The sequence below is a fragment of the Lichenostomus cassidix genome, chromosome 9, assembly GCF_008360975.1.
Source record: "Lichenostomus cassidix isolate B80296 chromosome 9, HeHo_3.0, whole genome shotgun sequence".
Classification (NCBI taxonomy): domain Eukaryota; kingdom Metazoa; phylum Chordata; class Aves; order Passeriformes; family Meliphagidae; genus Lichenostomus; species Lichenostomus cassidix.
In genome coordinates this window covers 23,186,810-23,247,757 of record NC_139490.1, presented here as the reverse complement: position 1 = coordinate 23,247,757, position 60,948 = coordinate 23,186,810, and the positions used below count along the sequence as shown (strand labels likewise).

Sequence of the window (60,948 nt, the reverse complement as noted above, 5' to 3'; positions counted from 1 at the left end):
TGGTGCTGCAGAGGCTCATTGAGGAGCAGCCCTGGCTAACCCAGCTCCCTCTGCTCGGGAGGTGGGGAGAGAACTGGAAGGGCAAAAGTGAGAAAATTCGGGGGTTGAGATAATGACAGAGGGAAAGATAATTTAATAGGGAAAGTAAAAGCTGTGCACAAGCAAACAAATCCAAGGAATTCATTCCCCACTTCCCATGGGCAGTTATTTAGCCATTCCCAGGAAAGCCAGGGAATCACATGGACAGGTGACTTGGGAAGGGAAATGCCACCATTCTGAGCATCCCTCTCTTCCTCCTCCTTCCCCCAGCTCTGTGTGCAAACACAGCTCCATCCCAGCTCCTCTGGGGCAAATCAGCTCTACCCCAGCCCGAACCAGCACAGAAATATTGCTTTACAATTGGCTGTAATTTGGCACAGGTTAGCTCCTTGCATTCCTTCCTCCTATATTTTTCCCTCTGTGCATTCCTGGCCCTGCCTCCCCGTGAATTGACTGCCAAGCTCTCCTCTGGGAGGTGTAACTCTGGGTCTGTTTAGATGAGCTTCCCTCCTTTTGTGTTCATCTGCATGTAAGCTCTAAGTGCTTTATTGTTTTCCAAGCATAGCTATTGATTTTTGGGAAAATAACTAAGAAAACATTAATTTCTAACTTCCCTGTTGCTCAAAAGGAGCAAATGACTTTTCTACCGTACCAACATAATTCTAAAAAAAGACACAGGCTTTCAATAAATACCAAACGATATAAATGCCAGGAGTTAAGAGCCATGAGGAGGATGGAAAACCAGAGAGGGTGTGTGGCAGGTGGTCCTCTACAACCAGGATGGTCACAGAATTCCAGGTTGATTTGAGTGGGATGGGACCTTAAAGCCCATCCAGCCCCACCCCCTTCCACAGGAAGGGACACCTCCCACTATCCCAGGCTGCTCCAAGCCCTGTCCAACCTGGCCTTGGACACTTCCAGGGATCCAGGAGCAGCCACAGCTTCTCTGGGCACCCTGTGCCAGGGCCTGCCCACCCTCACAGGGAGCAATTCCTTCCCAATATCCCATCTAACCCTGCTCTCAGTCAGTTTGAAGCCATTCCCGCTTATCCTGGCACTCCAGACCCTAGTAAATTGTCTCTCTCCATGTTTCCTGTTGGCTCCTTCAGGCACTGGAAGGTCACAATTAGGTCACCCCGGAGCCTTCTCTTCTCCAGGCTGAACAATCCCCATTCTCCCAGCCTTTCCCAATAGCAGAGGTTCTCCTGGAGGGGCACTGGGGTGATTACAGAGGGTGTGCAAGGAGAAGTTGAGGGAGATGTTCAGAAAAGAGGAGGTGAGGGGGGTGTGGTCACTGTCTCCCACTATTTAGGTATTTGTAGGGTAAGCTGAACCAGGCTGGTTTGGGAGGTGCAGAGAGTGTGGACAGAAATATAACATTATATAAGGTTCTTATAATATACACTAGAATATGAGTATGTTTCATGGGGAATGACAGTGCCTGCATGGGATTCTTGCCTTCAGGCCCAGACTCCACTTCTGAATCACCCTTTTGAATGTTACTGGGGCCCAATCCAGCCTGCTGGCCAGCTGGGCTCATAGAGAGCAGTCCCTAAGCAGCCACATCAGTGCTCCCCTATTTTGGGAGGAGACATTGTGGCTGCCCCTGGATCCCTGGAAGTGTCCAAGGCCAGGCTGGACAGGGCTTGGAGCAACCTGGGATGGTGGAAGGTGTCCCTGCCATGGTAGGAGTGGAATGGGATGGGTTCATGGTTCTTCCCACACAGAGCATCCCAAGACCCTGTGATGTGTCCCAGTGAACCCAGCCTGAGCAGGGCCAAAGCTGGTGGGACACTTTCCCCCTGCCTGTGGGGATTCTCCCTAGGTGTTTGAGTCCCAGAGGTTGCTCTGAGTGTGTTGGATGTGGAGAAGGGAAGGGATAGCCTGGCTTTGCCCCAGTCACATCCCTGGGAGCTCATGTCACACCACGGGGTGATTTTGGCCTCCCCTGGCCATGCCACCCAGCCCCTGGAGAAGCAGCAGCTCCAGGCACAAGCTCTGCTTCCAGACTCCCATTTTCCTGTGGAAAACAGGCTCCCATGGAGGGCAATGCAGAGCAGCAGCAGCATTTTCTCTGCTCCCTGAGTTTAGTTTGAGTGTGAAGCACCAGCAATCTCAGTCCAAGCCCCAGCTCCATGGAGATCAGGCTCACTGGTGCCATCACTCTCCCCTCAGCAGACCTTTGGGGACCCAAACTCCCTTGCTGGGCTGGCAGGGCACCTGGAGCAGGGAATGGGCAGAGTCCTGGTGGGATGCTCAGCTCACAGCATGCCAGGGGTACCAAGGGATTGGCCTGTGTTCATCTGGCGCTAAGGGATGGGATGAGGCTGCTCCAGGCTAGAACTTCCTGCTGGGAGTCAGCTTTATGGGAAATTCTCCTCCTAAATTCACACCAAGAGTGTCAGTAGCCCATTGTAGGGCACTGGGGAGAGCTGGGGCAGGAGCTGGGTATTTCCATGTTATGGATAAGATAAAAACTGGGCTGGAACTTTGAATAGCAGCTGCTATCTCTGTCCTGGTGCTGCTGCATCCTCCAGGCTCAGCAGACTCTTCCCAGCGCCCTGGGAAGGGAGGGAGGAATGGATCATCATGGAATCCCAGAATGGTTTGGGTTGGAAGGGACTCTAAAGATCCTCCATTTCCAAGGGGCAGGGATGGCACCCACTGGATCTGCTGGATGGGTGGGTGGGTGGGTGGGTGGATGGATGGATGGATGGATGGATGGATGGATGGATGGATGGATGTGTTCACCCCCAGAAGAGCTCCCAGCACTGCAGCTTCTCTCTGTCCACCCTGATTCCCTGCAGGTCACCTGCCGACGATGGACGAGCGCTGTTTGCCCAAGGGGAGGGTTCCTCACCAGGGGTGTGCCGCGACACGTGGGCTCCTCACCCACGTCATTGCCCCGGGGATTTTGTTCCCAACTGGAGCCCTCCTGGCATTCTCACCCCGGCTCTTATCGGCTGATTAAGCCCTGGGTATCTCGCTGCCTTTCCGTGGGCGCTGTTTGCTCTGCCCGCAGCTGCATTAGAAGCTCTCGCATCCCCCCCAGCCCTCCCGGCAGGAATCAGGGCAGCAAACAAAGCGGGGGACAGCATCTCTGCACCCCACCGAGGGGTGAGAGAGTGTCCCCGAGCTGGCCCAGGGCGAATGGGAATGCCATGGGATATTCCTGGCTGATTCTGAAGAGCTGGCTGGATTTTTGGTGCCATAACAAGCTGCGGAGGGGATGAGCTGAGCGGGTTTTTTTGTGGCTTCTAAACACTGGTGGTGGAGAGAAGTGGGGGTTAGGGTGGAAAATGGGGGGTTTTGCCGTGTTTGCCTGTGTGCAACACGTGGGGCTGCCAGCACTCGTTGGATGGATGAAGCTTCCGGCTCTCCTGGCATTTCTGGATACACAGCTTGGCCAAAAAATAGGAAGGGGGAAGGAAAAAGAGGAGGAGAGCTGTAAAGAACCTGATTTCTGTGGGCGGCTGGAGCCAGGGGTCACATCCCAGCTGGATGCTGTGGTGTCCCCACATGGGCCGAGCAGCACTGGAGAGGGGGGATGCACCCAGGAGCGCTGGATGCTCCAGCTCCACCTCTCCCTTACAAATTCTGTCCCAGCACAGGATGGTCACCGGAGCTCATATCCAGGGCCAGGAAATCCTGGGGGAGACCCTTCCGGTCTGAGCTGGGTTATCCCAGTCCTGGAGTGCACCACTGGTGCTCCTGCAGCCCTCAAAGATCCCACTGGGGACAGGCTGTGGGGACAGGCTGTGGGGACAGGCTGTGGGGACAGGCTGAGGCTCTGAGGGATCAGCAAACCTCCCCACCTGCCTGGCCAAGCACGGAGCCTCTCAGGAGGCCGGTTTGGGATGTGCAGTGTTATTTGGGACGTGCAGTGTTATTTGGGATGTGGTGTTGCTGCTGCCTCCCTTGGAAGTATCCAGAGCACCCATCGCGGCACCCATCGCACCCACTCAGCAAAATTCTCTTTGCCTCTCAAAGTGCGGATCTGAACACAAAGGCAAAGGGCTGAACGTGCCGCAAACCACCCCCAAAAGGTGCCTTTTCCCAGTCCCACCCATCCTTTGTGACGCTGGCAGGGCAGCGGGACTCACCTTTGGCCACTGGAGCACCTCGCTCTGCCCACTGCCGGTGAGCACGGCCCGGCTCGGCCTTATCTGGGCTCCCAGCATGCAAACAGCAGAGCCGCTGCCCAGCGAGCCATGAGGCTGTTCCGAGCCCTGCCAGGGCAGCACACAGCGGGCAGGCAGCTCAGCTCCTCGGGCTTTCCTCTGCCACTGCATCCTTCCCAGCGGGGCTATCCCACCGCCTGCGCGCCTCGCCCGCTTTTGGCAGCCCGCAGGTGAGTTTGGCTCTGTCTCTGGACCTGTTGAGCTGGAGAACGGGAGGGCAGGTGTGGCACGGCACAGGGAGAAGCCCTTCATTGGCACCAGATGGGCTGCATTAACTGATCTGCAGTGAATCCCATATATCCTCGCGCAGCTTTTCCACCGGAAAGCTCTTTCCGAGCGCACCTGGTGCTCAGGCCGTGAGGAAGTTGGGGCTGAAGCGTGCTTTGCCTCGATTGCAGCTGTAATTTGCCCCGTAAAGGCACCAAAATAAACGGGTGTGGGTTCAGGCGCTGCTGGTTGTGTGGAAATCTGAGACTGCCCCGGAGTTATTCCCACAAACAGGGTGGGTGCATCCCAAAGGCAAACCCGGCCGGACCTCAGAGCAAAGCCGCACACCTGGGACAGCCAGGAGGATGGAGGTGTCTGGTTTGGATCCCGAGGGATTCCAGGAGCTGTGGGAATGCGGATTCAGTGGCAGTGGGGTTTGCTGGAGGACTGTGAGATGTGCAATATTTGCCCATGGTGCAGGAAGTGCAGTTTGTGGTGCAGCTGACTCGCTTTGGAGGATCTAAAACTGAAATCAGGTCTGGGCAAACTGCGAGCTGCAGGTGCTGGCATTTTTTATTCATTTATTTCTTTTTAAAAATCCTTTTGGCAAACGAGGAGCGGTTTTAGCCCTTGTTCAAGCTGAGCCCGAGCCCCTGGGCCGTCCTGGAGAGATCCCTTCGGTCACAGCAGGGACTCCAGGGGTGTCATGTGCAGGGGCTGTAGGGCTGCCAGCACCCCAGCAGGATCATTGTCCCTCTTTGGTGGCAATTACCGCCAAATCCCGCTGCATCCCCAGCGCCTGTGTCTCGCGGCCACCTCGAGGAGTTATCACAGGCATCCGGAGTAATCTCCCTTGTAGTCTCCCAGCCGTTCTCATCCTGCACTTGAAACACGGAAATTGCCCCGAGAAAAGAAATCTCTTTACAAGATGGGCCATCAAGGCAGCAGCCGCATCCCGGAATCATCCCACTCAGCAGGGTAATCTATTCAATGGCCGGGATTTATTTTTAACATTCGACTCCGCAGTCCTTTTAACTCGAGCAGGGAAGGGAACATTGTGATAACAGCAGCCTCCAGGTCAAATGTGATGAGAATTCATAACTCGCCACGCAGGGGTTTTGGAAAACCAGCCAAGCAAAACAATTTCCCGGAATGAGCCGATGAAGATTCGCGTTTCTCTTCACAATGTCGTGCACAGAGCAGGGAGGTGTTGGAGTGGCTCCTCATGCTTTGCCCACAATTTGCAAATAAAATGCCTCCCGGACTGTTTTTAAGTTTGAAGGACTTTGCTGGGCTGCTCGTAAAGACCTGAGACATCAGATCTGTCGGCCATCAAAGGAGAAATATGAATCCAGTAATGGGAATGTCCTGATGGTCCCAACTCTAATCAAAGCCAAGCCGGGGGTTTCTGCTTCAGGGGAGTGACATCAAGATTTAAAAAGGAACAGAGTGGCTGCAGTCCCTGGCTGGCACTGGAGCAGCAGCAGGAATGGTGTATAGGGGCATGGAGTGACAGGACAGGGGGAATGGCTTGAACTGCCAGAGGTTAGATGGGATATGGGGAAGAAATTCCTCCCTGTGAGGGTGGGCAGGCCCTGGCACAGGGTGCCCAGAGAAGCTGTGGCTGCCCCTGGGTCCCTGGAAGTGTCCAAGGCCAGGTTGGACAGGGCTTGGAGCAGCCTGGGATAGTGGAAGGTGTCCCTGCCTGAAGGGTACAGGAATACCATGGCATCACCCACCTCGGGCTGGAAGGATACCCCCAAGCTTCCCTGGCCTGGAGGCTGAGAGCTGTGAGTTCCAGTGGAAGGAGGTTAGAATGAGATGGGCTCTATAGTCCCTTCCAACCCCAAAAAAACCAAAACCAACCTGAAAATCTGGGCAAGATGTGATTGGTGATGGAGCTGCCATGGAGCAAATTTTTCTTTCTGTTTTCTTTTGAAATGACTGGGGTAAATCAGCTGCACCTGTCTGAGAATGAGGCAGGTGGGGAAGGTGGGAGGAAATTTTGGAGATTGAGGACTGTAGTTTATTTTAATGTCAGTGCTGGTGTCTCCTGAGCCCTGTGGGGCTGGGCTGGGCAGTAGGTGTGTGTTTCTCCTGAGCAGCACAGGGCAGCACAGGCTGCCTTATCTGCAAGCTCGGGAACATGGCCTTTCCAAACTATGGTTATTTGCTCTCCATTCCCTGTCTTCCATTCAAATTCCATATCTGCAGGGAGGCCCTGGGTGCTGCCACCCACAGCAGAGTGCAGAGTGCTGGAACAGCAAGAGAAGCTGGGAATGTGATTGGAAAAATGAACATAGAATTATATGGAATCCCAGAATGGTTTGGGTTGGAGGGGAACTTGAAGTCCATTCAGTGCCACCCCTGCCATGGGCAGAAACACCTTCCACTATCCCAGGCTGCTCCAGCCTGGCCTTGGACACTGCCAGGGATGGAGAAGCCACAGCATCTCTGGGCACCCTGTGCCAGGGCCTCCCCACCCTCACAGGGAACAATTTCTTCCCAATATTCTATGCTGTCCTGGGAACCCAGGATATGATGAGAAACCCTGTGCAGCTGGAATGGAAAACAACAAAATCTGTTATGCAGCACGGGAAGCAGCACTGATGGGAACAGTGAGTGCTTTAATATTTAATTTGATGAGATCCAGCTCTGAGAAATGGATCGGGAGCTGCCACAGCTCCAAGCGCAAGCTCAGCGTTGGCAGGGAATTTCCATGGGGTTTGCTTCACTCAGGACTTATCTGTATTCTGGAAGGGTGACATGCAATGCAGCTCATTAATTATCCCAGCACACAGAGCTGTTTCCTCTCATTCCCTTCAATCAATCAAGCTCTGGACACTTTCAGGGCCTCTCAGACATTGGGTTGTCATTCCAGGTGTGTCCCCTGTGCTGGACTCTGGCTCAGGCCCCTGCAGAGCACTCAGGTGCAAACAGCTGGCATTTCAGGAGGGAATTTCCTTCTGTCAAACAGCCCAGTGAGGATAATTCCATCCTGCCTCTTGCCAGCAGGAACTCCCCAGGGCTGTATGGCCCCAAGTCCTGGTGGGACTGGGAGGGGGAAGCTGGGCCAAGCACAATGTGGTTTCACCAAACCTGTCCCTTCTTTGTCCTTTTAGGTGGCTCCCACACCTTTCCTGGGACTGAGATTGAGCTGACAGCTGAGCTGGTTTTCCCCTTCCTCCATTCTCCTGCCTCCAGAAATCCCTTTGCATGCTCCAGACAGTTTGGGTGTCCTCACCAGGGAGCTGGGCTTTGCAGGACAAGGCACCTTGTCACCGCCAGGGCAAGAAAAGGAGCTGGAAATGTAGATTTGTCAGGACTATAGTCCAGGTAGGTCCTAATTCCTTCCTCGTATGAAACCATCCACTTTCTATCCTTACCTCTGGTGTATCCCAAGGCTCCATCCCTGCAGCACCCAAGTGCCTCAGATCCCTCAGGGCTGAGGTGTGAGCACAAGGGATGGATTGGGGAAAAGCCTTTGACATGCTGATGTTCCATGACACACCCCAACCTCCCCCTGGGACACTCACAGCCCCCTTGGATACTTCATTCCTTGGGCACATTTGGCTCCACAGATTCCCTGGGATAAGCACGTGCTGGAATGGCACTGCAGTGCTTGGGAACAGCTTCCTGCCCTAGGCATGGGCTTGGGAGTCCTTGCCTTGGCTTGGTGACCTTCTCACCTTGGTGTCCCTGGGTTCTTCCCTCTCTGCCAAGCCCATGCCTGCACCACAGGACACAGCTGCCCATTCTTCCTCCAAGACCTCTCCTGGTTCCCCCTGCCTGGCTGGGGATGAGGCAGTGGGACTCCAGATCTTCATCCAGCAGGGAAGAGTCCTCTGTACCCTTAGAGGGATTGTCACCAGGCTTGTCACCAAACTGCCTTCACCTTACCCTGTCCAAAGCCACATCCCTCCATTTCCCAGTCCTGCTGAGCAATAACTGCCATCTCCTTTTGCTGCTCCTTGTCTCTCCCCAGCATCCATGTCGGAGGCATGCCCCCAAACGCTCCAGGAAAGCAAGAATGTTGAGGAAAATCCAGATATGCCTCTGTTTCTGCTTTGTCTCGGGCATTTTGTACGAGATCTCCCTCTTGTCCGGCTGCGTCTCCTCCTACCTGCCCGTGGCCCAGCAGTACCTGACACCCGAGCAGGTGCTGAACCTTGGCAAGAGCATCATTTTCCTGGAGACCACGGAGCGCCTGGAGCCTCCCCCGCTGGTGTCATGCTCTGTGGAATCTGCTGCCAGGATCTACCAGGACAGGCCCATCATCCTCTTCATGAGGGGACTCACCAATGAGACGGCCTTGGACTTGAACACCAGCTATGCTGCCTTCTCCCTCTTGTCTTCCATGAAGAATGTCTTCATTTTCCCTCTCCAGATGGAAACGGTCTTCCAGGAGACCCCTCTGCTCCAGTGGTACAACCAAGTGAGTGTTATAACAACAAAAAAACAGGAAATAGTGACAAGTAGGGGTGGGAAAAGGATTTAAAAGGAGTGAGGAATGCAGGACTGTGTGAAATTAGTGACTTTCGTTGTTTTGGTTGGGAATAGATTTATTTTTGTCGTGTTTTGCCATGTATTCATCTCTCTGTTTATGGAATACATGATCGGCATTTTCCCCCTTTTCTGGAGAAATGGATTTTTTGGCAAAGGGAACACTGGTAAAAAATAGATTGCAGACGTGTTTTGAGAAAACAGCCTTAATAATCTTCCCCAACAGAAGCTGGTTGAACAAAATGTGCTGCCTGAGCACTTGTTAGAGCTGCCTCACTCTGATGGAGCCCACGGGAGATAAGAGATAGGGGAGAGATTTCAGGTTCCAGAATAGCAATGTGCAAAGCCAAGGTGGGATCTGGCAAGCTCCACCCTGGAAAAGGTTCTTGGCAAACGGCCCTCAAGTAGCTTTGGTCAAATTGCTTGGGCAGGGCAGGCAGATTTCCTCTGAACTCTTTCTTCTCTCGAGAAAACATGACTCCAAATGCCAACAAATGCCATGAAAAGCCTCCAGCCTGGTTCAAAGAGCTGGGAGGGATCCGGGAGTGTGTTAAGTGGGTTGTGTCCCACTGAAACAGCAGGGCATGACTCATGGTGGCATTGGGTTAACACTGTAGGTGCCATCAAACCACCTGGGAAATGTTCCTGCTTTCCTTTGTGCTAACAAAGCCTCGCTCTGCCCCAGGTCCTTATCTTATCCCAATACAATCCGATGGCTGGAGGCAGCAAGGGCTGACAGTGCCATTTGCAGGTGGATGGTGCCATTGGCATCCCTGTGGATGGATTGGATCTGTTCCTGCATCACTGTCTGACCTTTCCCTCCCCGCAGGTTGTCCCAGAGCAGGAGAAGAACTGGGTGCACGTCAGCTCAGACGCCAGCAGACTGGCGCTCATCTGGAAGTATGGTGGCATCTACATGGACACGGATGTCATCTCCATCCGGCCCATCCCCCAGCAGAGCTTCCTGGCCGCGCAGAAGTCGCGCTTCTCCAGCAACGGCATCTTCGGCTTCCCCGCCCGCCACAAGTTCGTCTGGGACTGCATGGAGAACTTCGTCCTCAAGTACAACGGCAACATCTGGGGCAACCAGGGCCCCTTCTTGATGACGAGGATGCTCAAAACCCTCTGCAACCTCACTGATTTCAAAGGCACTGAGGATCACAGCTGCCAGAACATCTCCTTCCTCAACCCACAGCGTTTCTACCCCATCCCGTACCCAGCCTGGAGCCGGTACTACCAGGTGTGGGATAAAAGCCCCAGTTTCAACCATTCCTATGCACTGCACCTGTGGAACTTCATGAACCGCAACCGCAAGGTGGTGGTGGCTGGCAGCAACACCTTGGCTGAGAAACTCTACAAAACCTACTGTCCCACCACCTATGAGGACCTGATCCAGAATGCCAAGCACAGGGATCTCCCAGGCTCTGAGGAGGTTGAGTGACATGGAGGAAGGAGGAGAGGGATGATCCTTCCAGCCAAACACAGTCCCCACTCTGTTGGTATCTGGCTTTGGAGGAGAAAGAAAGAACTTTCCATAACCACCATCTCTATTCCCTCGGGATGCTGACAATGGTGGTGGATATCCATTGGATGGAGCCTCCAAGGACACCTTTGCCTCAGCTCTGTTTCCTGATAGGCTCTCATGAACCAAACCTTCCTGAATCCATCAGACTTTGAGCCTTCTCGTGAGCCTCTCCAAGGGAAAAGTTCCTAAAGGGAGGCATGGCCTCCCAGGAGGAATGTTGTCTCTTCTCTCTGGGTGCTACCAGTTGCTTCCTATGTCAGAAAAGTTGGAAGCACAACAGGCTTTGGACTGGAGCCTCTGAGACAAAAGAGAAGCCCAAACCAGCGTCTTTTCCTGGTCTTTTCCTTACATGGACTTTGTACCCTACGTTTTTGAGAGGGACTTTGTGTGAGTGAAAATAAAAGAGTTCATAAACCACCACTCCCCTGAGCTCACTTCTCCCTGAAAAATGAGTCACGTTTTCCAAAGGTTTTTGCTCCCACAACTTTACTTTGGGTTTTGCCAAGAAGGGGCTGTGCTGCCCCATCCTCCCAGGCCAATCCAGGCTGTAGAAAGTGTGCCTGGAAAGGAGATGCTGAGACACCAAGGAAGGCTCTCCAGGTTTCCAAATCCCTTTTAAATAAATGGATTTCAACAGACACAAGGTGGTCAGCCATGTTCAGTTGTGCAAAAATCCCATTTAATCCCGACAGGGCACCCAGTGAACAATCCTTTGCAGTTACTCCCTTTTCCCAGAGTAATGCCAATGCAGCCAATTCCCTACGGAGCAGCCCAGCTTGCAGATCTCTCCCGAGTCTCTCTGAAGAGCTGGTTTTACCCGGGAGCAGGAAGGTGGGGATCACTCTCCGTCACCCACTGTTTGCTGAGTGCACAATGCTATCTCCTGCAAACACAGCAGCTGCTGAGCTGGCTGAGCTTGGAGTTTGGGATCAGCAGGAGAAGGGAGCCCTCTGCACTCAGGGCTTGTGTGCTCCTGTGCTCAGACAAGAGGCTCTGCTCCCCTTCCTGCCCTGTGTTCCCCCAGAAACACTCCAGGGTAAGACCAGGTGGTGCCAAGCCGAGCACTGGGGATTGCTGGAGCAGGAATGTGGGGTAATATTTTTCCTCTCCCTTCCCCAGGGTGAAGCTCTCCTGGCTCAGCCCAAGCCATGAGTTTCACACTCTGGCGCCATCCAGTTTGGTTTAGCTTTGCTCCACTGTCGGTTACAGCAGGCTTTTCCTGCCCATGGATTTTCCTCCATGACTTTGCCTTCCCAGTGCTGAGGGGATACAGGGGAGGAGTGTTACAGCCCAGGAAATCCTCCTTGTTCTCCACATGGCTCCAGACAGCCCTGATTGCTCCCCACTCCCTTTGCCCACTCTCCTCATTCCCATCCTCATCCTTCTCTCCACTTTTTCTCTGTCTCTGGCAACAAATGAGGATTTGCCTTTTCTTCTCCAGGAGTGTCCATGAGGGGAAGGACAAGGCTGGGGCACTTCACCACTCAAGCTCCCTTCTCAGGTGAGCTCAGGGAACAAGCATTTCCAAGGTTTTCCTGTGTTATGTGGTGGATCCTCTGCAGATGAGTTCAACCCTGTCCCATTTCTCTCTCCTGCCTGACAGGAGGGGAGGAATCCTTCCAGGACAGGAGAAATCCTGCCAGGACTCAGAGCAATGCACAGCCAAGGTCTCACACTGGGCATGTCTCTTGGGTCCACCCCTTGTGAATCCCAGGAGAAGCTGGAAAAGACAGGGATGTGCTGGCTGCATTTGGGAAGGGTCTGGAGGAGGTGGGGAAGCTGCTGGAACAGGTCCTGAGCAGAGTCTGGCTCTCCAGTACCTGCTGCTCCCAGCCACAGGGACAGAGCAGCACAGCTCTGGAGGGACAAGGAGGAGAGCAGGAGGTGGAAGAAGCTGATTTTCACCCAGCAGCTCTCCCTGCTGCAGGGTGAGTGGTGGGAGGGTGTGAAACACCCCTGGGCAGGGTGCTGGCTGCTGCATCCTGCCTGGGGATCCTCCACCTCGGCCCCAGGAAAGGTGCCAGCCAGCCCTGCTGCTTTCCCTGCTGCTGGCATCTCACCTTCGTGGAGATGGTAAATTCCCTGCCAACCCCTGGGGAAATCCGTATTTCTGGGAGGTGCTAGCTGCAGTCAGAGCTGGGTGAGACAGGAGGTCTGTAAAGGGATCTCATGTGGTCCCTGTGTCCTGCTGGATATCTCATCCCACGGAGAATTTGAGCATCCTCCACATCAGTGAAAGGCTTCTGCATGCTCCCGGATTTGATGATGGTTTTCTTTCCCCCTTTCCGTCAGGAAGTCTCCTGGATGTGCCTTTTCTCCCCCTGCTTCTGCCCCATCGCCAAATCAACTCCCTCTTTCCCTCCTGGAAAGTAAATCCACCCAGACCAGATAATTTCTGTTCCTTCAGCCCAGTCATCCCTGCAAGCACAGGAGCCCCTTATAACCAGCACCTCACTGATGCTCTGGTCCTCTCATGTCTCTGCTCCATTGGAAAAGCAGCATTTTTCCCTGGGCACCATCCCTGCCCCATCCTGGCCTCTGCCTTCTCCGTTGGTTTCAGACAGAAACCAAAGCAGCTCCTGACCCTCTCCCTCTCCATCCTCCCCACACATCCATGTTTTGGAGGTCTCTCCTCTTGCTTTAAACCACCAAAGCCCTGCCTGCCTCACCAGGGTCATGGGGAATGTCCCTTCCTGCAGATCCCAGTCCTTCTGCTGACCTTTCCCCTTCTCCACTGCCATCTTTGCCATAAATCCTTCATGGCCAACTCCCTCCTGCCAGCACTCAGAGGCCACTGAGCCAGCTCTGAGGCAATTCCTCCCCTCATTTTCCCAAGCAGATTGGGATGGAGATGCTGGAAACCAGATGGACCACAGGAGGCAACTTTTTATCTCTTCTTTCCTCCACATTTCTGGCTGAATTCTCTCTGCCTGCTGCCTTTCCCTCAAGGGAAGGACATTCCCTCACAGGAAGGACATACAGTGGAATGTGAGACCTCAGGTGCACTTAAAGCTCCTCAGTTTCCCCAGGGATCTTCTCCATGGGACAGTGGGGATGGAGTTAGGGTGGGGAGTTTGGGAGAAGGTTTTGGCAATGCATAAAAATCCAGAGAGCTTCCCTGGCTGGTGAGGGGAAGAGGTGGCTCCAAACCCTTTTTACCACATTTATGTCTTCTCGTTCCTCTTTTGCCTCCTCCTGATGAAACAAGAGAGGAGGACATTTTTTGCCACCCCATCCCAGGGCCATCAGGAAGTTATTGGGAGCTGGATGCCCTCAGCTCCCATCTCCAGCAGCAGCCCAAGGCCATGAAGACCCAGGAAAAGAAGACAAGTGCAATAATTTTTTTTTTTTGGCTCATTAAGATCATTTAAGCAGATGTTTAACTCTAAGCAGCCTTAAAATATTTGCTGAGCTTAGACTAAGCCTAATTTCAAGCCCCATTTCCAGGCCCTTCTGTGCTGTTTTACTCTATTTGGCACTCATTAAACACGAAGTATAACATGAATATCGTTGGCACGAGTCACCCACCGGGGTGTCATCCAGCAGAGCAACACTTTAAATTCCACTTTGGAGCATCTTTTCCTTGTCATCAGATCCGGGTGGCACGTGGGGTGTGACAGGATGGCATCTCATGGTCTGGTGATTGTGTCATGGGATGGAAAAGCCCTGAGCTGTCCCCTCTCAGGCATTGTCAGCTGAAGGGACACAGCTTTTGGGGAACCTCTGTGCTCCATTTGCTGTTTTCTGCTCTGTTTTTGAATGCATTTCATAATAATATTCCGCAGAGAGAGGAAAAATTGCCAAAAATTACCAAAAAACGCTCTTTGATTCTCAGTCTGTTTCCTTACAGATCCAATTGCTCTCAGCAAACAGAGCTGAAGGTAATGATGGCATTTTTAAAGTGAAACAATTTGGATGTAGATACATTTTTCATAACTTGCAGCGCCTCAGAGCACAATCTCTTCTCTGTCTCCCTCTCTAAGTCCATGGATTCCCCTCCAGGGAGCTGGCTGTGTGTCCATGGACAGGTCACTGCCAGTCCCTCCACTGTCAGCACAGCTCACAAACCAAAATTGTCTCCTGAGCAGGTTTTGCATCTCAGCCTGATCCCGAAGGAAAGAGATTTCCATGAGATTTCCATCAAGTTTCACAGCAAAAGGATGACCTTGCCTCCTTCAAACCAGGTTAATGGTTATTTGCATAAAAACAAGGACCTTGGGCTTGCTGTGGATCCTTCGTTGCAGCCCAGGGGAAGGAAATAGGGGGATTTCTGCTCTCTAATGCAAGTAGAAAGTAAAACCAGTCCTAAACCAGGGCTGGCTGTTGGCCAATACCCGAGGAGGGCATCCTCCAACCAGTGGCCTCGAGGTTGTTCTCCAAGGGTTGGTGACACATCTGGGCCACCCTCCACCCCAAAGGGCCAGGTGTGTCTGTGCTTTCCATGCAGGAAAATCCAGTGTTGATCAGAACTTGCTCCTGTGCTGGGGCCTCAGCTCCTTTTTGCCATCACAGACCTTTCTGCCCGGCAGGGACCCAGGAGGTGACCAGAATGCTCCTGATGAGGATCCATCAGGTGGGAACCAGAGCTGGGACCATCCCTGTCCCAAGAGATGAACGCAGTGTTGGGCTCAGGGTATTGTGTGGATGGGGTCAGGGGTGCTGGGCAGAGCTGCTGGGGCACAGAGGGGATCAATTCCCTGCTCCCCTCGGCTGGACAGCTCCATGGCTGCCACCATTTCCCTGGGAAAGCTGCCCCAGGCAGGTGCTGGGCGCTGGCTGGGATTTTGGGAGAGCTGTGGGTGGGGATGAAGCAAATTATGGGAGGAAGTTGCTCCTTGTAGTCTGCTGAGAGCAACCAACTCCTGGGTATGGGACTGCTGGGAGCCATCAGGGAGAGAAGAGTCCCTCCAGCCCATCCCAGTCCTCCCTGCACTGGCACCAGCACCATCCTTACTCCAGACAGAGAACAGACCTCCCAGTCCTGGAGAAAAGCTGGAGAGCATGGGGGAAACAGGCAAAGTGTGTCCTCTGTCCTTCCAGTGCCACCAGCACTGCAGCCACACAAACTGCTCCAAACCGATTTTTTATTGGGGGGAGCGATGAAAACAGCAGTAAAAACCCACCCATCTGGAACAATCCGCCTCTGGGAGGCAGATGGGATGGTGAAGGCAGAGCCACAGGGTCGCACAGGGAATAAACTTCCCCGCTCCCACCTCCGAGGCTGCTTTTCAGGATCTCCCCGGCACATCTCCCCTCCAGCAGCTTCTCCTGTGCTAAACCAGCCAGAGCTCCCTGTCCCCGAGGGGAAGATGCTGTGGGAGAGCACAGCAGCCCCTGGCACGGCGATCTCAAGGGGACTTGAGCTGTCCGAGCCCTTTTCGTGCCCAGAATACCAAACAGCTCTTCCCGCGAGCATTCCGAGCTGCCGGCAATGCAACACCACCACCTAGCCCCGCGCAGAGCTGCTGCAGGGACAGCCATGCTCCTGCCGTCCTGCAGAGCAGGGCAGAGCTGCTGCAGGGACAGCCATGCTCCAGCCACCCTGCAGAGCAGGGCAGAGCTGCTGCAGGGACAGCCATGCTCCAGCCATCCTGCAGAGCAGGGCAGAGCTGCTGCAGGGACAGCCATGCTCCAGCCACCCTGCAGAGCAGGGCAGAGCTGCTGCAGGGACAGCCATGCTCCTGCCACCCTGCAGAGCAGGGCAGAGCTGCTGCAGGGACAGCCATGCTCCTGCCATCCTGCAGAGCGGGGCAGAGCTGCTGCTCGAGGTGCCGAAAGCACAAAGGGAAAACAGCCACGCAATGATTGTTCCGGGAATGGTTCTCTTTTGAGGAGCATTCCTGGGTTGGTTTCAGTGCATGGCATGTCCACCTTTCCCTGGCATGATTTTGGGAATGCTGAGGTGCTGTGGGAGGCAGCAGAGGTGCCCAAGGCCAGACCCAAACCCCTTCACTTCTCACATTTGCCATCTTCAGGAATTCCCGGTCCTGGAGCTGTAAATACCTCCCAAAACAAAATGCTGCAAGTACGCTGGAGCCTAAAAATTCCAAAAATAGCTGACTGACTCTTTAGCAGTCACGGGCTGTATTTTGGGATTTGTGTCACTGAGAAATGAGGGTGTCAGGGAGCTGCCCAGGGCTTTGGACAGGGCTTGGAGCTTGAGGGATGCTCTGGGATCCTGGTGAAGCTCCTGGGGGAGGACAGTGCCAGGCTCCTCTTCCCCAGGCTGTGACAGGAATCTCCACTTGGATCTGCAGGAGGCTCCAGGCTCTTGTGAGGCATCAGCAGCAGCACAAGGATGAGAAATTCCCTGCTCTCCTGCAGCTGAGGGATGAGCTGGCACAGCAGGGATGGGGAAGTCAGTCAGGGCAAGAGGCCCAGCAGAGCTCTGCCTGCACAGCTCTCCCTCATCCCCGGGGAAGAAGGGGACATCCTGTCCTCTGCAGCCACCCACTGGAGCCATGGGATGCTGTCCAAGTGGGCAGTGCCCCAGAAATGCCCCCAAAAGGGCACTAGGGGTGGTGCAGGGCTCTGCAGTCACTCTCTGCACATTGACCCCATGTGGGCTGAGCTGTCATGTGCAGGAAAATCCACCTGCTGCTCCCCAAACCCCAGCAGGGTGAAATACAGCTCTGCCAGTGCTTGCAAATCCCTTTTCCCCCCTTTTCCTGCATAACCCCACGTGTGAGGATTTCCTTACTCTCTCCCAGCTAAAATCCCAAAGCCCCACAGGTCCCCACAAGGTCACAGCCCATGGGGACAGCAGAGCTGAATCCTTGCTGATCCCCAAAGTTGCTTCTTGGAGCAGAGCCTGCTCAACCCCCAGCCCTCCCTGGAGCACCCTCTGGATGTCCTGAACCAGAAACCTACACTGAGGAATTGTCCCATGCTGGAAGTGAGTCCCATCAGATCCTTCTGGTCTCCAGGCAGTCTCCTGTGCCCAAGGATTCCAAGTGCTGCCCTCTGGAAGCTGTGGAGTGCTGGGTTTGTCGGGAAAAGGACTTTTCTGGAGTCTCTCTGCCCATATGGGATGACTCAAACAGCTCAGCAAAGTCAGCCCTGAGGGCTTGTGGTGCAGGAGATAAACATGGGATTTCCCACTGTTGTTCAGCTCCTTGCTCCCTTCCCAGAACCTCGGCAAGGGGATGAAGAAATTGTCTTGGGGTTTGGAAACCAAAGTAATGAAGGTATAAAATATAAACTTGGAGAAACTGCGCAGAAATGTGGAGAAGGAACCACTTAGGGTGAGAAGGAGGAGGCAGCAGAGGAGGAGAGCAGCTCAAGAGCCGGCGAGGAAGAGAAGTGAGCTGTTTGCTCCAGGGGCAAGAGGAGTGGGATTTAAGCTCAAGGAGAGGTTTTAAGCTCAGGGGGAGGTTTTAAGCTCAAGCTAAGCAATACCAAAGACAGGCAAGGGAGAAGTGGGAATTGTTGGAGATTTCAGCAGCCAGGTGTGTGCAGGCAGGGGATGGGATGGGATGGGATGGGATGGGATGGGATGGGATGGGCCTGTATATGTCTATGGGAAATGCAGGATTGGATCAAAGCCACATCCACACTTCTGGAAAAACCCCTGGATGCCAGGGCACAGAGATCACCTGGTGGGGGCAAAATCTTGAGCTCTGTGAGCTCAGCATGGCCCAAAGCCAGGCAACAAACCCCAGGAATTCCCAGCAAATCCACAGGGATTCTTTTGGGCATCATTTACAGTAAAATAATAAGAAGTCATGTGGTGCCTTCTTCCCAGGTCCATCAGCAGGGCCACAGGGAATAGTCTGGGCACAGGGAATTCAGAACTGCAGCAGCAGATGTGGCCCTTGGCTCTTCATCCAGCTGCACACATCTGTCCTTTCCCTAATGTTTGTCCATTCTCCCTTTTTTGGGGGGGAAATATCAGTATCCATGCGATTGGGAGAAAACACGAAGTGCCAGAGAATCAAGTTGGGAAAATCTCTCAGGAACAAATCAAGAGATAATTGGAGTGATGCAATGGGGAAATTATGGAATGACTGAAAAAGGACTTAAAAATCACCTCAATTAATGGGGAGGGCTGGTATAATTAAAGTGGTGATGGTATCAAAAGCAAATTGATTTTTTTACAAAAAAAAAAAATTAAAAAATATTTTACTCAAGGATGGCCTGGCACAAACACTGGGAATGTTTATTTTTCCTTATTGCAATAAGAGTGAGATTCCAGGCCTTCCTCCGGCAAAGTCAAAATAAAAATGAGCATTTTTGGGACAACTTTCCAGCCCTGGCAATAGAGGACAGGTCTCCTGTATGGTGTCCTAGTGCACCTATGGTGTTTGGCTCTCTTGGCTCTAATTTTGTAGGAATTCAGGAAGAAGAATTCCCTGTTGGTTTGCAAAGGGGAGCTCAGGGTGGAACGTGGGGTTGTGCCCCCTTTCCCTCTCTCTGCTCCCCTCCCGGTGTCACTGGTGACCTGGAGCTCTTCCCTGCGGATCGGTGGGACACGATGGGGACAGGGAGGTGACAGTGCTCTGCCAGCAGCCACTGGATGGTGCCACAGCACCAGGAACGAGCAGCAGCCGCTCTGCAGCCCTCCGGGCTCTCCTTTCGGGAAGATCCCAAAGCTGCTGGGCTTCTCGCAGGGTTTGGGACCCGCCTGGGCAGCCACCGGGGAGGATAAACGACATTTCAGAGGTGTGATTGCTCCTCTGCCTCCATCACACACAAGGGCTGGCAGTGCCGGGAGCTCGGGAGGCTCAGCAGCTCTCCCTGGGCATCCTCAGGGCACAGGCACAGCCCTGTTCCCATGGGATGTGGCATCCCCCAGGCTGAGGGCAGCTCTCCACTCCGGACACACCTTGGACACACCTGTGTGTGGCTTTTTGAACCTTTAGCAGCTTTCCTTCTCCTCACTGCCCTCTTTCTGCTCTTCCTCATTCTCCTCTTTGCCAGAGCTCTAGAAGATGATGGGGAAAGTTTAATCTTGTGCTGCAGGAGGAGCCAGGTCTGAATTCACTTGGGCAGAGAACTCAGCCACAGCTCCTGTTCTCCTGGTGGAATATCCAACCCCACAGATGACCCTTTGCACTTTGGACATGACCACATCAGCCTGACTCCCCTTCTAGAGCTCCTCTGGGTCAATGAAGTTCATTTTCCTAATTCTCTCTGTATTTCGGACATTCCTGGCAGTGCGTTTATGATCTTGGCCTCCTCAAAGTATGACATTTGGGAAGATGTAACAGGAAAAGAGGCACTTCCCAGTTCCTCTTTTCCAACCCACTCTGCTCCTGCTTCAGACTCTTACCCCTCCATATTTCCCACATTTGATTCCCATTTCACACCTAAATTTGAAATGGGAATTTGAATTCCCATTTCACGCCTAAAACAGGTGGTTTTAGTGTTAGGAAGCAGGACACCCAAATAGGGCTGAGCAGAACAAGGGGAATGAACTTGTTTTCTCTGAAAAAAAATAGTGTTTTCCACACAACTGTTCACAAATAGGCATAAAACCCCTTTTTACCTGTAAAAACAGAGGTGGCAGGGAGAATTTGCTCTCGGGAGAGAGTGACAGGAAACCCGAGCTGGGCCCTGGTGCTGTCACCATCCAAAACTAAGGGGAAAACAAATTCCTGCCCCAGAGAGCAAACAGGCAGGAAAAGGGCAGCAAGCAGGAGCTGCTCTGCCTGGACGACGTGGCAATCCTGCTGCCAAGGCAGGTGCCTTGCCCAGGGTTCATTCAGCTGCCAACAGAGCAAGAATCACTTTTTTGTTGGTTTTCCCAGCAGTTTTCCTGCCTGAGGTGTTTTGGAGACCTTCGAGCAACAAGTCCAGGTGGTGCTGGGAAAGTGGGGGAAAAACTTCCCCTAAGTTTGGGAAAGTCCAGAAACAGCTGGGAGCCTTGTGCCAAGAGAAGGGTGACACTCTGACCAGCCTGAGAGCTGAGACTGGAAAAAGAGGTTTTATTCCAGATGGGGATCTTGAGCCAGAGCGTTCCATGGGAAATTGGGATCAAATCCGTGCACAGCCAGCCTGGGGCTTGCAGGTGGTGCAGGGGTGTGGGTCAGGCTCAGTCCATGGGCTGGAAAACACAGCTGCTCAACACCCAGAGGCTTTTCCTCAAAGTCAGAAAATGCCAGGATGGTTTGGGTTGGAAGGGACCTTAAAGCCCATCCTGTTCTACCCCCAGGGTCACCTTCCACTGTCCCAGGTTGCTCCAAGGCCTGTCCAACCTGGCTCAAAACCAAACCAAAGCTGTGTTAAGGGATGGTTGCTGCAGCCCTCACATCCTGGTGGGGTTTGGAGGAGCAGGGCCTGTCCAACACCCCTGGTTTTCCCTGGAAATGGTTTTCCTTCAGTCCTCACCCTCTGCCCTGCCATGGGTTTGTAACTCTATCCCTTCCAAACTGCTCTCCTTCCATTCCCACACATTTTGATTTGCCTCCTCCTAATTGTTTACCTGTTTAGCTCAGCACAGCACTGAGGGTTTTCCAAGTGACTCCTTTGGCTTTATCCTCAGTGAAAGAATAAAACAAGTCCAGAACCAGCAAGATAAAGAATGGGCCAATTAAATTAAGGAGAAATCACCCAAACCAGTGGGTTTGTGGGGTTTGTTGGGTTTGTTTTTCCCAGTGACTTTGTCTTCATGGGGCTCCTGTTACTGGTAATACTTATATAAATCATGAATATTCAAGGGAATAGCAGTAAATGTTCAACCCACAACAGTAACAAGCTCTGAATGCAGCACAACTCTCCCAAAGCTGGGGGAAAAAATAAAGGAAAATAAAATCCTATCAAATTTATTCAGCTGGAATATCTCACCCAGAGAGCTATTCTGCCATAATATTTGGGGCAAGCAGTGTCATAAATCTTAGTGCTATTAATCCATAGACTCATTCATCTCTGTTCAGCTCCATAAAAGCAATAACCTTGTCACTAGAGGGAGGAAGATTGGGCTTTTAATTGCATATAGATTTCAGGAGAGTTCTTATCTCCTAGTCCAATTTGTAGCTCCAGATATGGTCCCTTGGTCAAAGTCCATGCAAATCCAGCATGCTCTCACACTCTCCAAATGTTGCAGGAGCTCAGAAGGAGCCTGTTCAGAGCTGGTGGATGATGCACTCAGCCTTTGCAGGCTTGGCTTTATTAGACAATCCTGGATTTCATTAGCTCCTCTGAATGGGAAATGTATTTTTCAGAGGACGATCAAATTTATGGAAACAAAACCCCATCAGCTGTTCATGATTTCCTTGACTTGTCTCCCTTGAATCCACAAGTGCTACCAAATCCATCCCTTGCAGTTTATGGTCAATGAAGGAAAAATAAAAGGTGGGAGGGAGTTGTCTTCCCTCCCTCACCAGGAACAGCAGCTGGAAACACTGGATTTACTTTGGGTCATCCTCGGGGTGTTTCTGGATCTCCAAGTCCAGTAAATAATTACGGTATCAGAAATATTTCTTTGGCCTGCAGGGCTGCAGAGGAAAGCCTGGAAATGGGAACTTTGGCCTCAGTTAAAACCCAGAGACTTCCCCAAGCAGATAATTTTGCTTGCAGGGCTTAGGGGAGACACCAGCTCAGCTGAAAGGGGGACATTTGGGTCCATGTCCCAAGCCAAGGAATCATGGAATGGTTTGGGTTGGAAGGACCTTAAGGTTCATCTGCTGCCACCCCTTCCATGGCAGGGACACCTTCCACTATCCCAGGTGTCACTGTTGAGCCTCTAGCAGAGAAAAGGACCCAGGTTCTCAGTGTGGCAAGAAAAAAGAGGACTTTATTATTTTGATTTCAGCTTATATAGACTTTTCAGAGGTCACCCAGATTGGTCAGTCAGAAACCTTCACCCAGGCCTGATTGGCCAGGCCTGAACTGTCCAAATCTCAAGACACTGTTTGGAAAACATCCGAACTTTATCTTTGTTTATAAAACACAGAAGAAGTTCTCATGGGAAAGACCTGTGCTAGCCACACCCAGGTTGCTCCAAGCCCTGTCCAACCTGGCCTTGGACACTGCCAGGGATCCAGGGGCAGCCACAGCTTCTCTGGGCACCCTGTGCCAGGGCCTCCCCACCCTCACAGGGAAGGATTCATTCCTGATATCCAACATAAATTTCTTCTCTTTCAGTCAGAGCCCATTCCCCCTTTTCCTGTCCCTCCAGGCCCTTGGAAATATCTCTCTCCATGTTTTCTGTTGGCTCCTTCAGGCTCCAGTTATCACACCCTGGAGTTTCTCCTCTCTGGGCTGAACAATCCCAGCTCTCCCAGCCTTCCCTCCCAGCAGAGCTGCTCCATCCCTCTGCTCATCCTGGAGCTTCCTCTGGACTCTCTGCAGCAGCTCCAGGTCCAAATGCCAAGTTTCCTCTGCAGCAATGCCATGGCTGTGGCTGTGGATTCTCCTGGTGCTGTCATTCCCAACAGTGATGTTCACCACCCTCCATGGTGCCACCACAAAATAAGGTCCCTTAGGGCCACAAACACGGGAGCAGTGCTGTGGTGTTGTCACACCACAAACAGGTTCATAAATAAATGATTCTCCACTCTGGAATGGGATTTTTTTTTTTTCAGTGGAGTTCACTGCATTAAAATATTCCATCCTGCGAGTTTTCGGCCGAGGCGAGGAAATGAAAACTGATGTTGGAAGATTAGGAGGCTGGCGAGGGCAGGAATTCCCGGATAGAGCTCTCTCTCAGCTCCCCACCAGGCTCCTGCCCCTAATCTTGTCATCTACACGCCTGCGCACATCAAAGTGTGACCGAGAGATAGCCAGCTCGGGGACTTTGTCACAGCAGTTGTGTAGCAGAAGAATAAAATGTAACTTTCAAAGCTGCTTCCTCTGAAGGTTTTTTTAGTTCTAACTCAGTCGCAAACCTGCATTTCAAATTTTTCTGGGTGCTTTCCTGCCTTTTGCATTCCCCTGCGTAGCTTTAGCTCCCCACCACTTGTGTGTTTCCTATCTAAATTAAACATTCCTGGGCTTTTCAGCCCCTTTCCAGTGGAGCCTGAGAACATGCCAGCAATTTTTCTTGCCCTCCTAAGAACAATGAAGTGTTTAGAAGTGTTTAATCTCTACCCTGAAACTTGCTGCACTCCACTCCTCAGCAAGCTCGGGTTCCCACCAAGGATCTCTGACTTCATCTCATCACTGATTTGGGGTCCCCAAATAATTATTCATCTGATTTTCTGGTATTTTCTCTCATCGTGTGGCTCCTCATATCTTACTAAGGAAATAAAACACCCAAATCTTTTCTTTTTTCCCCTCAACCACCCATCTATGTCCAAAATCCTCCCAAGAACCTGTAGAACACAATCTGGGGGAGTTTGGCTGAGCAGGAAGGTTGGAGCTGTAGGTTTTGACAAAAAGAGAACAACTGGAAACAGGATTATCATCTTTAAGATTTTATCTTTTTTAATATTCATGTAAAAAAAGGAAAAAAACAACCAACAAAACAAACAAACAAGCAAAAAAAAATCCAGCAGGCAAAAAATAGGCAGAAAATCTAAGTTTATACTGAGAGATACAAACCATGGAAAAGAGTAGCAAGGTTTTTAAAATAGAACAGGATCTACCCCTGCAAAGTGAATTCTTCTCCTTTAAAAACAGGGCATGAAGTAAATCCTTTGCCTGAACAAAAGGGAAGGTCAGCACTGACACCCAGTAGGGGTTTACCCCAGATGGCCAAATTCCAGTCTGATGAGCTGGGAGATCTTCCCACCCCTCTGCAGGTTGTTTCCTCTAATCACCCACCAGGTATTCCCTTGTCCTCTTGCTGATCATCCCCTGGATCTCCTGGACCTGTGCTGGGGTTTGGCTCCATGTGGTTATGGAAAGCTGGGAATGCAGTTTGGGCTCACTGGGAGGACAGCCTGCACCCCCTAATCCTACAAACCACCAGAGATGCCAGCTCAGCTGGTGGCAGCTTGACCTTCCAAAGGTCCAGCTCTGCAGAAAGGTTCAGCTGTAGATGCTGACACCTCCAGGACATCAAACACTCAGGGAACACCAGCATTTCATCAAAACAATTTTGCCTGGATTGAACTCCTGCAGGGAACTTGGAATCCTGAGGAGTGGTGCTCAAACCCACTGCAGATGCCATAAAAATGGTTATTTTGCAGGCTCTGAACTCCTTTTTTTCTCTCCAACTTATCCCTTTTTTCTGTTCATAGGGATTTACAGAGCTTTTTTTTCAGGATTTGCTCTGGAGCCAAGTGGGAGAACCTGCTAAGAGCACACAGGTCTGTATTCCCACAAAAGTTCTGGCATTTCTCCCTCTTCCCCCTTAAAATAAACTTCCCCTCTGATGGATTGACTGGAGGAGGAAATGTCCCACTATGGAATTAATCCTCCCATCACTGGGGGGAGAATTACCACAGGGAAGTCCTGATGTCAGTGTGGAGTTACACATCTAATGCTCCCTGGGATTCCTGCTCCAAAGGTAACTAATTAATTCTAAATGAGAAATTCTCCTGGCTTCATTAAAGATGACATCTGTGGGAACACCAGTGGCACGTGGAGGTTGGGAGCTATTAGTGCAGGAATAACAATGGATTATACACATTCCCTGGGGAGATCCAACAAAATAAATACACTTTGCTATCACAGGCTCCAGCAAATGTCTAAGTAACAGAAATCAGATTAAATATCAGAGCAGATCAGCGTTGGAGTGCAAGCAGCAAAGCAAAGTTGGCACTGCGTAGAGAAGTCACTGGGGGGAAATGCCCTGACCATGGGCTCTGTTTGCTTTGGGCACAGCCAAGGGGACACAACTGAATTTACTTCAAATACACAGCGATTGTCAAAGGGGAATTTTCACTATTTGAGCAATTAGGAAAGGGCATAAGGCTCTGCTCCTGGCTATCAGTTTATACAGAAAATAGGAGCAAAATGTTCTACTCTGAGAGCCCCACAAGGCATTACTTTGGTCACCTCCTGGTGCTGTTAATACCAACAGGCAGTCGAGTAAAACAGATGTTCACAACAAAGATGCAACCTCAGAGTAGAGAAAACCTGCTAGAAAACACCATCCTATTTACAGACTGCTTGGTTTGTTGCACTTTTTGCTTGTGAAGTTAAAAATATCTGATAGCACAACTCGAGGCCATAAGGTCTCCTAGACATAGTCGTATTTGGAAGGGTAGGAGCGTCTCCCATCCTCACTTCGAGGAGCTTCTTCATATCCTGTTCCCTTCCTGGCCTTGGGGTCAGCTTCATAGCCCGAGCCAACCTTGTAGGGCCCTGTCCTGTAGGAGATGTTGCGGCCGGAGGCGTTGTAGGACACGGCTTTGTAGCTGCAAGAGACAAGAGGAGCATCAGCCTCGGGATGAGCTGGGACAGCCCAGCATTGCACCCTCTGCTCCTGGTGGGTTTTAGGGAGCTTTGTGCTGTGTCATCTCTTGGAGACACTCGGGGAGCTCAGCCCACCACCCATGGACAGGCTCCAAGTCCCTTTCAGCTTGTTTGTTTGTTTCTTTCTCTCTCTCTCTCTCTTTGTCTTTTTATCTTTCTCTCTTTTTCTCTCTTTCTTTCTCTCTCTTTCTCTCTCTTTCTCTCTCTTTTTCTCTTTCTTTCTCTCTTTCTCTCTTTCTTTCTCTCTTTTTCTCTCTTTCTCTCTTTCTCTCTTTCTTTCCCTCTCTTTTTCTCTTTCTTGCTTTCTTTCTCTCTCTTTTTCTCTTTCTCTCTCTCTTTCTCTCTCTCTTTCTTTCTTTCTCTCTTTCTCTGTCTCTCTCTTTCTCTCTCTTTCTTTCTCTAATTCTCTTTCTCTCTCTTTCTTCCTTTTCTTTCTTTCTTTCTTTCTTGCCTGCCTGCCTTCCTGCCTTCCTGCCTTCCTGCCTTCCTGCCTTCCTCCCTTCCTGCCTTCCTGCCTTCCTGCCTTCCTGCCTTCCTGCCTTCCTGCCTTCCTCCCTTCCTGCCTTCCTGCCTTCCTCCCTTCCTGCCTTCCTGCCTTCCTGCCTTCCTCCCTTCCTGCTTTCCCTTGAGTAAATCCTTGCTGGAGTGATGGACTCACCTACCATAACCAGCTATGTAGGAGTACAAAGTCCTGGTGATGTTACACCATCCCTGGGAGTTGGACAAGGCTTGGAGCAAGCTGGTCTATGGAAGGTGTCTCTGACACTGTAGGGGTGGAACTGGATGGTTTTTAATATCCCTCCCAAACCAAACTATTCTGGGATTCTGTGATTCCATGTAAATAATGGCTCAGTTGATGCAATCTACCCCTGCTAATGATCTGCTGTGGAACTTGTCATTCCTGGGCCTGACTCTGCCAGCACAGTGCAAATGTCACATTTTAAGGTGGGTTCTTGAGCCCTCTCTGCTCATGTGTGAATCACAGGGTCAGGGAGGGGAAATGGTCACTTTGGACCCACACAGGGCTGTCATGTAGTGGTGCCCTTGTCAGTGCTGGGTTCATGGTTGGACTTAATGATCTTGAAGGGCTTTCCATCCTCTAAAGGATGCTGTGATTCCATCATCATGAGAACCATAGTGACAGGGGTGTTGCACATCCTGGGCTGCTGTGGGATATCTGGACACCCCAGGCTTCCTGCAATGCCTTCCCATGCCTAGCCCAGCCCAGCTTACCGGGATTCTTCTGGGATGAGCCCTCTGCAAGCCAGGCACATCATGATGCCTCCCACGAGGGCCAGGCCCCCTGCCACCCATCCGACGAAGAGGGCAGAGCCAAAGGTGTACCTGCAAAGAGGCGTGGCTGGTTAGGGTGTGACAGGTCCTGTCTGCTGCTGCCAAGACACACTGAATGGTGGCATTCTCTGCCTGGCCCTACAGATATTCCCAAAAGTCCCCAGAAATCCCCAGAAGTTCCACCTGCAGGCTGAGCCCCAATGGCCTCCCTATCCCTTCTTTAATTGCAAGAACAGAGACATCCCAGCCCATTTGCTTATCTCCAGTGCAGATAAGAGGCTTTATCTCCTGAGAATAATCTTCCCTGCCCTGCAACCATCCAACACACTCCCAGAATTTGCCAATTCTTCTGCTAGAGCCCTGAGGGAGATTACCACCATGGAGCACCTGGAGGCAGCTGAGCACTTACCTGTTCTGGACGTTCTGCATTCCCTGGTACATGTTGGTGGTGGACATCCAGAAGTTGGTGACCAGCATGTTGGCAAACACAGACACTCCAGTGATGGCACAGAGGCCTGAGATGGGACAGGAGGACAGACTGAGAGTCATACAGGGCAACAAGTCACCTGGGGCCTCAGGGAAGCACCTCACAGCTCTGGAAAGGTGGGTGAGACCCTGCTCTGTGGCCTTCAGCACAAAGGGAGACCCACAATGTGTTACCCTTTTCTTCCAGGTTTTCCTTGCACTTACAATCCAACAGCAGGAATACAATGTCACATTACACAATCCCAAGTCAAACCAAGAGGAATCTTTCTCCTGGTGTGTTTTGTCACAAAAGGTATTTAACAAACAGATCATTATAGAAAATACCTAGTAGTTCATTTTAAAGATTTGTTTTACAGTGAAAAACATGGAAAAAATGTTCACTGCCAGAATTTTTTTTTCAATGGGAAAACACACTCTGTCACAGGGAGATCTTTGGTTCACAACCTGTTCATCACCAAATGTGTAAGACCAGCCTAAACAAGGGGGAATTTCCTCCATTCATCCACACAGGGGATCACTGGGAGGCCAATCCCTGACAATCCTGGCAGCAATGCAAACCTTTGGTTTTCCTTAGCACAGGAATTCACAGAACACTTGAACGTAGAATCACAGACAGGTTTGGGTTGGAAGGGACCTTAAAGACCAAGGATAAATAGGAGTTGGGATGTTCAGAAGAGCTGAAGTCCAGAATTTTCAGCAAAGACCCTCACATGACAGTTTTGTTTTGTTCCTCCTTCCACAGTGTCCAAGGCCAAGTTGGACAGGGCTTGGAGATCCTGGGACAGTGGAAGGTGTCCTTGCCCATAGCAGGGGGTGGAACTGTTTGATTTTTAAGGTCCTTCCAACCCAACCCATTCCATGATTCCATGATTCCATGATTCTAAAATGATAGGTATGAAGTGCAAAATTAAAGCTGTGGCAGAAGGTGGTTTCCTCTTTCCAGCTTGTGCTTCTTGAAGTTGTGTTGAGTGTCTCATATCCCAACAAAAGCTAAGTGTTGGGATTTGAAGTTTTTAAATAAGGACATTCTCCTTCCCTTTGTTAAGAAATAGATTTCCTGTTGTTCTTATCTCCAAAATAACATAAGAAGATCTGTAAGAGATGTATTAATACATCTGCAGTTTTGAGGGATTCCTGCAGCCTTCCTGGTATTTAGAAATCCCAAGCTAGGCTACAACAACCCTGTGAATCTTCCTAAAATCATTATGGATGAAGCCTGAAGTAAAAAATATTCTTTACAAATAAAGGCTATAATAACACATGACAACAACATATATAAAACAGATCAAGAGATGCATTTCCCTTTTATCTGTGGGTTGGTTTTTCAACCTTCCATGTTTTGTCGATACAAAATTCTGGTTTCCAGAGGTTTTTTTTTCCTAAGCAAAGGTAAAAACTGCTCAACCCCAGGAGATCAGGCTGGAGGACAATGCAATAACTTCAGAAATGCACCAAGACTTGTCCAGTCCTCAATTCCAGAGAAATGCAAAGCTTTCCACACAGAAGACAGGACAGTTCCCACTTACCAGCAATGATGAACATGATGCCAGAGGTCAGAGTCATGTTGGCTTTGGCTGTGTCCTCCATGCTCCCAATCCGGATGCATTTCAGAGCAAAAATACACACGAGGAGACCAAGGATTCCCAGGACAATCCCCACGATCATGAGAGCTCTCACAGCCTGGAACATCGCTGCAAAACAAACAGCAAGAGCCTCCCTGAGTGGCTGAAATCAGATTGGTCAGAGTCTGGGGGGTTTTCAAAAATTGCCTCTGCCAGAAAATAGAAATATTAAAGGAGAAAACCTTGGAAAATGGGCACTGGATCTACTCTCTGTTATCTGGGGCACCTCAGGAAGTACAGCTGTTTGACTCAGCTTCCAAAAGAGTTTGATGGTTTTTAGAAATGTTCATTAGCACCAGCGATGAAATTCATGGAGAAGAGTTAGCTGGGATAAGCAGGAATTGTTCCATAACCACATGGATTGAGAAATTGCTCTTTTTTCCTCCCCAGCCAGCAATGGAAGCAGACAGCTCCACCCAGCTATCCAGGATATTTCCAACTACTGCATGGCTCAAAATGCAGCTCTGTGTGTTCCTGCTTCCCAGTAAAGAACATGGCACTGGAGAAGAGGAAAATCACCTGGACAAACATTACACACGGAGCAGGAGAAAGCATCAAAGCTCTGACAACAACCTCCCTCACCATATCCTTCCCAGGGTTATTGGAACATCAGTCCTGGATAAATCTGTGCACATTCACAAATAAAACTCCCAAATACCCCCATGCTGGATTTGTTCAGCAGCATGCCATGAGGTGGGAATGCTGGTGGGTCATCCCTTTGGGAGCTGAGCCCTGAAAGAGGCAAAAACTCTCCAGATTCCTCTTGGATGGAGTGGAAAATAGAAGGAAAGGCAAGGGGAAGCTTGCACCTTTAAAAGTGGTGGGGAAAAGAATTCATCACATGAAATATTCATCACTTGAATACCAAGGTGATGCTCTAACAGGGTGGCACACATCCCATCTTTCTCCAGACACTTCCCCACGAGTCTCTGGCAGAGCCAGGAAGGCGGCAGAGCCCTGGAAGGGGTGCTGGGAGGTATTTCAAGGGCTGTTGGGATTTGGCTGGGACATTTTGTACCCTCTCCTTGCCCTGCCACGTGCTCCCACAGCCCTGGGTCTGGCTTTGGTGCTCCCCACGTATGACTGTCCCTCTTCAGGGAAGAGAAAATGGGCTCGTGATGGGTGGAAAACACTTTCCACAGCCCCAGGGGCTTCACTGCCCTGCCTGTCACCCCTTTGCTAGGTGACCATGGTGCCCAAGGGCACAGGAGAGCACGGAGTTGGGGGAAGGGTTTGTCAGCCCTTCCCAGGAGGGTGCAGGGTGCCCAGGTGGCTCTCCTGGCCACGGGGTGTCAGGAAGCCCAGCAGAGCCGCACTGGCACGGCGGCGCACAAGGAAGCGGGCGGGCTGCCATTCCAGAGCCGGGAATACACCACCTTCTCCCATCCGGCAGGCCCACCGCCCGAGCTCTTATGACTCAATTTGCCCTTATCAGCTGATAACGAGAGCTAACGAGCCGGGGGCTTTCAATCTGCCATTCATCAGCCCCCAGGTAGGAGCTCATTAGTTATGATCCATCAGGGAATGGCGGATACGCCTTATCAGCCCTCGGAGGTTGTTCCGCAGCACCTGACGGGAAGCAGAAAGAGGAGGAAATCTCAATCCTCGTTTGTCTTTACAACCACCAAAGTTTCTCTGTAAATTCTTTTTTTTCAGGGCAGGCAGGAGAGGCTGATAATCCAAGGCTATGGATCACAATGGAAGCTCCTCATCCCCAAGACATTCCTGGGTACTTCCTGCAGGATCCTGGGTGTCATCACTGGGGTGTTTTCAACCCATCAAGCAGTGACCCCAAACAAAGATCCCACAGATCCCCTGGTTCCCAGGAGAGGTGTTCCCAGTGCCTTGGGTGCCCATGGAAGGACACAACAGGCAGGGCCAAGCAAAGGCAGCCAAGGATGCTCCACTTTTGCTGGAGCACCATAGTGAATCTCCATGGAAAAGGAGCTGTTGGAAAGGGGAGGGAGAGGAACACAGCAGGACATGACAGAAAAAATCCCAAATAACTATCATCAGCCATTCCTGCCTCCATGAGACTGACTTAGGCACATCTTCACTAAGGGATGGAAAGGACAAGGAAGTTCTCCCAGATCTGCTGTGGCATGAAGACCTCTCCACTTGGCTCGTGGGACTCGAAGCTGTTTGGAAAGGCAGCACTGCAGTTTCAAGGGAATTTCAGCACCCATCGAAAGTCCTCTGAAAAGAGCTGCTTTCCAAAGGTGACTGACCTCTGCTTGGAGGAAGGAGTGGAAGGGCTTAGACAAACAAAGTGGGAGCCTAAGGAAAAATGGTATCGGGAGCAGCAGGAAGCAAACAGCCCTGGAGTTCCAAACTTGCCTTTTGCACACACCTGCATGAGGGAGGATAACTCAGCTCCCATACAAAGGCTTCCAAACAAGGGAATAGCAAAACCACAAGCTTCTCCACCAAAATACATGCCAGTGAAGTGAAGCCACAACCTGCATCCCTGTTTTCCAGAGGTAAGGGAAACTGGAGAGTTGTCTTTCTCCAGTGTGAGTGGTGAGAGGTGAGTGAGGTAAAACAACTTCAGTTCATTTAAACGACCATCACCTGCATTTCTGCTGCTAATACATTAAAAAAAAAAAAAAAAAGTGGAACCTGACTTTATGACAAGAAATTATTGTTGGGATATAGAAATTTCAGGGAAAAAACAGGTCTTTAAGTTACGTAAATTCCAGCAGGGACGTTCTTTCTGTATATTTGAAGGTATACATCAATTAAATGCATACATAATAATCAACCTGGCAGGATATCTCCAACAACAGAAATTGCCTGTGAGTGCTTTGCACATTTCCTTATTGCCATATTACACAAAAATAACTGAAAAACTAAAATCTTGATTGGGATAAATTGGCATGAAAATGATGGTTCCCATTTCCTCATGGCTCATTTAAAACACAACCACCTGCACAGAGCATTATGAGGAGATACAGTGGTCAACATTTGTAGAGATAGTTAGATAGATCTAATTCTTAGTCTTTAAAATCAATGTTCCCATAGGAGAAGTGACTCTAAATATCAGGTTAGCTCTTCCAAATGGGAAAGAAGTCACCTGGCAATCGTGAGGCACATGGCACCCCTTGGAGAGTCACAGGTCCTCAGCAAAGCTCGAGGGCATCCCAGAGGGTGGCACCCCTGAGGATACAGGGCTCGAACCCACATCATGCCTGGACCAACAGGTGCAAAAGGCCTGTGCACAGGAGTGCTTCCTTGGACCTCTTTGTGATGATGCTCCAAGAGTGACCCAAACCACATTTCCCAGAACCAAATTTCCTGCTGGGCCAGCTGGGCTGAGAGCACTGAAATATGCATGCAGTGGGGTGGGAAAAACGTCTCTTTTGGGAAAATTAGCAAGCAAACAGGACAGCAATACCCCTCTGCACTCTGCTTCTGTCAGTACTAACACTGCCCAGGGGATGGGAGTGGCTGAACACACCTTTCCCCTTCTCGCCCTTCCTACCCACGCTGCTCACAGGCAGATTTCTCCAATTCCACTTTTCTCCTTGGAAAATCCAAACATTTCAATTATTTCTATTATCCTATAACAATGCACAACTGCATGCAGCTCTTTTCCTTGTGTTTCCATTCCAAAGAACAATCCCTGGGGGGTTAAATACCCTCGCTCTCCTCACCTCAGTGGAGCTGCACTGATTTCTTCCAGCAACATTACCAAACCCTGAATGCTCACCCAGAGATCCCCACATATACTGCAGTTTGTAACCCCACCAAGTAAAGGCATTATTTTGGCAACAGAAATGCTCCTATTTTTATGCTCACGCTCTGGAAATGTTATTCCTTGCAAGGTGATTTAAAATATCTTTCAGATGAAAACTGTGAAGAGCCAGGAGCACCTCTGGGTGACACCTGGTGCATTTCTGCCCTACCTGGCAGCCCCAGGATGGTGAAGTACGGCCGGCACTCGGTGAAACCGGAGCTCTGCCGCACACAGCTCCTCCACAGCCCCTGGTACTGGAAGACGGCTGTGACCGGGTTGTCATAGAGGTCCTGCGTGCTCCACGTGTCCATGGCCGTGGCCATGATGCTCCCCCCGACGCCCAGCGACGCCACGAGGAAGCCCATCACCTGGCAGAGGGTGGTGGACATGGTGTGTCCCCGGAGAGCGGAGGTGGCACGGCCCCGAGGGAGCCGCAGAGCTACTGGGGCAGTAAGTCCTCCTGCCGGAGCCACCAGCAGTGCAGCTGCTCTTATCAGATGCTTTCCATTGAGCGCTGTTTGCTCAAAGTGTTTTTGCAAGATAGTCCAGTTTCACTCTCGCTGCCGGGGAGGTTTGTGCCGGCAGGGCTGCAGATAGGAGCTTTTGTCCTTTACAAGTGCTTGTCCTTCCCCGTTGGAGCAGCCACACTGCCGAGTGTTGGGCAACCCACTTGGGGCCTGGCCAGCCCTCTGAACCCTTTGCTGTCCACTGGGCCTCTCCTTGCCCCTTGCATGGAGCAAGGACCGTGACCCTAGGGACATTCAGCAGCTGGCCCTGGTCACCACCCCACCAGCCTTCTGCTCATGCCACCACACTATCTGTCCCCCATGTCCACGCAAGGGCACAATGAGGGACAGGGCTCTGTCAGAGGATGTGGGGCAACCAACCCAGCCCAGGGATGTGGCTGCTCCTTGCAGTGCCTTCAGGGATCACTGAGCTTCTGTTGGATGCTGACCATGGCACAGCCCAGAGCACCAAGCCAAGAGCCCCAGACTGACCCAGGAAAGCTCCTCCAACCCTGTTCTCCAGCAGCCCACTCCCCATCAGCCATCATGAGGCCACACTCAAACCATGTGGAAGGAAGGAGAGCACAGGGACCATTGGGAAATGGTCTTTTTGGGGTGTGCTTGTCTGTATTGACTTCAGGGGTGGTTCTGGGAAAGGGATGGGGGATGTAAAAAATGGGAAATTAATTATCATAGTGAGAGCTGCTGGGTGGGGAGGAAAGTCCACCTTGCCACTCTGCCAACCTAGTCAGTGAGGTACAAGGATCTTCCAGACCTCCATGCAATGCCCTGCTCCAACTGATTTACTTCATGCCTGACACAGAACCAAATTCCTGCTGTAACGTCTCCATGCCACAGCACCATCAACACCAGCACCTGGATGTGAAGCCATGTGAAAGCCACCAGGAACACCATTTGTGTCCATGAAGGAGCTACAAGAGGCATATTACACCCATATTACTCCTGCCTTCTGGAGAACAGCCACCCAGGACATCCCTAGGCTTGTAGGGCTCTGCTGGAGCAGCCAGAGCACAATTCCACATCTTGTGGCAAATCACAGCCCTCGAAGGTCAGGCACAAGATGTCTTTGCTTCCATCAGTTTTATTCAAATTTCACCATTTTCACTCACTTTGGCAAGTTTCTATCAGAGGGAGGGTCAGTTCTGACCTACCTAAAGTTGCCAGCAAAAATAATAAAATTAATAAAAACCGCAGAAGAGAGTCCTTGAGAGCCAGAGGTGGTAAATAGCTGCTCATCCTCTGTGAGGGACAGGGAATGCTGACTAAAATTCCTCATTTTGGATAATGATTTGTGATAGATCAGGACTGGAGAGAACCTAAAATCTGAGACAACAACTAGGGATGGGGAGGACCTGGAAGACGGCAGGACAAAAAGTGCTAAAATGTGGTCAGTTCTCCATCCCATCCTTTGTGTTCCCACAATTGGAATTATGTCCCAGTCCAGAAAATCCATTTGCACCCAGGCCAGGATGCTCCTCAGCATCTCTCCAGAATGACTCCTGTCCCTCCCATGCCCCAGGAGTTGCATTCTTGTTTCTGGCCATCCAGTGGGAACAGCCCACATCCCTTTTTCCGGGATGAACCTCTTCAGAACATGTCAAAGGGAGCAATATTGCTTTGAGACATAACCCCTATTCCCAAATGTGCAAATTCCCAATTCCCACTGTTCACTCTCAGTGCACAGAGAAATGAACCATGGACTGATCACAACCAAAAATAACCCCTGGGGAGGAAAAAGGGAAGGAGAGGGGAAGAATTAAAAGGGCAAACATATTTTTTCCAGATTTTTTTCCAAACACCTCTGCCGCCTATTAAATGAGTGGTTTTTTCTGCTCACTAGGACATCTGGGTGGTTGCAGAAATACCAGTGGTGGTGGCCTTTCCATCCCTATATCCATGTGTTTGCTTTGGTGGGAGAGGCCCCACCACTCCTTCCTCCAGCCTGGCTGCTGGTTCTGGCCATGTGCAGCTGGAGCAGCTCTTCAAACCAGCAGGGACCTTTTCTTCTCCTCCTGTATTTCACATCCCCAGCTCCACTGATCCCCCCAAGACACCTGTTGGAGAGAGGGCCATTCCCTGGAGGTGCCCTGATCCATGGTCTGCTGCCCAGTCCATCACCCCACTAACTTTTTCCTGGAGATGGAATTTTCTCCTGTGGATGGAGATGCTGTTTCTCATCATGGCTCATACTCATGGGCATCAAAACTGCAGAACAATGATGGAGCAGTCAAAAAACATCATCCAAGTCTCCAGGTGTGCAGGAAAGTCCAGGAGAACCAGTCTGGCTTTGATTTTCAAGGCTAGATGGAACCATGTCTCTAAAGAGGATAAACCAACACAGGGCTGGACATTCCTCACTGAAGCCTCGTGTGCTTTCCCCAAAAATGGAACCAAACAAGGAATTTTGGTGCTGAGGGTCATTCTGCAGTCCTCAGTTAAGAGTCAGACAAACACTCAACCATGCTCAGCACTCCACATGTTGCCATCTTTGAAGAGTTATTGTCATTCAGGGGGCTCTCTTTGGGGGGCTCATGCCTAAAAGTATTGGCTAAGGTGTCCTCTAGCCATCCCATTGCCATTTCTTCTGCTCTGACCAGAACCATACTTGGAAAGAGTGGGAATTCAGAGCTTCCACACCTTCCTCCTGCTTGAAGCAGAGCTCTGGAGAACAAACCTAAACTTGTTTCCTTCCTAAACCTCTCCCAGCACATTTCCTTCGCCTTTCTCAGATATTCAGATTTTAAGCTTATTTTTAATGGTGGTTTCTGAGCTTCCCGTAATAGGGAAAAATACATTCATCCTGTTTTACCAGATAACAGAAGATCCCCTGGGAGTTTTACCTGAACTGTTGGCCCAGAGCACAACCCAAGAAGGGATTGGGTGATAGGAAAGCTGTGGAGCAAGTCTGAGCATCTTCACCACAACCTCATCTCCAGCCACCCCATGGAGAGGTCCACAGCCAGGAGTGGTTGAAGGACAGGAATCTCTCTCCAAACACATCTATGGATTGTCTCCAGCTCGGTGGTTGAATGCTTAGGCCAGAGGGTTTCCCAATCCACATGGAAATGCTGAGCTGTGACTGAAGAACAGGCATGGTGCAGAGAACAGGGCTCCCACTGACTATTGGGACAATGCTGGTGGTTTATCCAAATGAGGGAAAAAAGGGAGCTTTGTGGCCACTCCCCTGAGCCCCTTTATTCCAGCTCACCGTTGCTTTATCTCTCCAGGCGTTGACTGTGTTATCTCAAAACTGGTCCCTGGGCCCAGGCAGCTCCTGAATGTTATCGCCGCCTCTCCCACAAAAATCACCTCCAGCTCATGTTTGCTCTCAAATTTGCAAATACAGCTCACACCCTGCCAGCTGCTCACAGCAGCCCAGCCTGCTCAGGCCCAGACTAAGCAAACCCACCCTTCTCTTCCTGCACCTCCATTGCACCTCCACCTCAGTCTCCACCAGTATGTGGTCCACAGTAAGAAAGGCTGAATGGCCTTTCTGGAATTCAGTGAGGGAAGTGGGTCATGGAAGGAGCTCATCCTAGCTCAGATCCACACCTCTGGGCAGTCCAGAGGGTGTTCTAAGGTCCTGCAGCAGATTTGGGGTGCATGAAGCTGTCCTTGCCTACCCATCTGTGAGCTGTAGCTCAGCCCCACATCTCCACAGACTCTTGGATTTCCCTTGCCTTTCTCCTCTGGGCCATCATCCCAGATTCCTTTTGTCCTGTTTCATGTCCTTCCATGGTGTAAAGGCACAAAACAACAAATGTGACCTACACATCCAGCTTCCTGCCACCTCATCCCACCCTGAGCATCACTGGGATTCCTGAGACCTCTCTGAAGGTCTTCCATTGTCCTTTCCCCATCCCCACACCTCCCTCAGCTCCAGCTGGGAGTTCAAACCCATTGGAGCCTCACACACATCCTGGTAGGATATATCAAGTCTCCAGCCCACCTGGGCCACCTAAATCCTTCTGTGTCCAAAACTTGGTCTCAAAAGACTTTAAGCAGGTTATAGCAGTTGTCTGCAGATGTTTCAAAATTCAGAGCTGACCTGGCTGGGTGAAAGGATTTCAAGCAGCAAACAGACTTTGAAAGAGTCCTTGCCATGGCCATCACCAGCAGAGGACCATGACATGGCAATTAGCACTTCCCATCCTTACAAATGTCAGGCAGGGAGCAGAGTTGGTGTTTTCTTGGCCAGTGGCTGCCCTGTCTCCAAAATCAGGTTATTTGCTATGGTTATGCCACAAAATTGTTGTGGGTTGTATGAAATGGAAGAAAACCTTGTCAGAGCATCGATATAGAAAGGAAAAATCCAGAGAAGCCAATGTTGATGCTTCCTAGACATGAAATCTCCTCAGCAAACATCTGTGCACTGCTGCTACCCTGCACCAGCCAAAACTGAAATGTATGGAAAATCTGGGTAGTCATGGTTGTGTTTTCCCTCTGAGCCCTCTAAGAACATGGGCATTTTTATAAGCTAGAGAAGTTGAACAGGCTGCTCTCACACTGTCAAAGTTTGCCATTGGAAAAGCAAGAATATTCTCATATTTTGAGCCACCTTTGTTCCACAGCAGAGAGATATCTCAGCCCTTCTGAAGGGGTCAAAACCGCTTTGGACCTAAGGGAAAAATGTCCTTGGAAAAACTGGTGAAGAAGTCTTGCTGAACAGGTGTGGGAAAAGGACACCAACATAGAAACCAGGAAAATCACAGCCCATGAGACTGTAGTTTAGACCCACACCACTGGGCAGAAAGTTTTGCAGAGCAGCTGCAAAATTCTGCTTTGAGTAGAAAGCACCTCGTGATCTCCATATGAGGTGAAACCACCAGCCTTACCCAGCTCAGTTTTTGCTATTTATCCCTTATTTGTGTACTCAGTTTCTGACTGTGTCCTCCAGACCATCCCACACCAAAGCAAGGAGCAAAAAATAACAGGAGAAAGCAGAACCAGAACAAACACGTTCAGTCCTCCAGTGCCACATTTCACCAGAGAGCAGCTGTTTATAGCTGAGCAGCCAGAGCCAGAAACTGCCCAGCTTATTTCTCATTTCCATCTATTATCTTGATTTTTCCTCAATCTATTTGAAATTAAAATTCCCAACTAAATTGAAGATAGATGATGGGCAAGACAAGTTTAATCTTTGCTATGGGAGCGAGGGATTGAGGTGAAAAAACACTCGGAACCCAAAACTTCCTCGATGTGCTCAGGTCACCTCACTGCTTTGCCAGAGTCCTATTATTTTTATTCACTCCGGCACTATTGTTCCCAATATAAATTGCCATTGTCAGGATAATAAATAGGGGTTGATAATGGAAATGCTGACAAACCATTAACTCTGGTGTGCTTGGTGAGGGGGTTTCATTGAGATCAAGGTGCTGCACGTTTAAAATAAACATGGGGATGAGGCACTTCAATAATATCTGGACAAATTAATAATAGGATTTTTAGCATCATTTCCCCCCACTGTGATTGGGGTACCACCTTTGCTGGTGGTGGGTGGGAAGAATTGCCTGTAGGAACCGCTGGATTCGGGAGATGGAGCCAATTCATAAAGCACAGCAGTGGGACATGCTTTGCTCCAGCTTCTCCAGAGACTGGAAGTGTCAGACAATCTATAACAGGAGGGAAAAACAGGAGCAGGGAGGGGGGTGACTACAGCAGAACAAGCCCAGTTCTTTAAAAAGAAAGAAAAAAATTCCACCTCGTTTTGTAGGGCAGTGCTGATAGCACCAGTGACAAAAAGGATCGTTTGGGACAAAGCACAGAGATATTCATGTTCACACACTGGCTCCCCAACACCCCTGAGGGTGGGTACAGCAATTTTGGGGGGTTCAGGCACCCACCACCTTTCTTTTTATGGTTGTTCTTTATTCCTTGGGCTCTTTGAAATCCCTTTTTGCAGGTGACTGCAACAAACCCAGCAAACACAGGTGAGAATTCCACTCTAAGGTGTGGGTTTCATCAGAAAACCCAACATTTAGGATAGGATGCTCATTTCTGTCCATGACTGGGAGGGATCCACAGAGCTTATGGGATGGACACGAGGGATCATAGAAACATCAAATCCCAGGGTGGTTTGGGTTGGAAGGGACCTTAAAAATCAGTTCATTCCAACCCCCTTCCACGGACAGGAACATGGACACACCAATCTCCAGCAGCCTGGCTAAATGCAGGAAAATCCTGCTAATGCAGGAAATCCATCCCCGCAACATTCCCATTTCAGAACATTAATACCCACCCGACAGACATCAATCTGGAGGGTTAGGAATTGCAAAAACTATCCCTTGTTTTCTGCTTTTTGCTGTAGGGCTGAGGTCAGCGACAAAAGTATTTTGCAAGAAAAAACACCCCGAATCTCAAGTATTCCGATTTCTTCAACTATTAGAGTAGTTCCCAGATCTGAACACTTGAAAAGTTTAATTGCTTCTTCTGTAGAGTTACAATTTTTGTCACTTTAAGCTTTTTGAGTGGAAGAACTGAGGAAGAACTGCAAGAACTGGAAGAACTGCAGTGTGTTGTGGGAGCATCTGTGTGGGGAGGGTTTGGTTTTTACACCTCAGTTTATTCCTCACATGGCAACTTTAATCACTACAGAATCATTAAGGTTGGAAAAGACCTCTAGAATCGAGTCCAGCCATTAACCCTGTGAGTTTTACCAGCCTGTCCTGCCCTTTGCTCCCTGAGTTTTCCCTGCAGCTGCTCAGCTTTACTGACTGGGAGCACAAAGTGAATAGCAGCCCTGCACATACACCCTTCTTTGGATGTCATCCTTCAGCTCGATGCCAGGCAGCATCAGGCTCAACTCCTCCTATGAACAGACATCTCTGTGCCCCAGAGGCCAAGCAGGGACATCCCACAGCTCCAGCAAGAGGACAACGCTCAGGGACTTCCCCTGCGTGGGGAAACTGAGGCACAACCAGTGCCAGACATCAGCTGGGAATGAGAATCCAGAGAGGAGAGACATGAAAATACAGCTCAGAGGACGAAACGCCTCCCCAGCTGGTGTCTGAGGCCACAGCCACACTGGGTGATACTGGCTTGATTTGTGCCTTCTCTTCAGAGAAGCAATTTTTGTGCACAATGCCCCTTTCTGTGTGTTTTGGAAATGCCATTTTGCAGAAGTTCTGCAGTGATTTCCTGATATAATTGGCTTCTTCCCTCCATTCTGGCTGTGTCAAAGCACAGAGGCCAGATGGGTATAAGAGTCTAAGTGCCTTTTTTCTCACTGTATTAAGGCAAGAAGAAACCCCAGATAATCCTGTTGTAACCTAATTGTTTGCACCCCGAGATACTCTGGGCACAACCAGAACAGGAATGATTCCCGTGGCAGAAAAAACTGGAACCAAAGGAGAATTAGGGAGAAATCCAGCCTGGTGGTGTTAGCCCGAATAGAAATACAGTGAGCTGAACTGTGACATATCCTCTTAGGAAAGGATCTTCTCCAATGACAAGACTATTAGTGGCTTCTGGTGGGAAGCCACACAGCTGGGCTAGCAATCTGAGCCGGAGCCACCCATGGCACAGGGGACGAATCTCCCCACGGAGCAGCAGGAACAACACCTCAGGAACCTGATGCATAATTAGTTGTAATGAGTTTTGCTGAAACTTAGCTTGGCCATGGGCGGGGGGTTGGCTGGAGGTATCTCCATGACCTCTTGTCCAAGCAGGGTGAGCACCCAAGGTCCTTTTTGGCTGAATTCCCCACTGAAAATCCCCCAGAGCTCGTGGCTCAACCTCCCACCTCCTCCCTGGTGCCATCAGGCCCTACCTGGCAGCCCCAGGATGGTGAAGTAGCCGCGGCACTCCGTGAATCCCGAGCTCTCCCGGACACAGGTGCGCCAGAGGCCCTGGTAGTTGAAGACAGCTGTCACAGGGTTGTTGTACAGGTCCTGGGTGCTCCACTGGTCCATGCACGTGGAAGCAATGATGCCCCCGATGCCCAGGGCGGACACCACGAATCCCATGGACTGGCAGATTGTCACCGACATGGTCCCAGGCGGGAAGGATCCGAGTCCTGGGCGCGCACAAGCCTCCACAAGCTGGTCTGGGGCAGGCAGCCAGGGCAACCAGGACTTTTAGCTGGAGGCACTGCCTACGTCACGCCGGCAGTCGGGAGAGCTCTGGGAGCACCACGCAAACCTCCCCTCGCCTTTATCTGTTTCGGTGAGATAATTTCCTTGCTCAGTACCAAGAGCCATTTGTTCCACCTCGTTCTCTGTTTACCTTCTCCCTCCAGGCAGAGGTGCAGCCGGCAGGGCTGGACAGGACCAGTAATTCGCTCTGGAGAGTTTCCACAGAAACACCAGGGCACTCCAGGAGACCGAACACAGAGGTGCTAAAATCGGATGAAACATCAAAATTATGGAGAACTTAATCATTTTCTGGCAAGGATGATGCTTTTGAGTCAAGTAGAGGGGTTTAGATTGGATATTAGGAAACATTTCCTCGTAAAATGGGTTGTCAAGCCTTGTAGCAGGTTGTCCAGGGAAATGTGGAGTCCCCATCCCAATGTGTAAATGTGGCACCTGGGGACACAATTGATCTGGGAGTGCTGAGGGAATGATCAGACTTGATCTTGGAGGGCTTTACCAACCTAAATGATTCCATGACTTATCAGCATGGGTTCATCCGGCTCAACCAAAACATTTCAGCCGAAGTTAATGTATGGAAGAGGGAATCTTGCAGCAGTGGATGCTTGGATGGACCTTGCTGCTCGGGAAGGTTGGGCTGGGAGCCCACTGGAAAGGCAGCACTTGCTGAAGGGTGAAAGGTGTGAACTTGCCATTGCTGTGGGAGGACCAAGGGGAAAAACATAAAGAGGCAAAACTTCATATCCTCATTCATTATTGTTCTCATCCAAACAGGAATTTGGACTTGTTTCCACGGACAAGGAAAGATGGCACGGCAGACCTGCTGTAAGACCATAATAAGGACCCAGCCTTATTGCAGAAAATCCTTTCCTGGGCTAATGTCCTGTTTGCCCATTCTGCTCCATCCCTCACCACTTCCTTCCTAGCTCACTTTCCCACCAACCTGTTTGTGGTTGGAGAGGAAAGGGCAGAAGAAGAGGAGATGATTGCCCTGTTTGAGTAGTGCCAGACACACATGGAATGTAGAGGGGTCAAGGAGGGACTTTCAGAGAGGTGGAGCTTGCTGGGGTGATATTCAGATGGTGGAAGTGGAAGGTCAGGAGGAAGCATGTAGGAGTGGCACATTGTCACCTGGCTGAATCTACCCCAGCTCAAGGAGCCTGGAGTCTCTCCTAAATGCTTGGTCTCAAATGCCTCAAGGACTTCCCTATGAAGCTGCTTCTGAGGAAGATCCAACCTGTTGTGGGAGCAAAATCTCTAGGAGATTATTTTGGTCCTGCACCTTTTAGAGAGAACCAAGCAAGGGACTGTGGGAAGTCACCCAGTCTGTTCCCATGTCTAAAGCTGAGCAGCTCTACTCAGGAAGCTCCCAGGGAGACATCACTTTTACCTCAGATTTACCTCAGTTGTCCCAGAGCCCCAGTTATCAATTCTGAAAATGTTATGCTGAACACTGAAGTTTGTTACACATCATTCATTAAATTAGTGCCCAAAATCAAACACCAATATAGGAAGGCACAACTCAACGTGTCTCACCAACTGTCCTCAGTTTTAAATGGAACATTACCCCATTTTCCTTATTTTCCCCAAAAGAACAGGATTGGTGATTCATGTGCTTTCACACCAGACATTTTTGGGCACAGTGAGGCCCAGCCCTGGTGCCACACCTCACTCTCTCCATGTTGGGGCTGTTCGTTGCTTTCGGTATCGGTCAACAGAGCTTAATCACGGAAAGCTTTCCCAGTATCATGGAGCTAAATATAGAGCCTGAGTCCAGAGCACAAACACACTCCCTGTGTTTGTCACCACTGGGATCGCCTGGAGACGGAAAAGTCTCATGGCAGCCCAGGATTGTGTTCAATGCATTAACCCAAAGGATAAATTCACCTTGCGTTCAGTCGACTTGAAAAGCCTGGAAAAAGCATCTCCACTTGGTACACGTTGATCCCTGGGTGGGGAGTGCCAGATACCTGCAAAGGGAGAGATTTTGTCCAAATTATCACGCCATTTGTTTCAAAATGTGCAGATTTACAGCAGGTAGAAGAGTAGGGTCTTGGGGTGTGAGCAGCACCATTCCCACTCAGAAATATCCTGACCTTCACCAAAAGGACAGTGTTCACTGCTGAGAAGATCTCAGTGTGAAAATAGCCCAGGGCTGATCTCCTTCAACCACCTGAACTTCCCAGCTTGATGTGATTTGTGTAACTCATGTCAGTTATCTCCCAAGAGACATGGCAAGGACAAAGCCTTCCCTGGGCGCTTTTCTAAGGAATGATACTGCAAAGTGCTCCAAGGCCCTCCAGCTGTGCCCAGTGCCTAGTGCCGATGCTGTGACTGCTTTAGTGGGAAATAACACCTGTTAAAAAGGAGAGTTTGTGCTGTTCTCTGGGATTTAGGTGATTTAGCCTCACATTTGCCTTGCTGCTGCTCGGGGAAGGTGTCCCCATCCCAGGGTGCTACCTGAAGCCATCGTCCCTTTCCCACCCGCAGGGCCCACTCTCCCTCCAACACATCTCCTCACCACCTTCCCAGCCTCGCTGAACCTCCTGGCTCCAGCACGGCGAAGATTCCTCCTGAATATGGGATTTGTCCCTGCCGCGGAGGACGCTTGGACTGCCTAATTATTTTATTCATAAGCCGGCCGCGCTCTCAAAGACATCTGGGTGACCTATCTAAAGCTAAGTGAATCCCTCACCCCGGAGGAGCCCCGCGCCTCCTGATCCCCCCAGGGAGCCGGGGCTGGGTGGCAGAGGAGCTGCCGGGGGAGCTGTGCCGAGCTGGACAATGAGGAACACATTGACAAAGTGTTCACATTATTGGCTGATGGGTCTGCATCAGTCACTCATTCACGAGCACAAGGTCTAAATTGCAGAACCAATTAACGGCACTAATAGCCCTTGCCTGAATTAATCTTTGAGACAAAAGAGGAGAGAAGTGGAAGAGCTATTAGCAAATCAAGCTGTACCATCCCTGCTTTATTGCAGGAATCTAAGTGTCTGTATTTGGCTATTATGAACTGACTGCAATTACAGCCCTCATTTAAAATGATTAAGTGGTTATAATTATTTTTCAATTAAAACTTAGATCTTCCATTTATACAACATTGCAGGCTTCAATTAAAGTCCTTTTTCCTCCTTTTTTTTTTTTTTGAGGAAAAAAGTATCACTGTGCTAAAAGACTCTTGCATCTCTTCTGGCCATTGAGAGCCAAGTAACATGGTAATAACACCTTTGTTTTCCATCCCTGCTTCCTGGCCTCCTGAACTCCTACATGGCCAAGGAGATAAACAGCCAGGCACAGCACCTGCCAAAGGTCAGGAAAAACGAGCTTGGACAGCTCTAAGCGCCTCAAATATTGCTGGAATCAGGTAAACCCACCTGGAATGGTGACTTAACCATTCTCAGGGCTAAGAGGAGTTATAAAGGATTCAGGGAGCTGAAGGGGACTCAGTCTGGGGCTTTTCCAAAGAGGAAAACCACTGGAAAATGCATAAATCAGAAGAGTGCAGCAGCAGGTGAGCTCAGGAGAAGTTTCTTCCAGGCCTGGAGAAAAAAAACGGAAAGGAAAGCCAAGATCTTCATATGTAAATTGAGCAAAGTAAAAGATTTCTCTAGTTTTTTTTTTCAAAATGACATCTCCATTTCTAACTGTGCTTACAAGAACAGAAAGAGACTTAAAAGGAGGAGAGGAGAGGAGAGGAGAGGAGAGGAGAGGAGAGGAGAGGAGAGGAGAGGAGAGGAGAATTCAGAAAAAATGTGTTGGTTAAGCCAAAATGTATTTTCCTGCAATTTTTTTTAACATGATGTCCCAAAAATTTATTTATTATTTTATCACCTACATGAGGTCCAAGAGCTCTAATAGTGTTACTTGTTCACGGTTTCTATCCCCCAATTTGACTCAACACTGTCAGTCATCAGGTGAGAAAAGCAGCTAGAGAGCTAAAAGAGCCAGACCACACCAAGAAGTCACTCCTTCCACCACGGTGTGACCTCCCCACGGAATGGCACTGCCACCTTTTCCCCAGAAACGCTGGGCACACCAGGAGATCTCTGGAGAGAGGATGGTTTGCAATGCTGCAGGGAGGGCAGGGCAGAGGGGTGACTCAGAGGGGCAGGGTCAGGCAGGAGGGCACAGGCAGAGGTGTCACCCTGCTTGTCCCAACACATCACAGCAACACCCAGAGCTTCACACTCAGGGTCTTCAGGGGGCAACAAGCAGCACTGTCCCTGCAGAAGCTCATGATCTCACCCACGGCAGCTCTTTGCTCATGTCCAAGCATGAGCAGCTTCTCAGCAAGGGGGAACTTCCCCCAACCTCTCAAATGCTGCTCCCCTGCCTATCCCCAGGAGGAAATGTGTGGGCAGGAGGAGTTTTTGTCCACCACAAAGAGCTCAGCAGGACTCATGAATCACTGGCTGTTTCCCTTGTTTGCATTAAGCAGCAGACACACCAGAGGTATTGCTGGAAGATTTAGGGAAAGCCCTATTTCCATCCAACCTCAACTCAACTCTGCCACCTCTCGTGTTTCTACCAGACACCTTTTGGTCTTAAAACTGCCCCACTGAAGGGTCCCAGGTCAGGGGCATTCACCATGGTGTTCTGGGGGGATGCAGTACCCAGAACTGGTACCTGGACTAGTGTACAGACCTAGGTGAGATGGCTTGGGCCAATGAGCCTTCTTTAGATCATGGAATCATGGAATGGTTTGGACCATTCATGGAAGGGACCTTAAAGCCCATCCAGTGCCACCCCTGCCATGGCAGGGACACCTTCTGCTATCCCAGGCTGCTCCAAGCCCTGTCCAACCTGGCCTTGGACACTTCCAGGGATGCAGGGGCAGCCACAGCTTCTCTGGGCACTCTGTTCTAAGCTCTGTTAGTGTTTGGGAACAGGAGATTTGGGAATAAATCAAGTCCCTGCAGTGAGCTCAGTCTGGGACACCACAGAGGGACATCTGTGAGGAAGGAAGAACAAGCAACAGGCTGCATATCCAGGACTCAGTTTTTGTCACTATCACAAGCTAATAAGCAATTAAATACAATTTACAAGCAATTACAAGCAATTAAATACATTCCTGAGCAGCTGATCTCCTGGAACACAGCTTTCCAAGGAAGAATATAAGCACTGCCCAAACTAATGTGTGTATTTAGCTTTGACTTGGTGACCTTGAGGGACAGCAGGAGTGGTGTGATGCAGAGCTGGTTTCCTCAATGGAACACGTGGGGGTGAGCCTGGGGACAAACTCCTACAACCACACAGGGCCTTTCCATAACCCCCTGTCCAGAAATGGACTTTCTTGCTGCCAGCCAGCCTTGCCCAGGTTCGGATAGACAGACATCTTCCCACCTGAATAATTTCTTGATCACTTTATGCCATTTGTATACAAAATTTGTATCCCCTCCTGCATTTGTATACAAGTATCAGCTGTGCCACTTTTGTTGTCTTCCTTCTGGGTGACACAGGAGTTACTCTTTCACCCCTGGAAGTGTTCCAGTCCAGGCTGGATGGGGCTTGGAGCAACCTGGGATGGTGCAAGGTGTCCCTGCCACGGCAGTGTTGAAGAGCAAGAGGATGTTTAAGGTCCCTCTCATCCCAAATCATTGGATGATTCTATAATTTGTAGATATGTATGTATGTGTATATATATAAACATATAGATATAGATGATATAGATAGATATAGATATAGATATAGGTGATATAGACACATATATAGATATAGATATAGATATATTTGTAGATAATTATGTAGTCCATAAATCATATTCACTAATCTTGAATTTGTTACACAACTTCCACCCCCCCAGTCTACTATGGTTATTATTATTATTATTATTATTATTATAATTAGTAGTAGTAGTGGTGCCACTCCCTACAAACCCTTCCTCTTGTGCTCATAAAACACTGAGGGTACATTTTTAAGTACTTAAAAGCTCAGAAAAGCAGAAACTGAGGTTAAAATTCTGGTGAAACTGCAGAATCTTGTTGTGAGACACTCAGACTTCACCGACTGCAGTGAAGAAAGACTGAAAAAGTCACATTTTACACACATAAGGACTTCAGAGGTGGTGTCACCTGCTCCTCAAACATCCCAAGGTATTCTGATGTACTGAATCCTGCCATCTTCATTAATTTCCATACTGGAAACAAGCCATGGAAGAGTTTTCTGCCTGTGAGAAGTAGACAGGAAGAATTAAACAAAATAAATAAATGCATATTACGTAAATTAAAGGACATAAATTCGATGTGCAATGGTCACCTGACAAATCAGATCAACTTTAAACACAGTTTTGGGCCACAGAGCACTGGTTTGGTTTTTTTTCAGCTTTTATGTATTGAAGAAATCAATAATAAATACATAAAATTTCTTGATTTCTTGATTGGCCAATCCCAGGCTCTGGAAGTCGATGTTGGAAAGCTCTGGAAGCACAGAGGCTGCAGCTGGAGTGTTCTGATTGCCACATCCAAGATAGGAACAGAGCTAAGACTGAACTGGGATCAGGTTATCACAGGGATGAGGTTCCCATTCAGTGGTTTCAGGATGCAAAATGGTTTTCCCAACTGCTTCAGGAGACACAATTCAGTGTTGTGGTGTCAGAGCTCATCCACATGTCCTGGTGCTCTGCTTCTCCAGGATTCCCCAAAAACATGTCCTGGTGCTCTGCTTCCCCAGGGTTCCCCAAAAACATGGTGTTTTTCAACCTCTTGTCCACCATCACCAAAAAAAGCTCCACTTGACTCCCACCTGCCATCTCTGAGCTCAGATCCACTTGAGCCATCCCAGGACCAAATCCTAAGCTTCAGCCTACTTGGAAAACTCTCTCTATTCCCAAATCTCCCTTTGCAGCATGGATTCCCACCAAAGCAAGAAGTCTGGAGGGGTGAAGAGATTCCCTGGGAGATGATTCACAGTACCTGGAGGAAAACCAGAGTGAACACAATGACATCTCAGCTCCTCTCACCCATCTGCAAGATCCCAGCGAGGATCAGCATTCCTGCTCAGCCAAGAGCTCCCCAGAGGAGCAGGAATGACCCCTGCAGCTCCATCCCACCCCTGGAATGCCACAGCCATGAGGTGACCTGCTGGAATTCCATCACATGCCAAGCCCACCATTCTTACACACAGAAATCCATGTTCAACCTGCTCCAGCAGCAGCAGATCATCGTGGTGGGAGGGAGGAGGGTGATTTTTACCATCCAAAGCCCAAACAGATGGCAAATTCCTGTGTCAGGCTTTGTGGCCAGAATGGAAAGGCTCAGGCACATCTGTCACAAACAGCATTCCCTGTCTTTTCTCTCCAAGCCTTTGTTTCCTTCTCATTGCTTTGACACCAACAGATTCCCCCTGGAAATTCAGGAATTGTGCTTGCAAATAATACAGGCCCAGCTTTCTCAGGACCTAAAGCCTGGCATTGAAGAGAACAATTGTGTGTCTCCAGATGCTTTGGAAAGGCAAAATTTACCCTGGCAGGGCTCTCCTGCACTGGGGGAGCAAAGAGCCTGGACACTCCTCCAAATCACCCTGGTTTTAATCTTCTTTTCTTGTGTGTCCCTCTTAGTTCCAAGAAAACCTGTGTGGCCCAGACTGAAGCCCTCTCAAGGTGCCTTTCAGTCTGTTTTATTGGGCTCTGCATAGAGGAAAAACAAACAAGGAGGGGTTTTCATGAGGCTGATTTTAGGATGAATGAAAGAGGGGAGATGCAGCATGTGAGGAACTTGGCTGGATGTCCCTGCAAGGCTCCAGCAAAGTCCACTGGGGACAAAGGGCCAGCAATCAACTCTTCCACCATCCCCTGAATGAGTCAGGATTTATTTTCCTCTCTAGCTTTCCCCACAGGCCAGGAATTCCAAAGCCATGGTCATGCTTGTGTTGCAAGAGAAGGAAAAGTCCTTGCCGAGATGGAAAAGAAGTCCCCAGCCCATTAGGGCTGTGCCTGCAGATCCTTTGCATTGCAGATTTTTTTTTTTTTTGGTACTAAAAGCATCCATTGATGTTCCATGTATGTAGAAAGGAAATTCACAAGGAGAAGTGTCGTTTCACTGTAGAAAAACACATTTTCCCCATGTTTTTGTCATGTCTGTATCCTTTGCTGCTGACTGTTGCTCTTCCAAGGAAAGCAGATATCCTTTTTTTTAATAAAAAATTCAATTTTCTATTTATAAAATTCTTCAACTCAGTTTTTTTTTAGGTAAACTTTTTTGGAAAGTCAACCAAAGTGGAGTTGGACATAATTCCTGTAAGCAGAGCATGTGCAATCCCTTTATGTGAGGCTGCCTGAGCCCCCATTTCAGAGTCTTAGGGTGTCTAATGCTTCATCCAGATTTTAAAAAAGACAGCAATGCCAAATTATTGCATTTCCATTGCCCACACCTCCCTCCTCAGGTGGGAATTTCAAATTTCATGCAGAGAACCACCCTGTTCTCTTCCCAGTCAACTTCTCTCATCTCCTGCTCTTCATTGGGCAAACCAGGGTAAAACTCCACAGTCCTCCCTGGGTTTTCCTACTCTTTCCCCCCTGTTTTCCTCTTTTTTTTTCTACATTATTTTTCCCAGTGGTGAAACAGCTAAAAATCCTCACATCCAAAGCAGTGACAAAGTTTCTCCTCCAGGGCTCACTTTGACCAAAAAACCCCTGGAAATATTGCCACTGGCCAGATCCAGAGTATTTCCAGTGTTCTACGTTTGCAAAGCAACCCACAAACATTTGAGGAATTAATTTCCACCCGAGGCCCAGGCTGAAGGAGAAGATCCTGCAGAGCCTGAGGATGGGATGTGACCAGAGCCTCTCACTGTGTCACCATGTCACCGTGGGAGCAGCCTGACCCTGCCTGGGCTGTTGGCTTTACATTGATCCCAATAAAAGAGATCTCAGGGCTGTGACCTCAATGCACAAAGATTTATCATTATTTTGGCTTGCTGGGAGTTGCACAATCATGGATTTGCAGGAGCAATGGGAACACACTGAGCCAAGGGGGGAAAAAAGGACTTTTTATGGTGGAGAAGAGAGCACAGATTAATGCTGCAGATTCAAATTCGGGGGAAAATTTCCCTACAAAAGAGTTTTGCAAAACCCTCAGGTTGGCAGGGAAAAGCACTGAGTGTTCACCAGCAGCAGCCCCAGCCCTAGGGACAGCCCAGGGGGACATGAGGGACATGTGGCACTTTTGGTGCCTTCCCACTCAGGACATTCCATCGTTCCGTGACCTGTTCCCAAACTCCTCAAACCAAAAATCCACATGGCAAAACAAGAAGGGTGATGGCCACAGGATGGCAGCAGAAACTCAGCGATGCAGCGCCAGCCTCAGTTCTCCCCCTGCCCCATGGACAAATCATGGGCAGCAAATTGAATCATTTTATTGTCTGCAGGCAATTTCTGCAGTTTTCCAGGCAGACCCCTGCCCTGGCGTTTGGGGAGATGGCACGAAGATAAGGGGTGGCTGTGCCCACCCACACCGAGGGCACGGCAGAGGGCTGGGGTTAATTGCTGGGAGAACTCTGCTGCTGCTTCTGAGACGCTGCACCACCTCTGAACGCTGATTACAAATAAATATAATAATAAATTTATATCGATAGAGCAGCTCCTCACCGCCGCTCCCTCCCCAAAACTCTGCCTAGCCAAGCTTCACATTCTTAGCCTTTCCTGCCTTTCCAGCCCATTTCAGGTGCGTTGTTGCTCTTCTCCCTCTTCCCTCCTCTTTATTGACTCGTCAGGCTGAGCTGTTGCTGCTGGCCATGGGCTGGACAGCCCTGAACGCACAGCCAGGCTCTGGGCCAGGAAAACACCCTCCAGCCGTGGCAGGAGCAGCTCTGGGCACTCCATCCATGTCTGAGCTGCATTTCCCATGTGCTTCACCACGCAGCAGTGGCTTGGGCTGCCCGAGGAGTGCAGGGATTTCACACACCTCAAATCTCTGCTGCTGCCTCTGCCCTGCCTCTCTGTAACAACAGTGCAGTTTTGCCTTCCAAAGGCAAATATTAGGGATTTATGCAGGCAAATAAGGTTGGTAACCGCAGCACTGTAATTCTTTTACTTTTTTTTCCCATGTTTTGGAGACCTTCATCAACTGTCAGTGTCTGGACAAAGAAATAAGATGTAAATTATGCATACAGATATCCCATGGTCATGGAATCATGGAATGCTTTGGTTGGGAAGGAATCCTAAAGTCCATCCATTCCACCCCCTGCCATGGGCAGGGACACTTCCCACTAGCCCAGGCTGCTCCAAGCCCTGTCCAACCTGGCCTTGGACACTTCCAGGATCCAGGGGCAGCCACAGCTTCTCTGGGCACCCTGTGCCAGGGCCTCACCACCCTCACAGGGAAGGATGTTTTCCTAATGTCAAATCTAAACCTATTTTCTGTCTGTTCAAAGCCATGATCAATCTCTAAGCTAATATCCAACCACAAATTTGGTTTATTTGATTTTTTCAATCAAATTTAACTTCTTTGCAGCCTTGCCAAAGGCAAGCCATGTGCTTTTCCTGAAGCCAGGTTTGGATTTTGTTATTTACAGACCTTCTCCAGCCACACTTGGGCCTGTGATGCTTCACCTGGATGCAGTAGGAGATAACTCCCTCTATCCAGCCCTGCTTGTCTCCAACATATCCTTTTCTAAAGCCAACCACTCCCCTCTGAGTATCTGAGTCTCCAGCTCCCAGTCCCAGCTTTTGCACAGGAAACAGCATGGGAATGGCCAAAGAGACCAGGGCAAAGCTGCCATTCCCATTTCCCCCAGAGAGCCTCCAGGTTTACCTGTGAAATTCTGGCTATCCAGATTGTACACCCAGCGCTGACAAGACACCCAGCCTAACTTTTCCTTTCCCATTTCAATGCCTGCAGGTGCAGAGGCTGGGAAGGAGATGGTATTCAGAATTAAATAAGTTATTTGGACATTTCTACCCCCATCAGAGGAGTGCTCCTTCCTCTCCCCCTGGATGAATTGCTCCTCTTTGAACAGTTTTTCCCACCTCCTTTTCCTTTTCAAGTCCTGGCTTACAGGGAGCATTCCATTTTAATAATTTGCTGCAGGTTTTGTAAGGAGACCAAGGAAGCTCTTGAACCAGGCAGACCAAAGCAGTGGGGAGCACACCATGATTTCCCCAGACTGTGAGAGAGCATCGTGCCCTGGAGACACCTGGGTGACACCTGGGGGACACCTGGGGGACACCTGAGGGACACCATTGCCCCAGAGCTCAGCACCAGGAGCACAAAGGAGGCTGGGAAAGAAGCATCCAGGAGCAAGAGCTGCTGGATGGTCAGGCAGAGTGGCTGGAAAAAAGTCCATTTCCATTCTGACCACTCCAAACCATCCCACCTGGTGGGGTTGAGTAGAGCTGGAGGAGTGATGGGGAAAGTAAGTGGGATGCAGCAGCACTGCTGAACCTCTTGGAGAGAAGAAATGCTTCGATATTTGAGAGCTGGGGGAAAGAAGGAGCTCCTGGCAGCTCCAGTGAGTCCTTGGAGGGCACTGGCTCCAGCCCTGCCCAGGGCAATGCTGACACCAAATGTCATTTCTCATGTCAGAGGGCTCTCCACACCCCTGGCAGCCTCTGAGTTTTCTAAGTCTCTGTTAAGAAAGTCCATCCCCACGTAGTCTGAGGCTGTTTCTGTTCACCAGGAGTCCATATCTGCCTTGAACCAACATTATCTTCAGCAGAAAGGCCTCCAGTGGAAAGGATGTAGGGACTCAGTGAGCCATGTCCCTGAAAAGAGCCGTCCTGGGGTGATCCCTTTGATTTGGCCCTGAGAAATCCCATCAAAAGCTGCACTAAATTGCTGGCTCATAGGAAAATAGAAGTCATTTCATCCAGGATTTGGGGGAGATACATCCCCCCTTCGATACAGTATCTAGCGAGGCCATAACTTAATTGTTGTTTTGTAGATGAATGTGATATCTTCCCAATATTTTTGCCAGTGGTGGGTACTTTGAGCTCCTTTTACTTGCAGGATACAAAACCAAGCAACATCATATCACTACCCAGTTACCAAGGTAACTGGAGAGAAAGATAGAAGCGTCTGGGGTTGCACACTTTGTGATCTCCCTTCATTAGCTCATTTCTTGACATCAGCTGCTTTCCCAGCTCCATTTCTCCCTCTGCCCACAAACCACACAGGAACTGTGAATCCAAATCTCTTCTGAGGAAGGTGACAGTGCCAAGAGGCAGGAAAAGTGTTAGTGGACTGTTTGGCAGTGGATCTTCATTCTGGAGGACTTTTGTACACCTGGAAAGGGGGATGGTGGAGGGGGAAATTGTCACAAAGAAGGAACTGGCAGTGCAGTTGTTGTCCCTCTGCCTTGGTGGCCCTCTGGGTCGGTGGTTGGGTTTCATACTCAAAAGATCTCCATGTCCAGAGGCCATGATGTCCATCCTTGTGCCATGCCTGGTGTTAATTCCCTCTTGGGCTCATGGAAATGGTCCAGCTGTCAGCTGGGATGAACTCCTCCATGATCACAGCATTGGAAAGGGTGGGGTGCTAACACCAGTGCCAGAGGAAAATCCAGCTGGGAACAGAGCTGCTAAAGCACAGGGACAGCAACAGCTGCCTAAAAGTAGTGTTTAAAAAGCACTCAGGTGGTTAAAATACAGCATGAATAGAACACAGTCAGGAGAACACGGAGAGAGAGTCAAATGGTTCTCAAAATGTGGGAACAAGGTTCCTCAGAGGGTTTTGTAACTCATTTGATGTCAAAGTGCAAGAGAAGCTGACAGGTTTTTAGGAAAGAATTCCTGGCTGTGAGTGTGGGGAGGCCCTGGCACAAGGTGCCCAGAGAAGCTGTGGCTGCCCCTGGATCCCTGGAAGTGTCCAAAGTCAGACTGAACAGAGCTTGGAGCAACCTGGGATAGTGGAAGGTGTCCCTGCCCATGGCAGGGGATGGAATGGGATGAGCTTTAAGGTCTCTACAACCCAAACCATTCTGGGATTCTGTGACCATCCTGTTAATGGAAGGCCACACACCCCCTCTGCTTTTCCACCCTGCTCTCTGTTCATAACTCCTGGTGTTCATAACTTGGATCACATCCAGGGAGACGTCACCAGGGCACAGAGCTCAACAACCAGCATGTCACACCAGCACCTGGCCACAAGTGCCCCAGGCAGTGCCAAAACCATGGGCAGGTGCTGATGGAAAACACATTCCTGCTGCAGGGGAGGCCATCAGGGAATGGAGGACACTGGAGAGGAGCCAGAGGGGATCTTCACCTGGGGGCTCCCAGCTGGCTGAGCTCCCACCCAAGTGAGCGAGGATGGGAGAACAGCTGCAGGCTTTGTCACCTGCTGGACTGCAAGGGCTCCTGGGGTTCATTCCATCCTTCCCAGTGCAAGTGTGCACAGCCTGGCTCAGGGCTGCTGTCACAGCCTGGGCAGGGCTTTCAAAGGGAGGCTGTTCACACCAAGTCATGCTCACCACAGGCTGAACCCAAGAGTGCCTTGCCTGGCTCCACACACGCTAAACACAAAGTTCATACAGAAAACAGCCATCTACAGACAAACCAAGCTCAAACTGTCTCCTGCCTCCCCATTTTGCTCTCTCCAATCCCAAAGACACTGATAAATGTGGCAAATTTGATGCACAGACCTTCAGTGCCTAACACAACAACCCTCATGCACACTCCCTTTACACCCAGGAGTTTCCACTTCCAGCACCTTGCTGTACCCTCTGTGTGGGAGAATCACCACCCTGGGGATACCAACCCCCTGCCAGCTCGATTTCTCTCGGGTGTCCCACTCATTTCAGTCACACTCAACAGATCCCAGCCAGGTGCTGCCTCTTCAGCTACACTCTGATGCTTCCAGAGCCCAGGAAGGTGCAGCAAGGGCCACACCACAGACATGGGAGCACATCCTATGGGAAGAGAGTGGCAGCTCAAGGGGGAAAATCTGTACCAACTTCTTAGACAAGAAGCAACAGGAAACTGATGCCTGGGAAGATCCACCTTGACAGGAGGAAGAACTTCTGTCCTGTGCAATGATCAAGCACTGAACAAATCACAGGAAGGGTGTGGAGTCTCCCTCTCTGGAGATATTCTAGAGCTGTCTGGACACAACCTGGGCCATGAGCTCTGGGATAATCCTGCTGGAGCAGGAAGATGGTACCAGATGAGTCCCTTCCAACTTCTCCCACTCTGGGATTCAGCACATATTTGTGGAATAAGGGGTCGAGTTTGTCACAATAGCATCTCCTGGGGGTGAGGGCAAACTGGTCTCTGGTGGCTTCAGGGTTTGGTTGCCATGATGGTTCATTTTTGGCAGGTTTGGTCTGGGCTGGGGACAGGCAACAGGAGGCAGCTCCACCCTGTGACACTGCTATGACTAAAAGACACACCCAGGGGGCAAATTAGTCAATATTGGGATCATCTGTCCTGCTCCCTCTAGGAGACACCTGGGCACACTGGATGTGCTGTGGGAAGGATATGGAAAAGCTGGGATTGGGACAGTTCTGTTACCCCCTTGTTAATGCCAAAAAAATATGTGTCATTGCTGAGCTCATACCTTGTGTTTCAGAGCACATCAGCTTATCCCACTGCCCACTGGGAAGAAGATGCTTCCTGGCCTGGTTTCCAACTTCTTTCTTTGAATAATGCTGCTTGTCTCCCAAGCCGTGCATTCCTGCTTTTCCATCTTTCCCTTTGAGAAGGAAAACAAGGACAGGTCACTTGCCTTTTTGTACAAACATCTCTCTGAACATCTCCGAGAGGGGGAGAGGGAGCAAAGGAAACGAACCCCACAGAACAAAGTGAGGGAACGTTTTTAATTGGAAGTGTTTTGTTTTCGCCGGGATTTTAACTTTGCAGAGAGCCTCACAAATACTCTCTCAGGGTCCTCGGCTGAAGGGCTTTATTCTGCCGCAGGCTCCTTTCATGGTGCAGCACAATAGCTTTTGTTTCAGAAGTATGGGGCAATGAGGACCTTGAATGCCAGAGGTCTGTATTATATCCATAACTGTAGATTTGGATGGTGGAACGGAGGTTGGGGGGAAGGTGAGAATGAAAAATTTCTCCATTGTGTAGATGGAGTCCTTCCAGCAAACACTGGCACAATAGGAAGCACATTCTTAAGAGCTGAAGCAGACTGTGGATAAAGACTCCCTCATTTTGTACATAATGGTCCCTGTGCTTTAACCTTGTACAGCTGCTATGACACCTGCTTTTCAAAGCCTTTGTGGCAGAACAAGCAGAGCTTTGTCTGCTGTACACATTCTGTGCCACACATGTTAACATTTCTCTTTTTGTATTTACTTTTGTTTCCCCCACCTTCTCTCTCCCTCTTTTTTTTTTCTTTTTTCTTTTTTTTTTTTTTTTTTTTTCTAAACACAACAGTTATGAATGAATGGCTGAAAAGTAATTTCAGCCTTGATTCCGGCGTTGTGTCCAGTCTGGAAGTCTGCAGATATTGTAATGCAGAAAAAAGGGCAGATATTAGACTGGGGAGTGCTGGGGAGAGCAAAGCATCAGCCTTTGTGTCTCCTTCCTCCCTTTTTCCCCCCTTTCCCATCTCTCTGGCTCTGGTTTCAAAGGGCAGGCAGAACCCATCACAGCTCATCTCCCCTCCAACAGGAATAGCTGGAGGACTCTGGCTCACTCATCCCTGGGACTCAGTGGGATTTGTCTGGGATGGAGGAGGGAAGTCCAGGTCACTGTTCTCATGAGGACATGGAAAGGGTTTGGGGCACCAGAGTCCTCGAGTGGCTTTTCTTGGGCAAGGATCCAACCCTGAGTGAAACAAGCCTGCAGCACATGGGATTTCTGGGATTTCCCCTCCCTGTGCCATCTGCAGTGGGAGCAAGGCCAAGACATGGTGTCCTTCTGGATCACGTATTCCCCCATTCCCAAGATTCCTTAGCTGAGATGTTGGCTCCAGGGGGCAATGGGGATAAGAAAAACTGCTCCTGATCAGTCTAGGAGTGAAGGGATGATGACTCTGACCACTGGAGCAGCTAAAACCCAGATCCTGGGATCTGCTAGTGAATCATGGAATGACAGGAGAATTAATGGATGGTGCCACTCCACGGAAATACCTGCAGTAGTGTGATCTGCCAGTGCTTCATCCTGCAGGTCATGGATCAGCTCCATGAGGATCTGAGCAGCCTGCTCTTTTGGAAGGTGTCCCTGTCCATGGCAAGGGGTGGAATGAGATGACGTTGAAGGTCCTTTCCTACCAAAACCGTTCTGGGATTCTGTGGTCTCTTCAGGGATGAGGTTCTGCTCCAATCCCTCCACAAGCAGAATCAGGACTGACAGTGGCCACCAGCTCCTCTGAGCAGCCCAGCTCCAGCTCTGGCAGGGAATTCAGACTGGGATGAGCTGGGATGATGCTGGTAACTTCATTCTTTCATGAGCACAACAGGAACCGGAGCAGGAGAGGATGGCCAGAGGGGAAAACAAGTGATCCAAAGTTGGTTATTGCAAGCAGGATGCCCTGCCCCTGGGCAGGACGAATTAACAGGTCCAAGGAGCAGCAAAACCCTTAATAACCACCCCAATCCAATTATCTGGGCTTTATTATTCCATTTGTTCTTGCGGCTTGGGAGGTTTCCTTTGGTTTGTGGCTGCAAACCCAGCTCTGTTCAAAGGCAGATTTTGAGGGATACAGGGAAACCTCTTCTCCTCAGATAACCTTCCTTCCCAGAGCATGTGGAAGGGGTGGGGAGGATCCCCAGTGATCTGGAGTCTCCATCAGATTCCCTTTTCCAGCACTGGAATTCCCGTGGCATGAGAGGAGACATCAATGCCAGTGAGAAGCCTGGGGCAGGAGAGGTTCCCAGCTCCCAGACACCACACTTACATTTTCCTTTTTTCCAAAGGCAAAAAGAGGCCAAAATCTGAAATGAAAGGCAGAAGCCTGGCTTCTGAAATCCCTGTTTGAGTCTCACTTTTTCATGAGAATAACCCAGACATTTATTTCATGCTTGCTTTCATTTCTAATTATTGGCGGGAAGTGCCAACCACACTCACTTGATCTTTAGCGTGTTCAGACTTGTCAGGCAAGGGAAAAATCCATGGATATATCCAGAAGACATCCACTGCCTGCAGAGTGTGAGCAGCTGGCAGGGCAGCAGGCAAAACCAGCTGGAGTAGGGCTGAACATTGAGCTTCAAACCTTGGATGTTAGGAGGGTCTGTGGGTACAAACTCTGCCTTAGGACTGTGTTCAGCAGAGCTGCTGCCCAAAATGGGAGACTTAAACACAGCTCTGATGAGATCCATGCTTTCCCTGCCACATCCCATCCTTCCATGACCTGAATCCAGGCGTTAGTGCTGTTTTAACAGTGTTTCTCATTAAACTGGTTTGGTGTGAAGCTTGGACATGGGAGCCTTTCAAGTCCAGACACTGGGAGCTGAATGCTAAAGAGCTGAATGAGAATGAGGAGAAATTAGAGCTGCTAAAAACCAGGTGTCAAGGTTTTCTCACCACCCTCAGGAATTCTTAGCAAGGGATGCACTGGACTGTGCTGCACAAGGGTTTGCTGGACAGGAGGAGTGAATCCAGCAGGCTGAATGTCAGTGTATCCACAGGAGTGGGAATTCGTCTGCATTTAAAAAAAGAGGGAAAAGAGGCAGAGTGGGTGCAACTGAGCCATTCAATATCCAGCCCTCCTTCATGTCAGACCCCCACCATCAGTTCACGCCTCCATCTCTCGGCTGTTAATGGAGCAGGAGACAATTCCGGCACGGAGCCATCCGGAGCTTAATCCTGCCATTTGAAAGCACATAAAGGCACTTCATAGCAGCAAGTGTCAATAGCCACTCCCCTATTGATATAACATCCCTTCCCTCCTCCATAAACTCCGGCTGGCAAAGAAAATAAACAAGGGTTAGATGAAATCTAACCCCGGCATAGCTATAAAGGATGCTTCATAAAAAATAGTAAAATAAAACCAACCCACAAAAAAGTAATGTTTAATCTGCTAATTCATGCTCAGGTCCCTGCTCCTTCTTTAGGGAGTGTGTGCAGAGAGCAGCTTGGATTTGGGAGAGGGGGGAAAACACAGATCCACCAACACCAAAGCTGCTGGGAGACCTGGCAGGCACCAGATAAAAGATTTAGTGGGAAGGCGAAGAGGCTGGAGCTGAAGGAGCCCTTAATCCCCAGTCTCACTGCAGAGCACTGGACATCCCTGCATCCCATGCAACAGTTGCATCCCACTGCAGCAGGGCATGGATCAGGGATGTGCTGCCAGAGGAATTTGGAAGGGAACCAGAAGCCAACTTGCAGGCACACAGCTCACACTGGGGCCCCATGATGCCCCACTGGATCTGCCTCTCCCATCCCACCTCCCTGCCTGTGGATAACAGCAGTGAAAAAGGAAGGATTTAGGCACCTAAATCAAAAGACACAGACCACAAAATCTCTCTTTTGGCAGATGAGGGTCTGTTAGCATCAAAATCCTTGCTACAGTACACATGTGAGGCTGCCCCTGGATCCCTGGCAGTGTCCAAGGCCAGGTTGGACAGGGCTTGGAGCAACCTGGGATAGTGGAAGGTGTCCCTGAACATGGCAGAGAACTGGATGGGCTTTAAGGTCCCTCCACTTCAAACCACTCCATGGTTCTGGGATTCTATGCAAGGGCTGGCCAGTCAGGATCCACATGCTCTGCAAAGTGCAGAGTCCATGAGAAATACCTGGGCCAGTTCCCAGGCTAGTTCTCAGGAGTGTCTCCTGCTGGACACCCTTTCCCTATTCCCAGGTGAGTGCTGTAAAAAGGGGCACATTCCCCACCCCAGCCCAGTTAACTGTGTCAGAAACTTCCCTGAGATGTGAACACCAGCCTAGGAATCCCTAGGGATTCTAGAGAATTTGGGAACATTAGGGTTTTTCAGATCTAGCCTCTGCCTGGCTCTCTGTGCTCCCTGGGAAAAGCATGGACCTGGAATATTCCTGAGATTCCCAAGCTTTCCCTGCTGCCACACAGCTCTGCAGGGACTCTCTTGGACATCAGCCATCCCACTGCACCTGGGAGAGGTTTCATCCTCACACTGATCTCATGAAACCCATGCTGAGACCCACATCAAGCATCACCAAACCTGTGCCCTTCTCTGGATCTGGGACTGGGGAGAAGGTTCTAGGCTCTGAAAAATCACAGACCTTTCCAACGGGTTTAATCTCCCTCCTACCCATCATCCTTGGCTGCTGGAAGTTTTTCAGAAGGCCTTTCCCTCTGTTTCTAGGAGCTGGGCTTTTTTTGGGAGGCTCCTGGTGCCCTGTATGGGTAATAAAGCATCCAGAAAGAAAAAAAAAAAATTAAAAAAAATAGTAAATTCCTCAAAAACTGGGCAAAGGCACCTTGGATGTCCTGCTGGAGCACAAGGATGTAGTTAACTTGCATGGGAGCAACCCAGAGATGTGAGGAGGGGCTTTCAGAGGGCAGGGAGGGGGTGAGGCAGCAGTGACTTGGCCATGTCCAGTTTTTCCATGGGTCAAATGAAAGATGACTTACAAA

General features: G+C 50.0%; 2 protein-coding genes across 3 annotated transcripts; one reads left to right on the top strand and one right to left on the bottom strand.

The window, feature by feature from the left end:
* The first annotated feature begins 7,556 nt into the window (after window positions 1–7,556).
* A4GNT (alpha-1,4-N-acetylglucosaminyltransferase) lies at window positions 7,557–10,875 on the top strand. The gene is made up of 3 exons (XM_085068775.1): window positions 7,557–7,763; window positions 8,413–8,862; window positions 9,760–10,875. Exons 1-3 carry the CDS (start codon window positions 7,644–7,646, stop codon window positions 10,369–10,371), a joined length of 1,182 nt encoding a protein of 393 aa, XP_084924901.1. The 5' UTR covers window positions 7,557–7,643; the 3' UTR covers window positions 10,372–10,875.
* Window positions 10,876–23,794: 12,919 nt separating this feature from the next.
* On the bottom strand, window positions 23,795–41,478 carry CLDN18 (claudin 18). Of its 2 annotated transcripts, none has more exons than XM_085069946.1 (5): window positions 41,191–41,478; window positions 29,064–29,228; window positions 27,461–27,566; window positions 26,992–27,102; window positions 23,795–25,700 (listed from the first exon to the last, which is right to left on the bottom strand). In XM_085069946.1, exons 1-5 carry the CDS (start codon window positions 41,408–41,410, stop codon window positions 25,523–25,525), a joined length of 780 nt encoding a protein of 259 aa, XP_084926072.1. In that variant the 5' UTR covers window positions 41,411–41,478; the 3' UTR covers window positions 23,795–25,522. The 2 variants fall into 2 exon arrangements, with proteins under 2 accessions (XP_084926072.1, XP_084926073.1); XM_085069947.1 differs by lacking the exon at window positions 41,191–41,478 and adding an exon at window positions 33,065–33,646.
* Between the last annotated feature and the right edge of the window lie 19,470 nt (window positions 41,479–60,948).

Coding starts and splice junctions, on each gene's coding strand:
- A4GNT (XM_085068775.1), top strand. CDS start 7,644: ATGCTCCAGACAGTTTGGGTGTCCTCACCAGGGAGCTGGGCTTTGCAG. Junction 7,764..8,412: donor TTGTCAGGACTATAGTCCAG/GTAGGTCCTAAT, acceptor GTCTCTCCCCAG/CATCCATGTCGGAGGCATGC. Junction 8,863..9,759: donor TGCTCCAGTGGTACAACCAA/GTGAGTGTTATA, acceptor CCCTCCCCGCAG/GTTGTCCCAGAGCAGGAGAA.
- CLDN18 (XM_085069946.1), bottom strand. CDS start 41,410: ATGTCGGTGACAATCTGCCAGTCCATGGGATTCGTGGTGTCCGCCCTG. Junction 29,229..41,190: donor CACCATCCTGGGGCTGCCAG/GTAGGGCCTGAT, acceptor TTTGTTTTGCAG/CGATGTTCCAGGCTGTGAGA. Junction 27,567..29,063: donor CATCATGTTCATCATTGCTG/GTAAGTGGGAAC, acceptor GTCCCATCTCAG/GCCTCTGTGCCATCACTGGA.